The sequence below is a fragment of the Euphorbia lathyris genome, chromosome 5 (genome assembly GCF_963576675.1).
Source record: "Euphorbia lathyris chromosome 5, ddEupLath1.1, whole genome shotgun sequence".
NCBI lineage: Eukaryota > Viridiplantae > Streptophyta > Magnoliopsida > Malpighiales > Euphorbiaceae > Euphorbia > Euphorbia lathyris.
Window position 1 is genome coordinate 82,622,295 of NC_088914.1, and position 72,089 is coordinate 82,694,383.

Below are 72,089 nucleotides of genomic sequence, written 5' to 3' on the forward strand. Positions count from 1 at the left end.
AATTACATTATATTGAAGATAATATTGTGATTGTATAAAAAAATAGAAAATAGAAAAAATAGATGTTTTATTATTAAAACATAGAGTAAATGGTAATTTTTATATTTTATAATTTATATAGTATAGTTTGACCATTGACTAAAGTATAGGGACTAAGAGCATCTCCAAGAGACTCTTAATGCACTCTCTAAAAATAATATAAATAATTGACTCTTAGTGATTTAAGAGTGACTAAAATATATTATCTTCAACCATACTCCTTATATTCACTCATTATTTATTATTAAAATTATTAACTATTGTTATATTTACCAATAGTGTGCGGAGAGAGACTTCTCAATAATAAATTATTAATAAAAAATGAATTAAATGACATTAAGAGGTGGAAAGATGCTTTCTATCAATAGAGATGGCGGAGAGGCTCTTAGTGATTTGAGGAGCCACTAAGAGACTGTTGGAGCTGATTTTTCATTCTCCCTCCTCAAATTTTGACTTAAGAGGCTGTTGGAGATGCTCTAAGGAGTTAACAAAAAGAAAATCTGGAGGACTAAATAATTATTTCTAAAAACAAAATGACTAAATAATGTATTAGGTAAAAACACATAGACCTGATAATTATTTACCTTAAAAATAATATAAAAACGCCAAATTGAAGCTCAAATCAAAAAATATCAACGCAATTGAGTGGATAGAAAAATAGGATTAATTTCAAATAAATACCCTATAGTTTCATATTTTTTCAGATTGGTATTTATAGTTTTTTGTTACAAACCAAACCCTGCTCGTTTGCAAAATTTTCATTTTTCATTGACTTTACCAAATTTGGCCGATAATGACATCAAAATGAATATTTTCAAGAATTAAATTTGTTTAGTATCATATTTGCTATGAAATCATATTTTTTATTTTTCAAAATCATCATTTTTGAAGTTCTCTCTCTAAAATTAACTTTCTCTCTCATTAAAAATAACACCTAAATAACCTCAAACCTAAAAGGTTGAATAATTAAAATTAATTAAAATATTATTTAATTGTTAAAAATTTCAATTTGAGGTCGTTATCGGTCAGATTTGGTAAAGTCTAACAAAAAATTAAAATTTTACAAATCACATGGTTCAGTTTGTAACAAAAAAAAAATCTACAAGTACCGATTTGCAAAAACGTGAAGCCATAATGCATTTATTTGAAATTAACCCAAAAATCTATCCATTAGTTTTGAACAAAAAATCGAATTCTGTTATATGAACTTTTTAGCATTTTTCATATGTGTTTTATGCATCCTTTTGTGGGGGTAACTAACACTGGTGGTTATAAAAGTTTGAATAATGTCATCAAAATGTCATAAAAGTTTATTTTGTTTCAATAAAATCACTTAAGTTTATTTTTATCCTAATAAAGTCACTTTAAACGTTTTTCGATCATTTTTCCACCGGAGTTGAAGACATGACATCTAATCACATGTCATGTGACATATTACAAAAAATTAATTCAATTAAATAAGGATTTTCAATTAAAATTTTAATTGCAAATTAACCCATATGACATATCGATTGTCAATTGAAATGTGTAATTACATTTTCTTAATATGTCGAGTGGTGCTCACATAAGATTGAGATGTCACATCATCAATTTCGATGAAAAATGATTTAAAAACGTTCAAAGTGATTTTATTGGTACAAAAGCGAATTTAAAGAATTTTTTTAAGCACCCGGTCTCAGGGTCGATCCTGAGATGTTAGAGGCTCGGGGGCGAATTACCAAATAAGGCCCTAATAAATTAGTGGAAATAAAAAAAAATAAGTAGAGAAGTAAATTGTATAAAAGAAAATTACTTAAAAATGACACTTTTCTTGTTACATTTAACAAAATATATAATAAAAACATTTTATATTGCTTTAAGTATCCAATTTCTTATACAAAATGATGTCTATGAGCATTTCTAGAAGTAAATTTCTTAAATTTAATAAATTATGAAATAGTTCTAATAGATTTTATGCTCTTTACGATACAAATCATGATAACAAAAAAATGAAAAAACAAATTTGAAAATCACATCATTTAACGAGGTTTAGAGCCTAAGTTCTTGTAATTGGAAGATTTTGATACGTTTTTTCCAAACTTCTTTTGAAGACCAAGTAAATCAGAATCTGATAGAGTTTCTCAAAGACAACAAAAAAGATTATTAGTAATTGGAAATTTCACAGTGAGTTAATTAGAAAACAAAATTGATTATATAGCTGATGAATTGAGAAGATGAATGAGGATGTAGGATAATATTATTGTTTAATATTCTTTGGGATTGAAGTGTGATTAAAAAAAGGGAGAGATAAATTATAAACTTTTTGTTGGGATTGATAGGTGAGAAAGATAATTATAGAAATACTTTGAGATAAATTAGGGAATTGATGCCCAAAGTTTTTATTAGGAAATTTGAAAAGAATCCGAGATAAATTAGCGAATTTAGAAAGACTATTTAATAACTGATGCCAACGTTTTTTATTTGGAAAAACTAATTTGGAAAGAATCTAATGCAAACATTTTTAATCAACTGTAAATTTTTTTTGAATTTAATCAAGTATAATTTAATAGGTACTAACATATTACTATAATTGGAGCCCTTTCTCATCTTTGGACCCTGGACAGGTGCCCCTCCTGTCCATGCTCAGGGACGGGCCTGCCCGGTCTTCCATGTCACTCAAAGGACCCCAATTCACATTAGGACACGTGTATTGTGATCCCATGTAATAATTAAAATAGTGGGACCTCTTATAATATATGTGGGTCTATATTACACGTGTCAAAATATGTATGGAAGGTCCTCCGAGTGATATGGAAAACTGGATGCTTCTAATAATTTGCCCTAAATGGCAATTTATTAGAAGCACCGGGTTCTCCATATCAAATGGAGGACCTTCTATACATATTTTGACACGTGTAATATGGACTCACGCATATTATAAGAGGCCCCACTATTTTAATTATTACGTGGGGTCACAATACACGTGTCCAAATGTGAATTGAGGGTCCTCCGAGTGACATGGAAAACCCGATGCTTAATATAACAACTCATTAAACTACATTAATATCATATGCGAATTCTGTTATTCAAATCTGTTTTGAATGGTAAAAATAAATCTTCCGGCAGTAAGGGATGTGGCATTCTTGATAGACCTGCTCATACCCAGCATGTGCTCCTGTCCGGTGATTTCCTGGCTCGACTGGGAATTGGAAAACCTATTTAATCTATTGTTTAAAACCAATTAAAATTAAGTTTGTAGATTAAATTGTTTTGAGTCTGTCTAAAACAAAATAATTTAGTTTTAGCCACTAACAAAGATAATTTAGCTTTAACCACTAAAAATTATACAAAGCTTGAAAGTGTTTTATAATAAAATCCTATTCGTAATTCATTAATTAAAATATTTTGAATTAGTACAATGAATTAGATAGTCAGGTTTGCGGGCTAAGGGAATAATAAGTGCTCGTAATAGAAAGGAAGAAAGTTGCGAAGAAACTGAAGGCTCAATATCATGTCTCTGGACTCTGCCTACTATTCATATGATTACTACAACCCATAAAATTCTGAGGATTGAATGCATAGCTCAAGTGAAAAAAGACAATACAATACAACTTGTCAATATGCTACAAAATGTCAGCTTTTAATTGGATCCAGCTTTATTTGTTGAGTTGATTAAATCTTTGGATCACTTTATAGTAGATTCTACAATCATAATTTTAGATTCCTTGCACAATTCTTACATGTCTTTTCAGAGCCTTGGCGCAACGGTAAACGTTGTTGCCGTGTGACCAAGAGGTTACGGGTTCGAGTCTTAGGAGCGGCCTCTTGCCAAATAAATTGGCAGGGGAAGGCTTGCCCCCAGTACACCCTGGTGGTGGGACCCCCTCCCCGGACCCTCGCTCAGCGGGGACGCGTAGTGCGACCGGGCCGCCCTTTTATATGAATAAGAACCTTTTATTAGGCACAAAAACTCAAACAACAAAACAGAAAACAAAGGTACCAGTAGTTTTACATTGAAAGACACCTGCTCTATAACATGCTTTGGATTACACTGAATAGACTATAAAAAAATAGATGCTCCACTGATTCTTCATTTTGACCGCAAAACACACAGACGTTATCTTGAACCTTTTATTAATACACTTTTGACAGCAATTACACTATGTTCGACAAACTAACAGTTGGTTTATTGCTGTTCAACAAATTATAAGCACTAGCAACTGTGAATTTTCCAGATTGGATACTGGAACTTAAGTCTGATATTTGAGTTTTTCCTCTCTATATTGTTTTTGCAATGTTTTTCTCGTGTTCTCAAAAGTGAAAAATAAACACATTAATTAAAGGCAAAAGCAAACGCAAAGACAGAATACAATTTGATTTGTATAACTTTGTATGTATTTACAGACTAGAAGTATTACGAAATTTATCACAAGAATTTTAATGGTTTATAATGTTAAGAATATAAACTCTAGTTTTTACTAATTACCTATAAACACACACCAGCTCCTCTAATGCTTGACTCTAATTCATAATACCCCCCTCTTGACAAGTATTATTCTTCTAATGTCCTGTCGTAAATTTGATGCTGCAGGATTCTAACAATAAAGAACAAAGATAATAGCATGTATCATTTGCTTATGTACCTGATTTCTAACCATCGGGTAGGGCGCCTTGGACTTTATTGTTTCCTGAAGAATGAAAGGAGGAAATATCATCTGGTTGAGAGAAATTGCAGCAGACTGTTTTATTATCAGTAAATTTGATATTAATAACTTTAAATCCATCAAGGATGATCCTTCATCAGATCCATGTTGAAAAATCAAAAAGAGACATTAGTTCCAGCATATTATTTGCAGGCACAAAATTTAAACATTGTGGCAAGAAAAAAACAGGAACAAGCTGCTATACTTCAGAAAACATTCATTATGGATAACAACTGATATTTTCAGTGAAAAATTGAAGGTTTTCTATTCTTCCTAAATACAGAGTGAATCTTATGCTACGTTTTGAAGTTTAATGATCATACTATAAATGCATTAGCAACCAACAAGCGAGCATACTTCATGCCTTAAATTATTGAGGGACTAACTACCCTCTCCTAACAGATATATTTATGTATTCATAAAGCATTCAATGTAAAGTTAGTGTAGAACAGAACTTCCCCATATACGAAGCAAGGATAACTTACAGCAGGAACAAGGAATTAGGAAAATGAAACTAAACTAGAAGCATCAACTTTCAGGTTCTATACTTAAGGTAGTATTATAACCACCTTCAAATAAACTGATGACAATAATAGATATCATAAACTATCACTCAAAAGACCAAAACAATTCCAAGGCCCTATTTCCTTTATTTGAATCAATTCTAAAGCACATATATTCATCCTAAGAAAACTAAACTTCGGATTTTTTTTCCTTGCTATGTTCTCCTAATCTTTTATTCCTTCAATAATTATTTTGGGAATAAATACAACTCCCTGCTATATTGAAGTATCACAGAAAAAAAAACATAAATAAATACAAACATAGCTGCACAAGCAATGGAGCACCTAAATTGCTAATTATGTCGAACAGAATGAATAGTTGATGCACACTATTGAGAACTATTAAAAAAGTGTAACAGACCATGGAAATAGATGTAAATCCACGGGATACCATGTAGATTAAGAGTCTACATTGATATGTTTTATTTAAGAGCAATACACGTAATACATACAAGGTTCTCCTTCAATCAAGGAGACAAACTGACCCTACCAGCAGCTCTAGCAGCCCTACAGCAGCCTTAGACATACTATTCATTAATTATATTGACCTATACTTGTAATATAGTCTTAAAGATAATACAACCCAAAACAAAAAGCTTAAGATACTTTAGAATATAAAGTATAATCTGGAAGATGCAACTCAGAAGAACAAATCAGTCAGGCAAAAGGTAGACGACGAGACAACAACTGAACGAACCCATTTAAAACATCACCACAAGAGGCTGCCAGCAATATCAACACAAATGGAGATTCACCAGAAAACTAACCGGACAGGCAGGACGGAAATAGAGAGGCAGCGGCGGAAGAAGAGCTTAGACTTGGAATTAGGTCCAAACAGTCTGCTCACAAGGCAGACAGTAATGCTGAAAGAAACGGCCCAAAAATACGAACCCATAAATTCTTCTCACAAAGCAGAAAACCAATTCTGGAATCTCAATCCAAAAACCAAATACAGAAGCCGAAACAAGGCTCTGATACCATGTAACAGACCATGGAAATAGAGATAAATCCATGGGATACCATGTAGATTAAGAGTCTACATTGATATATTTTATTTAAGAGCAATACACGCATATATACAAGGTTCTCCTTCAATCAAGGAGACAAACTGACCCTATGAGCAGCTCTAACAGCCATTGACTTATGCTCTAATAAAAAGAAAAGTCAAATTCTCAAAATATTGAGAGCTGTAGACAACATGTTGACATGTATTATAAAGCATACTCGAGACATCACAAATAATTCGTCCAATTGTATGGAGAGTCTTATCATCACTTGTATAACAATGAGCATCTTCATAATCATAACATTCCTCGTCTGCTGTGGCATATTGGTACTGTTGATAATTAGAGACAAAGTCATTCATATTGTTTTCTACCTTGGTGAACTCTAATACATAAGCCACAAAGATATTTTTCTAGAGATTGCCAAATCTGTGGAAACACGGTGTTCAAGCTAATCTAAGACCAAGTGAAAATCAGGCAATCTTAACAAGTACTCTCATCTTTTGGTTGTTGCTCTTGACAACAAAATTGATGAAGTTTCAATTTCAAAAGCATGTTGAAAGTTTCAAGATGAAATGTTATGTGCATTTGAAATGCTTATCCACAAATGTATACAGAAAACATTTAAAAGGAAAATTTTCCAACTGAATGCATTAGCAACCAACAAACGAGCTTACTTCATGCCTTAAAAGAAAATCTATAATGTCTCACAAATATCTACTACATAAACAAATCAATCAAATAACTTGAAATATGGTGTTTAACAAACAGACACATTTCAATATGTTTTAAATAAGTTGGAATACGAACTAATTCATAAAAAGAAAATATCCTAAATTCGAATTAGCTGTTTTTAAAAGCAGGACAATGTGAATGAAAAAGCTTACCTGGTTCATATTCACTAAAACTGCTTTAATCACTTGAAGATCTTCAAAAGTTCCCACTCCACTTTGCCTAATGAACAAACTGCATCCCACCGTATATATTGTTAGCGAGTCATACACCAACAGTAAATGTCATAGCAACAGGGGGGACTTGCTTTGCCACAGGCGACAAAGGCACTACATCTATAATGTCTCACAAATATGTACTACATAAACAAATCAATCAAATAACTTGAAATATGGTGTTTAACAAACAGACACATTTCAATATGATTTAAATAAGTTGGAATATGAACTAATTCATAAAAAGAAGATATACATTGGAGAAGCCATGAAGCCGTGTCAAGAGAGGCTGGCAAACAAATGACTTGGTTTTACTGTAAAAAAACAGCTGAATTATACATTGGAGAAGCCATGAAGCAAACATATGCATTACAGCTTCTCCATGTGCAAGAGGCTTCAGAAGTACTAAAGCCAACCAAAATATGTTACCCAAAATTAACACAAAAGCTATGTTATTCTGTCTATGAATGATTAGCAGCTAGCGATATTGGTGGAGGCCAAGAGGATTGAGCAAAAATAATAGGATATATCATTTGCTTATTTACCTGCCTTGGACTCTATTGTTTGCTGAAGAATGAAGGAGGAATTATCACCTGGTCCAAGAAAAAATATGAGAGAAATTGATGCAGACTGTTTTATAGTCAGTAAATTTGATATTTGTTTAATATAATTGAAGCAGACTGTTTTATATCCATTATAATATTTTGAATTTGATCCCAGTTTTACGATTCCTAATCGATCAGGCACAAAATTTAAACACCGTAGCAAGAAAAAACAAAAAAAAAAAACAATAAACAACAGTATGGATATCCACAGCTTACAAGATCTCCTGGATAAATTCAGGAATAACTTATTTTAATAGTCTAAAGTCCCAAGACAGCAGAAATGTGCAAAAACGTTGTCAACAAATTGGAAACAAATTTAGCAAATGAAATGAACTTATTAAATAAAAGTAAGCTCTCAATGAAACTTCAACAAGCTGCTATACTTCAGGAAACATCCATTATGGATAACAAAAAATTGAAGGTTTTCTGTTCTTCCCAAGTACAGAGTAGTAGGTTCCGACAGTCCACACACACATAATTAGAACATAAAAACTAAAAGATAAATGAAGAAGTCCACAAAAATAAAGGACCATATATACTTATCAAATGAATCCTAAACTTCCAATTAAGGAAAACGAATAAACACATTAGCTAAAAAAATGAAATTACAGCTCATGTACTGAAGAAAAATAAAGAATGCAATAACTACAAAATCATGGCAATTAAGACTGAAAAAAGTTTCCATTTCATGTTTCTTTATCCCAAAGGAAATATTAACATCATTTCAAATTTGTCCATAGTTTCAGACTCATAATAGTTTTAGAATAGAAAATCATGCTGTTCTCGACACACATGAGATCAACTTGATAACACAAAACTTGCTCACATATCAGAAAAAGCGATTTAATATAAACCTTCTTATCATTGGAAAACTTGCTCACATAAAAAAGAAAAGAGAATGATTGCAACCAAGAATAAGTAAGAGTCTCAAAATCATAGGATTGGTTGAAAAATTATTGTTGAAACATTATTGCATGACCTGCGCCACACAACTGCGAAACTTCAGTGATATTATCTCTGATTCAAAACCAGTAGAAACAAGAATTGAAGCAATGGTAACAGACAAGAAAAAATAAAGTAAAGAAAATATACAGATAAATCAAACACAAAAAAAATTCTGATGTATGGTCCAATGGAATTAGAAAACATGTGTAATCTTCGAATTCAAGAACTAACACAGTCGGTTGTTTAATAATTTTGAAAGTGTTCAAATTGCAGAATTCAACAATCTGTCATCAACATATTTGAAACAAATTTTGCATTTGATGAACCTCCCAATGAACTGATCTGATTCTTGTTAGAGTAAATTTGAAGATTTGAATTCTTTCAAAATGCAAAGCACTAGCTTCTAACAATTTCACATATAATTAATAAAAAACATCGAAAGCAGGAGATAAACAATGATCAATAAAGGAGCTTAGTGATATAATGTAATAGGTCATAAGCCTACAAATATAATTAATTCCATTGCATAATTGGCATTACAATAATATCTCTTTCAATCCAAAAGTTACTATTCCTAGGACATACATCCTATTAAGTGTTGGTGCCTCTGTATAATTAACTAGAGGTATCAAACTAATATTAAGATACATTAAAGTAACAATCATTTACAATGGAAAAATAATCATTAGAAGAATTTATTGAGAAAATAAACTTTAGGGACTGAAATTTACAGTGATTTCAAAATATAATTATACTTTGTTACCAGATCTACTCTGGTGTTATTGGCAGAGAAGCCTTTGTCACGCATTTCACGAATGAGTTCTGATGCCCTTTGACTAATCCTTGTGCTGGAGAACTCCATGAATAATCACATTATAAGAGCAACTATCCGGTGAGATGTCATTGTCTTCAGAAGCTTTGAAATCAAGCCGATTGTATCTTTAAACCTTCCAACTTTGAACAAGCCACAAACCATCAATTAAGATACTATATATGGATATATCTTGTCCATTTCCATTTCTTGAAATATGCACATGAACATCATGCTTTCCACATTTACAAAAGTCATTGATCAAAGCTGCCCAAGTTACTCCAATTTACTCGATGATGACCTTACCAATAGACGGGAAATCTCCACCCTATTTACATCCCTAGTCATGTGGATTTAAAAGGGTTAACTGTTCATTTAAACAAGTATAAAGGTCAATAGAACAATATTCAATTACTAATTCTATTCAGTTCGGTTCGTTTTAGTTTCTAAAATAGAGTATATATGCATTCGGTTAACAAACAGTTCAGTTCGATTAGTAATCGAACCGAACCGAACATCACCCTAATTTCTATACTGTACAATTACAAATTGACCCATTTACAAATTCAACATATGGACATAATTAGTCCTAAACCATACGAAAATATTCCCTTTCAATAAAAATATATGAAACATGCTCAATTGAAATAAAAAAAAAAATCTATGCATAAGATTCATTAGATATGTACATAGTAAATAGAATATTCGGTAGCATTTCCTTTTAAGATTCAGTAGATACCTTTTAAGATTTTGCAGAAATATCAGATTTGACTTCCAGAAACCGAAAGCAGAAATCCAAGTTTGTTTAACCTTCCTCGTGATACTCCTCATGTGTCCCTATAAAAGGCATCTCTGCTAATTCATTCCCATGTATTCTTACTGATGCTACTGTTAATCTGTTGACGATGCACGTTGGGGCCGTCTATTGCCTATTGTAGTATAAAAGGCATATCTGCTAATTCATTCCCATGTATTCTTACTGATGCTACCGCTAATCTATTGACGATGCACGTTGGAGCCGCCTATTGTAGACGATGCACTTGGAGCCGCCTATTGTAGACGATGCACTTGGAGCCGCCTATTGTAGACGATATGTGATAATATTTGTGACAATATTTGCATAAACAATAAATGCAGTTCCAGGAGTAAATATTGATTGAGCTCAACTCCATGAATAATCACATTATAAGAGCAACTAGTCATTTATCAAAGCTGCCCAAGTTACTCATAAGAGTAGCACTTATGCATGACTACTCAAAAATCTCTTGCAAAGGCATAAGTTACTCATAGCTATTCTCCAGGATGAATTAAAAACTTTGTTTGCTCTATGCATTTGATCAGCTAATCCATACACTAACAACATTAGACTCTATACCCTTTGAATCATCATGTTGACCATATAAGGACCCTTCATTATAAATCTTTCTTTACAAAGTTGATCTGATTAGGCTGAAAACCAAACTTGAAAGTTTTTGACAAAACAGAGAACCCAAAATTAACACGCCCTAAACAGCAGAAGCAATAAATTAAAATGTTACAAAGATGAGGCTTAATTCTCACAAATTCCATCTGATTCGACAAAGAAATATCAGTCTGAAAATCTTTCATCCTAACTAGTGCAGATAACAATTTGGTGAACTCAATCACAGAAGGTCGAGGATGCATACTAAGAAGCTGATCAAAGGAAGCGAGAACGAGTGGGAGGTGAAGCTGAAACCGAAGAAGAGAAAGAAAGAAGGCGTTTGAAAGTGAAGGTGTAGTTGATCTGAGACCGATTTGGGGAATTTGGGTTGGCGGCGGTGATATGAATGGGAAATCCTTAACAAATAAAGATGGAGGCATCGAAACGATAAGCTTTGTTAAAGAATATGTTAATTTAACCCCCAAAAAAAGGGTTAAAACTGATTGTTTTCTCCTGAAAACCTTGGTTCGCAATATTATTGGATTAAAAGGTGTTAACTGAAGAAATCATTTCTAATCTAGGAATGATTAGGAATTATTTCCTCACGAGGGATTATTTTTAACTCATGGTTAAAAATAGCCTCCGTTACAGTGCTTAATGCACCATAATGAATAAAAAACTTTTATTCATTTATCTATTACGACGGCAAAAACCTTGTAATGGGATAAATGGTTGGAGGAATCCATTAGATTCTTGTAAGGTTGGCGGTGGCTTCCCTAAAGCTACTGGCCAACTCTTATTTAAAATAATAATAATAATTTTTATAAAATATATATAGTTTTTAGGTATATAAAATAATTAATATTTATTATTTACATAAATAATTTTTATATTAAATAATTTTTATGTAAATAATTTATTATAAAGATAAGGTGTAAAAATACTTCTAATATTTATAGTTAGGAGCAATTTTATTTCTAATGTTTAAAATCATACAATTTTATCTCTAACATTGGCAGTCAAGACTAATTTTGCCTCTAACGTTGATAAGTTGGAAAAATATTTTAAAAAAATTATCCAACTCGTGCAAAATACAATATGTTTTTTATTTTTTACAAATCTAATCATATGTTAGTGATCTGTTACTAATTAGTGATAAACTGACGCATATGTAACGTGTAGATAACAATATTCATAACCGAGAAAACAGTTTGATGGATTATTTCTCAAATTGATCCAAGTTATCAACGTTAGGGGTAAATTATTCTTAACTGCCAACGTTAGGGTAACATTGCACCATTTTAGACGATAGGGATAAATTTGCTCCCGACTGTAACCGTTAGAGGTATTTTTGCACCATATCCATTAGAATTCTAATTCTAATTTAGACTTCTCATGGGAGCTATGGTTTTCTCCTTCTCGTGGGAGCTACGGCTTGTGGTTTGGTTATTTTGAGGTTTGTTTTCTCTCTCTCAGAACTGTCTTCTCTCTCTCAGATCTGTCTTCATTCTATCTCGGATCTATTCTCTCTCTCAGATCGATCTTCTCTCTCTCAGATCTGTCTTCTCTCTCTCAGATCTGTCTTCATTCGATCTCAGATCTATTTTCTCTCTCTCAGATTTGTCTTCTCTTTCTCAGATCTGTCTTCTCTCTCTCTCAGATTCGTCTTCTCTCTCTCAGATCTGTCTTCATTCGATCTCATATTTGTTTTCTCTTTCTCAGATCTATCTTATCTCTCTCAGATCTGTCTTCTCTCTCGCAGATCTGATGGCGAAAGACAGAGAGAGAGAGAGACCTAGGGTTAGGCGGACCTTGGAGGGGGGCGATGATGGCGGCAATTCCGATCTTGGTGAGACGGATCGGGCGACTGGGGTAGGGCGGGCGTCGGATCTGGTGCAGGATGGAGTGTCAGCTGGCGGCGTTGTGGCTTCGGCAGGGGATGCAAGGGAGAAGAGGGGGCATGGTGAGCGGGTGAGGGACCGCTCCCGGGAGCGGGGTCGGGGGGCTTGGCAAGGGTCTGATGGGTTAGATCTGGCAGGATGCGGTGCCGGTTTAGGGGATTGGGGGGCTGGAGGGGCCTGGGATCGTGGGGACAGGGGCGTGGCGCCTGGATCGGTTGCCTTGCTTGCGGATTCGGCTGGGACGCAGGCGGCGCCGCTGGAGGGGGATTCATCGGCAGGGAGGTTGGACGAGCGGTGCCCTGTGCCTGGGGCAGTGGTTGCAGGACGTTTGGGGGGTGGGCGCATGGGATCGGGTGACGCGGTTGCCCGCCCCTTGCTCCCCGCGATCCCGGATGGACGGGTGGGCAAGTTGCCGCCTGCGGACTGTGCGGCGCCTGTCCTCCCTGCCGATGGCGCCGGGCACCGCAGGGGGCCTCCCGATGCTGGGGCTGGGCGTTGGTCTGGTTTTTCCGGCATTGTGCCTGGCATTGATTGTCCTATTCCGGCCAGTGCTAGGCAGGCTGAGGCTGCATTTGGGGGGCAGGTTGCCTCGAGTCAGAGCCCTTTTGAGGCTGGGCATGATATTCAGGGACAGGGGAACATGGCCTCCCCCAGGACTGCAGTTGGCAATAACGGGATAGGTAAAGGGTCTTGGAAAGACACTGTTATGGGAGTGGTTGAGGAGGAGCTCTGCTTTGAGGAAGTGGAGATGGTAGGGGATTCTGCGGATCTTTTCTCTGATTCAGACAAGGAGGATGGTGTCCAGGATGATCCTCTTTGTCCAGTTATTAGACTGTCTTCGGAAGAGAAGAGGGAACTCAGAGAGAAGTGGAAGGTGTATTTGATAGTTAAGGTGTTGGGGAAGAGGATCAACTTTAATTATTTTGCCCAAAGGATTCAAGCCCAGTGGGCTAGGAAAGGGAAAGTCAGTATTACTGACCTTGAAAATGACTTCTATGTCATCAAGTTTACTAGAGTTGAGGATTACAATACTGTGATCAAGGGGGGCCCATATATTATTTCCAACCACGTTCTGGCTTTATGGCCTTGGGTTCCTAATTTTAATCCCCATGATTCTACTGTTAACAGGATTTTGACTTGGGTTAGGTTTCCGGGCCTTCCCATTGAGTATTATAGTGAGAAATTCCTAAGCAAAATAGGAGGCATGGTTGGGAAGGTCCACCATGTGGATAAGACTACTATTGGTGCCATTAGGGGCAAGTTTGCTAGGGTTTGTGTGGATGTGGATCTTGCGAAACCCTTATTATCTAAGTTCTGTGTTCAGAACAAGGTGTTCTTTATCGAATATGAAGGCTTACATAACATTTGTTATGATTGTGGCATTTATGGTCATTCTCATGAAGGTTGCCCCAAAAGGGAGAGTGTTTTGAAGGAGACTGTTATGGAGAGTGGGAGTATTTCTGTAGGTAACCAAGGGAATGAAGGAAACTTCGGTCCTTGGATGGTAGCTAAACGGACTACTCGTCGTAGAACTCAGCCTCCTATTATGCAGAATCTTCCTCCTGATATTATCAAGAAGGGGATTTCCGCTCCTTCTAAGCCTATGGCTGTCCCTAGTGTGAAGGAGAAGCCTATCCCCAAGGCTAGGGAGGAGGCTGGTACCAGCTTAGCTCTTAGGTCTGGCTCTAGGTTTGGTGCCCTATCTATTGAAGACGTTCATGAGCCTGTCCAGGGAGATGAGCTTATGGAACACAGTTTGCCGAGTCTGGAGTCTGTTGTGTCTTCTGAGCTAGTGGTTGATTCTGTTAATCCCCTCTTTGCTTCCAAGAATGAAGCTCAGGGGCCCCCCTGGTTCAGGCGGCCCGAAAGATGAAGGAAACTAATGAGGGTAGTTCTTCTATTCTTACTGGTGGACCTGGAATTGGGAATCCAATGGGGGTTATTAAACCTGGCTTGAAAAAGCCAAAGGGCAAACAAAAAAGCATCCAGAATTCCTTGGCTTTTTCAGAGAAGAAGGGACCTGCGGGTACCTCGGTGAGGCTCTCAGGAGCTCCTAGTAAATACCTGGCTTAGGTAGGTTGGTGCGGTCAGTCTCCTCCTTTCTATGGACTTGTTGTGCTGGAATGTTAGGGGTGCGGCTAGCAAGGCTACCCGTATCCATATTAATGACCTAATTAAACAGTTTAACCCCTCGTGTTTTGCTTTACTGGAAACTAAGATTAGTGGAGAGAAAGCAGATGAGGTGGTTAATAAGTTTAAGAACTGGAGGTGTGTTAGATCGGAGGCTACTGGCCGAGCTGGTGGGATCTAGCTTTTCTGGAGGCCATATCAGATTCATTTTGATGTTATTAGTATCGATAAGCAGTTCATTCACTGTAAAGTGAGCATTTCTGGTATTACTCCCTTCTTGACTACCCTTGTGTATGCTGATCCGATCTTAGTTAATCGCAAACGGCTGTGGGAGATCCTCTTTTCGATGAGTGGTAGCATCTCTGAGCCCTGGTTTATTGCGGGAGACTTTAATGATATCGGCCTTATGAGTGACCAGAGAGGAGGTTCCAATCATTATGTTAATCGCTGTCTTCACCACAAAAATAATATGGATTTATGTGGGCTTTCCGACTTGGGGGCTTCGGGTCATAGATTCACTTGGAAACGCAATAGTACCTTTGTTCGTTTGGACAAGGTCTATGCTAATGTGGCTGCCCTGACTTCTTTCCCTGAGTGTTCTGTTTTAAATCTTCTGTTCCGTCATTCGGACCATTGCCCTATTTTGTTTAGACTTTTGAGAGGCAACCGGCCTAGGGGGAAGAGACTGTTCCGGTACCAGCTGGCGTGGGAGTCCCATCCTAAGTTTAAGGAGTTCGTCCAAGATAATTGGAAACCTCATTCGAATGTCCTGCAAGCTTCTGAAGGGTTCAGGAAGAAGGTGCTTGGTTGGAATAAGAATGTCTTTGGGCACATTATTAGAAGAAAGAATAAGTTGTTAAAAAGGATGGAGGGCGTTCAGCGTAGGTTGGATGTGAGGTTTGATCACAGTTTAGATGGCCTCCTTAGAACCCTTCAGAAGGAGCTGGAAGCTGTGCTTAGGCAGGAGGAGCTTCTGTGGTTCCAGAAGTCTAGGAAATCCTGGATTAGGGATGGGGATCGTAATACCAGGTACTTCCATCTGTCTACTATGATCAGGCGGCAGAGGAATAGAATTGAGGCTATCAAAGATTCTGATGGGGAGTGGGTATATGAAGATGAGGTGATTCGGAATTTGGCTCTGGAGTTCTATAAGGAGCTTTTCAAAGAGGATCCTGTTCAGTTGGAGAGGGCTCACTCTATTGCTACCTTTCCTTTGATCAGTGAGGATATCAGTCAGAGTGCCTTTCTTCCTATTTCCCGAAAAGAGATTGACCATGCCATCTTCAGCATTGGGGCGTCTAAAGCGCCTGGTATTGATGGTCTTCCAGTTGGCTTCTACCACAAGCAATGGGGTGTTGTGAAGGAGGGTATCTATGAGTTTATCATAGGTGTGTTCAATGGGTCTAAGGATATTGAGCTGGTTAATAGAACTCTCCTGGTCCTTATTCCTAAAATTGATAAGCCTTCTTCCTTTTTGCATATGAGACCCATCAGTCTTTGTAATGTTCTTTACGAGACGATTACAAAAATTGTGGCTAATAGAATCCGTGGCATTCTTCCGGAGATCATTTGTCAAAATCAGGGTAGTTTTGTACCCGGTAGACAAATAATGGATAATGTGGTGATTGCCCAAGAAATGGTGCACACTATGAAGATTAGGAAAGGGAAGAAAGGCATTGTGGCTCTTAAGATGGATTTGGAGAAGGCCTATTATCGCATCAACTGGAACTTCCTGATGGAGAGTCTGGAGAGAGCTAGGATCCCGGACAGTTGGAGAAATCTTATTAAGGTTTGTATTACTTCTCCTGTGTTTCAGGTTATGGTGAATGGGGATATATCGGAGGAGTTCTCTCCGGGTCGGGGCATCCGTCAGGGTGATCCTATGAGTCCCTTCCTTTTCGTTATTGCTATGGAGAGGCTGTCCCACCTTATTCAAGATGCCATTGATATTGGGAGTTTCCACCCGGTGGCCATCAACAGTTTCTGTCCCCAGGTGACCCACTTATTCTTTGCGGACGATGTCCTTATCTTTCTTAAAGGTAATGAGGAGCAGTTGAGTGTCATTATGGATATTCTGGATTGTTTTTGTTCGGCCTCTGGTCAGAGACTTAATATCCAGAAATCTAGGATGATGTGCTCTAAGAATATGAATCCGAGAATTTGTAAAAGATTAAGTAATTTGTCTGGTATTCCTCTTACTAATTCTCTTGGGAAGTATCTGGGGATTCCTCTCCATAGTGAGAGAGTGTCTAAAGTTTCTTTTAAAGATACTTTGGACAAAGCCAATACGAGGTGTGCCACGTGGAAAGCCAAGACTCTCTCCCTCGCTGGCCGTCTGACTTTAATTCAATCTGTGAATTCCGCTGCTCCCAACCACATCATGCAGGCTTGTCAGCTTCCGAATCCTGTGCTTAATGATCTTGATAAGATTAACCGAAGGTTCCTGTGGGGGGAAGCTGCGGAGGGAAGAAAGATCCACCTGGTGCCTTGGAGTGAGGTTTGTCAGCCCAAAGATTCAGGGGGTTTGGGCATTAGGAGAGCTAAGGCTAATAATAAAGTTTTATTAATGAAACTCCTTTGGCGTATGTGGCAATGCCCCTCCTCTCTCTGGGTTCGCCTTCTTTCTGGTAAGTATCGAAAAGATAAGATATTTGGGGGCCCGAAAGAGAGAGTTATCAATTGTTCCTTCCTCTGGAAAGGGCTTAGCGCCGTTTTTGCTGAGTTTTGCTCGGGGGTTGGTCTGGATGTGGGTAATGGTAAGTCCATAAGCTTCTGGTTTGATACCTGGATTGAGGATAAACCTTTAGTGGATGTGTGCACTTCCCCCCCGCCTAGTGATATCCAAAACTGGAGGTTAGCCGATGTGGTGGACTCTGAAGGGGACTGGGTTTGGCCTAAATTTGATTCTTTCTTTAGCCTTGAGACCCTCCTTAGAATTAGAGGAGTGAAGGTGAGTAATCAAGAGGAAGACATGGATAAGCATTGTTGGGCGCTGACTAACAATGGAGTCTATTCTTGCAAATCTGCCTTTGAAGCTTTTTCCCTTAATAGGACTGATAATCCCTCGGATATTTGGAAGACCATTTAGTCCCTTAAAATCCCCTACCGCATGAGGAGCTTCCTGTGGCTGGGCGTTAAAAACAGATTACTTACTAACTCAGATAGATACAGAAGGCATTTGGCGACCTCTGGAGCTTGCGGTAGATGTACAGGCCATATTGAATCGTTGTGCCACGCTCTTAGGGATTGCCCTAAGAGTGAAGAGGTTTGGAAGAAAATTCTCCCTCATCATACTTTCTCTTCCTTCATGTCCCATTCTGTGAACGACTGGTTCTCAGATGGTATTAGGGGAAAGTTATTGTCTTATATGGAGCATGGGGACATTTTCTTTGCCATTATCTGTCATCAAGTGTGGAAATGGAGGAACGGGGAGATTTTTGATAATAAAGCTGTGCTTTTGCCTAACTTAGCTGAGTTCTTCTTGAAGAAACTCTCATCTATTATTGATAGTTTCAAAGGTGAGTCCCTTGCCAGATCTTCCCCGAGTAGTGATGTCCACCTCGTGAGCTGGAGCAGGCCGAGAGAGGGGGTTGTGAAGCTGAATACTGATGGTTCCTGCCTCAGTAATGGTAAGATTGCTGCCAGAGGTGTTCTTAGGGATGCGGGAGGCGCCTGGCTTTCTGGGTTTACCCAGAATTTGGGTTTGGGTTCTTCCTTCTCTGCAGAGCTCTGGGGCATTCTCTCTGGGATCCAGCTGACGATTAGGCTGGGTGTTAAGAGGCTTTCTGTGGAGTCAGATAACTTGGAGGCCATCAATATGATTTTGGGTAGTCATGCCATGGGTCTTCATAGCCGCAACCTTATTAAAGCTATTAAGAGGCTTAGCCCCTCATTTGATATCCTTGAGTTCAGCCACATTTTCCGGGAGCAGAACCGTATTGCAGATCACTTGGCGGTGGCAGGCCATGAGGGGGTGTTAGGTGTTTCTACCCTTACTGTTCCCCCTATCGCTCTTTCTCCTCTTCTTTTAGAGGATAGGATTGGGGTTAGCTTTCCTAGGCTAATCCCGGTGTAGTTGCTTGTTTTGCTTTGCTTTCCTTTCCTTTTCTACTAAAAAAAAATAAATAAATATTCATTACAAACTTATTTTAAGAATTAGAAATTAGTTTTTATTTTTATTTTTTAATAAATTATTAGGCATAACACTAATTTGAACTCAAAATTAAAATTTTAAAGTCAATTAAAACCCTAAACTATCAAAATCATCAATTAGGTCTTTAAGTTAAACAAAAATCATTAGTTAAGTTTTCAATCTATTATAAAATCAGAAACTGTTACTATTTGATATGGATGGTAATATCTCTATATTGGCTCAAAATGAGTTTAGACTGTATTAACAGTCTCATTAAGACAGATTATATCGCTATTGATAATCGTCTCCCATGATACAACAGACTGCGGAAATGAACTCTTACTGTATGCAAATTCATTACCATCAAGTAGGAAAACAGAACAGAAAATTTTAGAGAGTATTTTTATATTTATAGTCCTTGAATTTGACAGTTCCATTCTGTATAAACATGACTTGAAATGACATGTCTGTTCACGAACGAATATGATGTTCACGGACAGACACAATTATGTATAAAAAAACATGATTGTTCACGAACTGACACGACTATTTACGAAGAACGTGATTATTCATAGCACTTTATAAGAGTGAGGGATCTCAATTTTCTTTAATTAATAATGGAATAAGAAAGGGGAGGAAACTTATCTTTTTCATCATAAAATTCCAGATTTAATGTAGAAAACTCTTTCCCACCAATATATGGAGAACTGTATCTTTGGATAGATTTGTTTGTACTGATTGAGCCAAGGTTTGAGATTGTGATTTCTATTCCGTTGACTCCGTTGTTTTGTTCTTTGTGAAACTCTATACAATCAAGATTTTGTGATCTTCTGTTTGTTAGAGATCCACGATCACCGCACCAATTGATAACTTGGGAAAAATCCTTGATCGGAGCACTTCCCTGTGAGGCGCCGTTGGGATCGGCCGGGGACACTCCAATGCCAAAGTCAGTAATATTTCTGAGAATAAACTGTAAGCACAAAAGTAGAGAATCAGTAAGTGTACCTTTGATCCTAGGAAGCTGGGGTATTTATATAGGTTTCTGTAACCTTCAGCATTAATGGGGAAGCAGGTGAAGAGTTGTGTCATTACTCATCTTTAATTGCTATCAATTCTCCATTAATCCCAGCATTTAGCATTGAAACCCTCAGAGTTGAGGTATTCGAACAGTCAAGTCTTTATTCCCCTTTAATGGCTATTAATTGCCATTTAATTGTATTTATTCCCATTTATGGATGGTAATAAAGGCGCCTTTTGGTATTCTTGGATCCGTCAAGGCGTATGTACGCTCTCCTTGAGAACAATGGCGGGTCTCCATTACTCGCTCTCATCGGGCGTATCTCGTTATGGCGTATCTCGCCATGGTCCACGTGGTGTGGCATAATGCTAGAAACTCCTTCCTTTTCCTCATTATTTGCATATTCACCCCTGCATTAATTATCATTAATCATGCATAAATATCTCTTTTAGAAGAAATAATAGTTTGTCATTATCTCTATTAATTTTCCCTTATTCCTTATTCAAGAATAATTTGGGTTGTTATCAGAAGCCCCCCCTAAAGGTATAAAAAGCTCTTTAGGGCTGTTTAAATGGTGTTTCATTTTTCTGTCTTGGAGGAAAGTGGACCCGCCCTAGATGGGGGATCACATATGGATATGATACGCTTTTAGGGGATTTTGCTTCTTCGTGGATAGGTGGCCAACCGTATCCATTGTTAGCCTCTAGAGGCTTCTTGAGAGTTATATTTCCTTTAGAAAGGGAATAACCCGCCCTTTATGGGACCATTTGTTCCTATGACATAGGATTATGATTCGCCTTAGGGACTTCTTTTGTTCAGTTCTGCCATATTGAGGAGAATGACCCGCACTTAGGGACCAGTAAGAATGATCAGCCATTTAGGGATTTTTGTGCATTTTGTGGAGGCGAGACTTTGTTATTTCTATGATGAAGATGAGGATTCATTACTTTGATGAAAACGAGACTTCATTGTTTGGATAAAGACGAGACTTCATTAATTGGATAAAGACGAGGCTTCATTGATTGGATGAAGACGAGGCTTCATGAATTGGATGAAGACGAGGCTTCATTGATTGGATGAAGACGAGGCTTCAGGAATTGGATGAAGATGAGGCTTCATGAATTGGATGAAGACGATGCTTCATGAATTTGATGAAGACGATGCTTCATGAATTTGATGAAGACGAGGCTTCATTGTTTGGAGATGAAGACGAGGCTTCATTACTTGGAGATGAAGACGAGGCTTCATTACTTGGAGATGAAGACGAGGCTTCATTACTTGGAGATAAAGACGAGGCTTCATTACTTGGAGATGAAGACGAGGCTTCATTACTTGGAGATGAAGATGAGGCTTCATTACTTGGAGATGAAGACGAGGCTTCATTAGTTGGATGAACCCTTTGCTTTCCAGAACTATTTTTACTAATGCATTATATCTTTTAGCAAGTAATTTTCTAGAATCTGGTTTAGGATTTCTCCGATTGTTTAGGGTAGGTGGCCAGCCGTACCCCAATGTATGAACCTTTGTGAAGGTTTAAAAGATGTTTTATTCCTTCTAGAGGAAGTAAAGCTGCCTAGGGGATCAACTTGCTACCTATCTTTAAGGTGAAGCGATCCGCCCGTAGGACTTGTGAACCCTTCTTTGGGAAGGGAGTGAGAGAGTGTAAAGTCCTTACGTCCAAGGAATGTTTTAACTCTTTCTCGAATGGTGATCATCTAAAGATGGATCCGCCCATGAGAGTGTTCTCTTATCTTTGAGGAGAAAGTTGAGGGTGTAATGATCTCATGTTTGAGACGATTTTAACCCGCTTTTGATGGTGGTCAATCCTTTTCTTGTCTTTGAGGAGAGAGTTGAGCTCATTTGAAAGCTCCTGAGGGTCTGTGCTTCTTATCTTTATGGAAAGGGGATCCGCCCGCGATGGGATCAATTGTCCTATCTTTGAGGTAATTGATCCGCCTGTGGAACTTTTCATTCGCCAGCCACTGGGCATATATCAGCACTAAAAGCTAGGCAAATGAATATAAGAAGTATGGCGAGAAAGAATAAATTATAAAATGTAGGATACTATAACAGTTTAATGCACATATAAGAATATGTAAAAATACTGATTTTTAGGCCCATGGTTCCGCCTTTTCCGAGCAACTAGAACCGCATCCTCAATGATGTTTAACTTATGAGTAATCACATCTGGGCTTACTCCTGTGGGGATCTCATTCTCTTATGTAAATATGCTTTCAGACTCAATGAGAACTTTTTTAACATCCTCTTTGATCTCAAGTTTTAATCCTTTGGCGATCCGCACCCGCTTTCCATCAGCAATAAGGAGCGTTTCTGTGTCGCCCAAAACTGTAGTGACAAGTTAATATTTCTCACCTTCGTCCTCTTTGGATTGTGGGCGGATTGATAGTGACGCCGAGTATAAGTCTCTTTAGCCACCTTTTGGTTCCCGCTAATCATTACTCCTCCTTTGCTGGTGGGAATGTACATTGTCAGACGACGGATGGAAATTAGGGCTGCAACCTCTGGCCCTTGGTCTGGATAGTGTGACCCGTCACTCCAATGATGTCAATAATGGTTGTTTCTATTTGGATCGGATCAACCTTTAGTTTGGCGAATGCACCTTTGGTGATGACATTGCGAGAACTGCCCGTGTCTTTACTCGCTTTATTTTATCTCCCATCCTTGAATCTCCATTGTTACTACCAATGCATCTGCATGTGGAGAGATTACTGGACCTGTTTCTGCAAAAGGAGCAATAGAGGGATGTTTTATCCAGAGCGGATATTTTTGCTTTTTCCACGGGTGGCTGATACACTGGTCCATCTGCTATGACATTAATGACACTTTTGAATTTATTTTTGGGATCTGTCTTCTGCTTGTCATCTTGTTATTTGTTATTCTGGACAAAGCTATCTAGTTTGCCAGCTCCCAGCAAGCTTCAGTGTGGTGGCCAACCTGTAGTACGCTTTGGCGTTTCTTCCAACGGTTACATGCTCCCCTCCTTTGGGTTCGGGATATGTAATGTCCCGCTTATATTGATTCTTTTCTTTTATATTATGGCAAGTTGGAAGCTTTAATCGTTTTTTCCGCCTCGTACCCCATGATCCGCGCTGTGAATGGCGAATTCCTATTAACTGGATGGCGTATCTTTCTGAATTGTTCTCTTGTCTATCCAGAGCGGCATGTACTCGCCTTTCAATCTCATCATCCATGTGTTAAATGTTGAATCGTGATGGTGAAGCCGGCTCTTGATCTTGATCTCGATCATATTGAGGTTATGCTTGGAGCTATGGTTTAACGCGAATGGATGTTGTCACAACCGTGGGAGCCGTTTTATCTAGCTTCGAATATCTTGTCTCCGCATCCTTCAACATTTTGCTAACATAATAGATGGAGAACTGCTGACCTTCTTCTTCTTAAATAACCACGGTGCACATATCTTTATCCATGACAGATTGATACAAATGCAGGTCTCCCCTTCAGATTGGTCTGCTCATCAAGGGTGGTTCTGCTAGGAATTGCTTTATACCTTGATATGCTTGTTGACAATCTTTCTAGTATGATGATCCGCCCGTTCAACCTCTGGATCTTTCTCACCCATAGTGGGGCTTTCATTTAGGCGCTCTTTTCACCTTTTTCCTCGCATGGCTTTTATTTAGGCGCTCTTTTCACCTTTTTTGCTAATGACATAGTCAAGGAATTTTTCTGAAGTGACTCTGCATATACACTTCTTTGGATTGAGCTTTATTTTTCATATCAGTGTTTGCACTGGTTGTAGTATTAGCAACTCCCTTGTACCTGTGGGTTAGCACTGAAAGAACTCCAGAAGTGGGGCATACTCTGTCCATTATTAAAAGATTGTGGTAAGGCATAAAAGCTATATTCACTTACCTTGGGGATCAATGGCTTGATCCATGGAACATACTTCATAGCAAAAGAATGTTTGCATTGGCCTTGTTGGCAAATATCATGTATGATGCAATTCTCTTTATGGAATTTTTAGTTCATCTTGGAATCAACTTAATAATTCCTTCACGTTGGTCACTGCCTCTAGAATGAACTTAGTCAAAGGATAAAACCGAGTAAATATTATATGTCAAACAAATTCATAATAGAATTTTAATCGTGCTTGTTTTAGTAATAATATCACGTATAACGGTCATAATCATAAAGATTGCTACTGCACATGAATATCATAATGAATTCTTAATAGATAACCATAATGAGAATGGTTTAAGAATAATGTCCTTTTGTATTTCAATGCGCATTAATATCCAAGATAGCATATTTATTTTAAACGTCACAAAAGTTATGACATTCTATATTGGGTAAGATATCTTACATAGTTGCTATTTACTTGCAATTAATATTGTGCATCCATACATTAATGGCATTCAGAGATCATTAAAGGCTCATTTGAATGAGGTGTAATTAAAGAAAGGTAAGTGATGATTTAATAATATAGTTATATATAAAATTACTCTTATATTATTTCATTTGTGCGAATAAAATAAAAGAGAAAGGGTAATTTTGGAAGAAAAATACATGTACCATGATTCTCCTCTAATTTGGAGCGTAAGGAAAATTACTCAAAATCCACTCTCACCTACCTTCACATATAATCCTCCAATTTTTAAGGAATTCTCATGTATATCTTAAGAATTTTGCATAAATTAATGTTCTGATCCGAAACCGACACTTGTACTATTTTGTAGTTAGCTCAGGACATGAAAGTTTTGTTTATCCAATTTGGTAATTCATCAGCCCATAATGGCCTTAATAGTTAGGGACAATTACATGATAATTACAAATAGACTCAATATTTTCAAGTCTCTTGTGTTGGTAACAGAAATTCTAACAATGTCAAATAAACAGTTTTTTATATGAATAGACACATCATTGTAAAAAAGGGAATGAAATAACTGTTTGACAAAACAATATTCAAAAATATGAATTTCTGATATTAAAAGTACTATATAGGAGAAAAGCCATATATAGATGGTGAATTGTACAAGGAAAAACCAAATATGATTTTTTTGTAATTTTTTATAATAGTTATATGCATGTTCATCCAAAAGACCGCCCAGATCTAAATCATTTGTAATTACATGAGCCTTTTATGATATTTTAATATCAAATGACAAAATCACATTGAATGGATGATTTTTTTTTTGTAAATCCCAAGATTACGGGTCTTATACATGCGTTTGTACTAATTCAATGATAATGAAATATTATACTCGTCATGCATAAAAATATAAGGCATATTGAGCATGCAAGATTTAATGAAAGATTTGTGTCTATTACTTTATCTTTCACCATTTATTAGATTTATCATAATAACATGTAATAATATTCATAGCACTTTATAAGAGTGAGGGATCTCAATTTTCTTTAATTAATAATGGAATAAGAAAGGGGAGGAAACTTATCTTTTTCATCATAAAATTCCAGATTTAATGTAGAAAACTCTTTCCCACCAATATATGGAGAACTGTATCTTTGGATAGATTTGTTTGTACTGATTGAGCCAAGGTTTGAGATTGTGATTTCTATTCCGTTGACTCCGTTGTTTTGTTCTTTGTGAAACTCTATACAATCAAGATTTTGTGATCTTCTGTTTGTTAGAGATCCACGATCACCGCACCAATTGATAACTTGGGAAAAATCCTTGATCGGAGCACTTCCCTGTGAGGCGCCGTTGGGATCGGCCGGGGACACTCCGATGCCAAAGTCAGTAATATTTCTGAGAATAAACTGTAAGCACAAAAGTAGAGAATCAGTAAGTGTACCTTTGATCCTAGGAAGCTGGGGTATTTATATAGGTTTCTGTAACCTTCAGCATTAATGGGGAAGCAGGTGAAGAGTTGTGTCATTACTCATCTTTAATTGCTATCAATTCTCCATTAATCCCAGCATTTAGCATTGAAACCCTCAGAGTTGAGGTATTCGAACAGTCAAGTCTTTATTCCCCTTTAATGGTTATTAATTGCCATTTAATTGTATTTATTCCTATTCATGGATGGTAATAAAGGCGCCTTTTGGTATTCTTGGATCCGTCAAGGCGTATGTACGCTCTCCTTGAGAACAATGGCGGGTCTCCATTACTCGCTCTCATCGGGCGTATCTCGTTATGGCGTATCTCGCCATGGTCCACGTGGTGTGGCATAATGCTAGAAACTCCTTCCTTTTCCTCATTATTTGCATATTCACCCCTGCATTAATTATCATTAATTCCACATTAATCATGCATAAATATCTCTTTTAGAAGAAATAATGGTTTGTCATTATCTCTATTAATTTTCCCTTATTCCTTATTCAAGAATAATTTGGGTTGTTATCACCGCCCTAGATCTGTCTCGTCCCAATTTCTATAAAAAAAATAATTTCATAATTTTATTTATTTTTTAATAAATTTATTAAAAAAAAACTAATTTTAAATCTTTAAAATAAAAGTTTTAATGAACTTTTGTAATAAAAATACATAAAAAAAATATTATTTTGTTTAATATAATAAATGTTATATATATATATATATAAATCATTAGAATTTGTAATGATTATTTTTAACTATAGTTAAAAACAGCCCCTTATATAGAATAATTTTCTAATAAACCTACATGTATAATTATTTACACAATTAACCCTATTTGAGGATTAGCCCAATATTATCCAAGTGAATTTTTTTTAATATTATTATTTCACGTCTATGCTGTAATTTATGTTAACATAATATGTAATGCAATTTGATGATTGCTTCAAACGTTGCATAAAAAAAAAATATATAATTAAGTATCTGGACTTTATCCATTAAAAAAAAAAGAGTATCTGGACTTTATATGTTTCAAGATCAGATTTTTGTTCAATTATTTTTGGGTTAAGGTGCAAAAATACTCCAAACATTTTGGGCCAGGAGTAATTTTACCCCTAACGTCTAAAATGATGCAATTTTACCCCTAACGTTAATAAATTGGTCAATTTGAGAAATAATTCATCAAAATGTCTTCTCGATCATGAATCTTGTTATCTACACTTCATACGTGTGTCATTTTATCAGTAACAAATCACAAACATTCGTTGGCATATGAAAAAAATAAAAAATATATCGTCTTTTTGTACGGATTAGACAAAAAAATTCAAAAAATCCACCGAATATATAAATATTAACCTCAAATTCTATTATTAAATCATAAAAAAATATGAAATTCTTTTTTAGAATGAATTGTTATGCAATTGGTGCAGAATAATGAATAAAAATATCTGTGTTTTATAATAGTGTCTGAAATTGACCCAATTTATCAACGTTAGGGGTAAAATTGCTCTTGGCTTCCAACATTAGGGGTACAATAGCACCGTTTTAGACGTTAAGGGTAAAATTGCTCCTGGTCCAAAACGTTAGGGGTATTTTTGCACCTTAACCCATTATTTTTCTACATAACAATGGATTTAACTTTTATTTAATTTTTCAATCCAGTTTGGAAAATGAGAAGATCGATTTGGCGATTTTAATACTGAAATTTGCAAAATAGAAGAGGAGAAAATCGAGTTTGGAATAATTTACTAGAAATTGATTTCTGTAAATTCTTTTTACTTTTTACTCTCTATCTATCCTAGTCAATAAATTCTTATTTTTATTTATCCACGTCAATAGGCCGAATCGCACTAAGGAAACGTCCTGTCCAAACTCGACAAAAAAGTTAAATAAGGGTTGAATTTATAACAGAATCAATGATTAAATGCTCAACGTGGAAAAATAATTGATCAGAAACTTGATCCTTAAAACATATAATGTTCAATGGCTTAATAATGTTTTTTTTTTTGCCAAAAAAAAATACTTTATCTATCCCACTATATAAATCCTTTTATAAAGTAATTTTTTTAAAAATATATAAGTCTACGTAGTTGTAGTTTGATTTTTTGGTCTAAGCATTGAATATTTTTTGGGTTTTGCTATTTATCACCCTCAAATTACTTACCGCTCCCATTGAACAATTTTTCCCTTGTCATAAATTTTTTTTCAAAATTGGAAAAAAAAATTGAGAGAAAATTCAAAATTTGGCCTAAACGGATGCGGCATATCGCCCGACCCATGACGGGAACGGATGCCGCATCCGGTCCCGCCATGGGTCGAGCGGGATGCCGCATCCGTTTAGGCCAAATTTTGAAAGTCAACTGTTAAATACCGCCTCCAAATTACTTATCACCACCCCTTTTGGACTTTTTTGCTCTTTTCATAATTTTGATCAAAGAATAAAAATTCTCTCTCCAAAATCATAACCCCGAACAACAATAATTGAAATTATGAAAATAATTGATGCGTGACAATTCGAACCCCGAAAATGGATGATTACGAGTCGGAAACATTAAGGGGGTGTTTGGTTCAAACTTCGGAATCGGAATTAGAATCGGAATCGGAATCGGAATGTTACGGAATCAGAATCGGAATGACTGTTTATTTATTTTGTTTGGTTTAATCCAGAATCGGAATCCGATTATTTTTAAGAGTGTTTGGTTCAAATTCCGGAATTGGAATCAAAATCGAAATCGAAATCGAAATTGAACAAAATCAAAATTTCTTAAATTTTAATAAATAAAATATATAAAAAAAGCTACAGAAAAAAATTAATTATAAATAATATACTATATTATAGTATATATAAATTATCTAAAGGACCAACATATTATACATAATACTATATTCTACTATTATATAAATAAATATGCTATATATATCTTATAACCAATAACCAATCCATTACTATATACATGGTACGTTTTATTTTTTCTATGTTATGCCAAGCAGTTGCAAAACGTGGGCTGCTTTTTTTTTTTTTTTAATTAAATTGGATAAGGGAATGGGAATCATATTTGATTGAAGGGGAATATTTGATTGAAGGGGAAAGAGGAGGGAATGGTTGATTCCCATAGTGGGGTGAATGTCATTCCCATTCCTATATTAAAATGGTAAAACCAAACATTAATAAAGGTAATTAACTTTGGTCATTCCCATTCCCTATTATAAATAGAACAAACCAAACACCCCCTAAGATTTACATGTTTTTATCAAAGAACTCATGAAGATAATACATATTTTTCATGACGATTTTGCATTTTTCGTCACAAAAAATAGGAGAATTTTTCATTTTTCGTCATAAAAAATTGAACGATTTAGTATTTCTCGTCACTAAAAATTTTACGATTTTGCACATTTCAAAATTTGAACTAAATGGATGCCGCATCCTGCCCGACCCATGGCGGGAACGGATATCCGTTCCCGCCATGGGTCGGGCGGTATGCCGCATCCGTTTAGGCCAAATTTTGAATTTTCTCTCAAAAAAAATTTTCCCAATTCTGAAAAAAAATTTATACCAAGGGTAAAATTGTCCAATAGAAGCAGGAATAAGTAATCTGGGAGTGGTAAATAGCAAAACCCTTATTCTTTTTCATGTAATCCTTAGGGACAGCCTGTTTAGGGACGTCTCTGACAGTTAGTATTAATAAAGCAAGATTGTTTTGATTCAAAAAAAAAATGATATCCTAAACTTCCAATTAAGGAAAACGGATAAACACATTAATTAAAAAAAAAAAATACGAATAGCTACAAAACCATAGCAATTAAGACTGCAAAAAGTTTCAATTTCATATTTCTTTATACCAGAGGAAAGGTAACATTTCTGCAACATCCTTTCAATTTTGAGTTATGATTTTAGAGTATGCTATTGATAAAAGTATGATGAGTAAGTAATTAGCAAAAGGTGAGCATGTTTTGGATCTGATATGCAAATGTGTCCATAGTTTCAGACTCATAATAGTTTTAGAATAGAAAATCGATTTTCGACATACATGAGATTAACTTGATAACATAAAACTGCTCACATAATAGAAAAGGTAATTTAATTTAAACCTTCTTGATTGGAAAACCATAAATCAGGCAGAAAAGAGAATAATTGCAACCAATAATAAGTAGAGTCTCAATCATAGGATTTGTTGAAAAATTATTGTTGAAACATTATTGCATGACCTGCACCACACAACCATGATGATATGAGAACTCCGGCAAATATTCATTGATATTATCTCTTATTCCACAACAATAATAATAATATGCTCTTTATTTACACATAATAAAAATACAAAGACACTTAGGATTACTTAGATACTAAATCGAACATAATCGAGGATATTGGCTACCATTACAATCATTGCTAATTTGCTTTAAAATGTTCAAAGGTGGATCTTGAAATTCATAATAGCCGTATGATAATTGGATCCCAAGGTTTGCTAATCCGTCAGCGGCTTGGTTTCCTTCTTGATATTGGTGTTGTATTTTGACATTCCATTTTCTTCTTAAGAGTTGTTGGATAGTTGGCACCAAATGGTAATCAGATTCGGTAGTAGTTATCAAATCTACAGCAACTTTACAGTCACTTTCCAAGATAACATTTCTGAATCCCATTTTCCGGCCCAATTCCAGTCCTCTCAAAATACCAACCAGTTCAGCTTCCAATGCTGTAACCGATCCACCTAAATTGATTGCGAAACCGCCACACCATTTGCCACTACTATCCCGGACTAGCCCACCAGCACTGGCTAAGTTTATTGATGATTTGTAAGCACCGTCTGTGTTGATTTTGATCCATCCAGGACAAGGAGAACACCAACTAATCATCCTAAGGATTTTACCATCTACGTGTTGGGGCTTTATAGCATCATTAAAATCTGGATAATTTTGAGCGATCAATTGTGACGGTATAACCTTATTAAAAATTTGATAGGGATAATGTCGAGGGACCATTTGGACAAAAACCGGGCTAATAGGGATAGGAATATATATAAGAGTTGGAAACATAATTTTACTTGGTTGGAAATTTTCTTCAAAATGCAGTAATATCCTAAACCTGATCGTAAGGTATTAATCAGTTGTTTGTGAAGTATGAGTTGCTAAATGTAATCGTAGAGATTATCCACATAATCATCCAGAATCGAACACAGGGGTTGGAGATAGTTTTTCCGGTGACTGAGGGATGCTGGAAGGTCCGCAAGAAAGCATTTAGAAAGCATTTAGGGGTTCCGGTGACTCGAAGGGTGAAGAAGATATCCAGAATCGCAGGGAAGAAGGTGAGAGATGAGTGGGTTTCCTGATTGTTTAGATTTAGGATTAGTATATATATATAGTCTACTTTTTAATTTCCTTGGACAGAGTTCATGAAGAAGAGGGTTTCCTCATTTAATTCGGTTTGCAGTTGTTTGATTATCACTTATTTTTTCTACTTTGACTTATTTCACTGTCGGTTGTGTCTTCACTTTCAGTTACTTCTTTCTAGTTTTAATTTTAGGGATAAATATAAGAGCTTCTCCAAACAACCACTCAATATATCGACCATATCATCCATTTAATAAATTTCATTTTATTAAATTATCTAACTCTAAAACCATTTAATCATAATAGATTAATTAAACATATTATATTATTTCAATTGTTTGACTGTCAGTTATGTTTTCTACTTTCATTTTAGGAATAAATGTAAAAGCATCTCAAATGATTCATACTCACAATCACTCAGTATACATACCACATCATCTATTTAATAAATTTCATTTTATTAAACGATGTAACTCCAATGGTTAAATTCTATAATCACTTAATTATCATGGATTAATTAAACCTATCATATTATTTTTCTTTTGAATAGAAACTTATCGTATTATTTTAACAAATAAAATATATATATATAAAAATAATCAAAAGCTCAATAAACATTGAGTGGTTAATAAGTGCTTAATACATTAAACTCACTCTAACGAGAGAGAATTTAATAATGGAATATAATGAGTGGTTCATTATAGTTAATTAGAGATGCTCTAACATGATTTATTTGTAAATGATTTCAATAAAAGCTCGTTTCGATTTGTAAACAAACTGCTCGTAAGCACAATTTATTTGCTCGGTTCGTAAACGAGCTGAGTTTGAGCAGGCCAAAGCTCGGCGCGTAAGCTCGCAATCAGACCCGATTAGAACATTTATGAATAAATTTTAGTTTTATAGAAAGCTATATAGTTTTATTTTAGTTCACAAATATATAAACTTAATATTATTTTCATTTGCTATTAGATGAGCTTACGATCAGGCCCAATTAGAACATTTATGAACAAATTTTAGTTTTCTAGAAAACTATATAGGTTTGTTTTAGTTTACAAATATCTAAACTTAATATTATTTCATTTCTTATTAGATGAGTTCGTTCAAACTCAAAATAAATGAGTATAGACGAACTATTTGTAAGCATCTTGTTTATTTATTCACGAATTTTGCTTGTGTGTTTGTTATGTACACAACTAAAGAACTCTTTGCAAGCAAACTTCATAAATATAATTAACGATTTACTCACAAACAATTTATGGTTAGATAATTTTCTTAATAAACCAAGTTCAAAGAAGATTTTGAGCTCAAAACAACCTTGAAGCTCGGCTCGACCTCGTTTATTTTCTAATGAGCTGAACCAGCCTCGAACTCGTTAATTTTATAGCGAACCGAGCTTAAACTAGACAAAGCTTAGCTCGGCTCGATTACAGCCCAATCTAGAATCATGCCTGAATTCCCGTGATCAAGTAGTGCAATGAACGCTCTATGCATCTCTCTTTGCCATTGACAGGATTCAAGAGGTAGTTAAAGAACTTAAATATCCACTAATCGCCACAAAATATAGAAATGTAAATAACATTAATATTTTATGTATCAATCTGAATACTAAAAAAACACTACAAACAACTTCTATTAGTGAATCATGTATCGTTGCTACAAAATACCAAAAAAATTCATGGAACCAAACTTTAATTTTTTTTTTTTTTTTTTTTTTTATGCCAAAACACCTAAAAAACTAACAATTGAGTATCCATAGATCTAGGCCACTGTAATAATGTATGTATGGATCTATGTATCTAACTATCTAAACCCGAATCTGAGTGATTTGGCATTGGAAAGATCTCCAGATACTGCTTTCCTCTTCTTTGAATCTGATGAAACAGAAACAGACACAGCAGCAGCAGTTGAGGATGGGGAAGAATCAAAATCTTGAGGTTCTAACAGTACATACATAATTACTTAAAACATAAAAAAATAAAAGATAAAACAGAAATCCACAAAAATAAAGGACAATATATACTTAATAAATGAACCCTGAACTTACAATTAAGGAAAACAGATAAACACGTCAGTTAAAAAAATGAAATTACAGTTCACGTACTAAAGAATCATAAAAGAATGCTATAACTACAAAATATTAGCAATTAACACTGAAAAGGTTTCAATTTCATGTTTATTTATCCCAGAGGAAAGGTAACATTTCTGTTCTTCAAATCCTGAATATCAACATCCTTTCAATTTTCAGTTATGATATATAACTCCTGTTTCTTTTGGGTGCAATGCAAAAACCAATGATTTTAGAGTAGACTATTGATAAAAGTATGATGAGTATGGTCCAATCAACTAAGTAATTATCAAAAGATAAGCAATTTTTGGATATGATATGCAAATTTGTCCATAGTTTCAGACTCATAATAGTTTTAGAATAGAAAATCATGTGATTTTCGACGCACATGAAATCAACTTGATAACACAAAACTTGCTCACATAATAGAAAAAGCGATTTAATTTAAACCTTCTTGATCATTGGAATACCATAAATCAGTAAGGCAGAAAAGAGAATGATTGCAACCAAGAATAAGCAGAGTCTCAATCATAGGATTGGATGAAAAATTATTGTTGAAACATTATTGCATGACCTGCACCACACAACTACGAATCTATGATGATATGAGAACTCAGGGCAAAAATTCATTGATATTAACAAGCAATTAAAGCAATGGTAACAGAGAAAAAATAAAGTGAAGAAAGTAAACGGTAGAAAAATCCAGCATAAAATTTTCTGATGTATGGTCCATTGGAATTAGAGAACATGTGTAAGCTTCGAATTCAAGAACTAACCCAGTCAATTGTTTAATAACTTGAAAGTGTTCAAATTGCAGAAATTCAAAAAATCGTCAAATTGAAACAAATTTTGCAAATGAAACAAATTTATCAAACAAAAAGAAATACCACCTGCAGTTGATAAACCTCCCAATGAACTGATTGTGGATAGGAACTGATTCTTGTCAGAGTAATTTTGAAGATTTGAATTCTTTCAAAACTCAAAGCACTAGCGTCTAACAATTTCACTTATAATTAATAAAAACATGAAAAGCAGAAACAATGATCGATAAAGGAGCTTAGTAGTGACATGGCTACAAATATCATGAATTCCATTGCTGAATTGACATTACAATAAATATCTACTTCAGTCTAAAAGTCACTAATCCTAGGACATACATCCTATCAAATGTTGGTGACTTTGCATAATTAACTAGAGGCATCAAACTAGTATATCCTATCAATAATTTACACAGAAAAAAATATCATTAGAAAAATTTATTGAGAAAATAAACTTTAGGGACTGAAATTTAGAGTGATTCCAAAATATCATTATACTTCGTTAACAGATCTATCGGTGAAGCCCATGTCATGCATTTCATGAATGAGTTCTGATGCCCTTGACAAATCTTTGTGACAGAGAAATCCATGAATAGTGATTTCAAAATATCATTATAATGTGGTGTTATTTGCGAAACCCTTGTCACACATTTAAAGAATGTGTTCCGATGCCCTTACAAATCCTTGTGCCGGAGAAATCCATGAATAATCAAATTATAAGAGCAACTTCCATTTTTCTGAAGTCTTCATATGCTTTATCCAAGGAGCTTTATCTGCTTAGTCCAACAATTATTGTATTAATTGTGTAGATATCAGGCTCCAACCACCCATTTGAGCTTTAAACCTTCCAACTTTGAACAAGCCATCAATTAAGGATAAATCAAGTTTAAACTTGTTCATTTCCATTTCTTGAAATATTTCTAGTGCAACATCAAACTTTCTACATTTACAAAAGCAATTTATCAAAGCTGAGCATTGATGAGCGAACTATAAGAATGATGGTTGTGAATTAAACCTTTACCGAGCATTTCTTCAAAAGTTACACAACTGCATCTATCCTTAGAATACTCACTTCATCACCACGGATCAAAAACATATAATGGATTATAAGTAACAACATTAGAGTCTATAACAATTTGAATGATCTTATTGACCATGTACTGAGCCCTCACTATCTTATCAAACAAATCTATTTCTACATAATCTATTTATCATATTAGTCTAAAAACCAAACTTGAAAGTTTTTGCCAACACGGAGACACCAAAATTTAGACGACAGAAACTATTAATTAAGATGTTACAAGTATAAAGATGAGGCTTAATTCTCACCAATTCCATCTGATTCGACAAAGATATAGCAGTCTGAAAATCCTTCATCCTATCGAGTAGGGCAGATAACAGTTTGGTGAACGCAATCACGGAAGCTGATCAAAGGAAGCCAGAACTTCGGTGGACCCAGCACCTGAATTAGGATCCTAACGAGTGAGAGTGAGAGTGAGAGGTGAAGCTGAAGAAGAGGAAGAAAGAAGGCGTTTGAAAGTGGAAATCAGCATTGTGGAGTTGATCTGAGATCGATTTGGAGAATTTGGGTTGCCGCGGTGATATGAATGGGAACCTAATAAATAAAAGGGAAAAGTACCAACAAAAATATCGTGGTTTGCTCAATTTGCAATAGAGGATTATGAATAAAGGTTTGTGGTATATTTTATTTAGAAAATAAACTATTATAATTACACATTTAAGTTATAATTACAACTAAATACATTTTTATTTTAAAAAAATTATTCTTACATATCAGCAAAACACAACCTCCGAAAAAACTTCCTAAATCGAAAAAATAAATAATATGATGGAATTTCACGTTTTTTACTAATCTGACAGTTTACGAACTAAATTGATATTTAAGTCATTTTACATAGTTGCAATTTGATTTTTGGATCTAGGTTTTGTTAATATATAAATGTAATTGAAAAAAAATTAAAAAACGCTCTTATTGTCATCAATTACTTAAAAGTTTAATTTTATATACTTTGTTTTGTAAAAAAAACAAACCACATACCTCTATTTGTAAACTTTTAAACCACATACCTCTATTTGTAAATAAGGCAAACCACGAGCATTTTTTTTTTTCGTATCTTGCCCTAAATAAAAGATAGAGGCCTTTGCTTATAAATAAAAAACAAGAAAAAAAGATGGAGGCTTTGAACCACGTGAAATCCCTACTATCCCTAATATATTTTTAGGGGGTTAAATGTACCATTGGTCACTGAACTTACATAGTTGTCTTAAAATGGTCACTCAACTTTAATTTGTCCCAATAATATCATCCAACTTTGAGTTTTATCTCAATTAGGTCACACCGTCGATTTTAATGGTTAAAACGCATCGAAATAATGACATGGATGACACGTCAACATGAGTTAACTCAAATCTCTGATCGGAACGAAATATGACAGCCGCATGTCGGGTATCTTTATAAAAAAAACTAAATTTTAGTTTTTTTTCCATAAAAATAATCGACACATGATAGTTATATGATGCAATGTGGATGTCATTTGTCATTTTGGTTAGAAATATGAGTTGTTTCATATTGACGTATCACTTGTGTCATCATTCCGATAATTTTTAATCATTAAAATCGTTATAGTGACTTAATTGAGACAAACTCAAAGTTGAGTGATTTTATTGAGACAAATTGAAGTTGAATGATCATTTTAAGATAACCATGTAAGTTCAGTGAACAATGGTACATTTAACCTATCTTTAGGCCTCCAAATTTCGACAAAAATTGTAATCACCCCTCAAATTTTAAAACCGTTCAATTAGCCTCTAAAAATTAGGATTAAGGTGCAAAAATACCCCTAACGTTTTGAGTCAGAAGCAATTTTACCCCTAACGTCTAAAACGGTGCAATTTTACCCCTAACATTGGAAGCCAAGAGCAATTTTACCCCCTAACGTTAATAAATTGGGTCAATTTGAGAAATAATTCATCAAACTATCTTCTCGGTCATGAATATTGTTATCTACACTTCATACATGTGGCATTTTATCAGTAACAAATCACAAACATTCGTTGGGATGTGAAAAAAAAAATATACTGTTTTTTTATATGGATTAGACAAAAAAATTCAAAAAATTCACCGAATTTATAAATATTAATCTCAAATTCTATTATTAAATTATAAAAAATATGAAATCATTTTTTTAGAACAAATTATTATGCGATTGGTGTAGAATAATGAACAAAAATATATGTGTTTTATAATAGTGTTTGAAATTGACCTAATTTATCAACGTTAGGGGTAAAATTGCTCTTAGCTTCCAATGTTAGGGGTAAAATTGCACCATTTTAGACGTTAAGGGTAAAATTGCTCTTGACCCAAAACGTTAGGGGTATTTTTGCACCTTAACCCTAAAAATTATTTAAAATGATAGGTAAATTACACTCATGCCACTGAACTTTATACATTTTCACAATTTGGCATCAAACTTTAAAACGTATTATAAAAGCACTCGACTTGAAAAGGTTGTGTACATATTAGACCTTATTTTTTCTAGGGATAACGTACAAAAATACTCCTAACATTGTCATTCGAAAATAATTTTATTTCTAATGTTTAAAATATTGTAATTACACATAACATTGGTAGTTAAAAGTAATTTTACACTTAAATTTGATAAGTTTGGTCAAGAAATAAAACATTAAACTATTTTCTTAGTCTTGAATTCTATAAGTGAGCTGCTATATACCACAACTTTTTTTCATCCACCGCACCCTTTTGACATTTATGCCCTTCTCATTTTATTTTTTTCAAAAACTCAAAATTTTTTTTCTCTCTTTCTCTCCCAAGCTTAAAAATCCGGATTTGACGAAAATGGACCCGAGTATTCCCGAATACCATGATTTCGAACACGAAGTAATCTTACGATATAAATTTAAATTAAAAATTCGTTTTTTAAATTTTGAATTTTTTTTAAGGAATAAGCCTAAACGGATGCGCCACCCTTTCCACCATCAGGTGGAACGAGCGCGGAACCCTGTTCCACCTGATGGTGGAACGGGTGCGCCATACTTTCCACCTTGGTCGACACCGTTGCCACCACGGACGGAACGAACAGTTCGTCCGTTCTGCCTGTGGTGGCAACGGCGTCGGAGTTCCGTTTAGAAAAAAAAACGGGTTTCGTCTCCGATTTCGGAGGCAGAACCCGTGATTTCGGAGGCGGAACCCGTTATTTCGGACATATTTTTTTTAAAAAAAAAAACTTATCGGAAGACTCATTAAGCCTTTTCCCCTTCTTTCCTTTGGCGGCATGTCGTTTTAGGTCGGGTTTTATGAAAAGCTTCAAAAGCTAGAGAGGATTTGAGAGTTTTTGGTTATTGGTTTGAAATTATGAGGAGAGCATAAATGTCAAAAGGGTGCGGTGGAAAGTATAACCTTTGCGGTATATAGCAATACCCATTTTATAATCTCCACTTCACATGTGCGTCATTTTATCACTCATCATTAATAAATAATAAACTACATATGAAAAAAAATAAAAATAAAAAATTATATTGTATTATTATGAGTTGTGATTTTGGTATGTTAGCTAACATTTTTATATATTTTTTTAGCTATAAATTATTTATAATTTTCATAAAATTTAATTCAGAAACTAAGTTATTTAAGTCTCAAAAGTAAAAATTCGATTTTTGAGATATAATAAATTCTAAAAGAAAGAGATATAATAAAAATAAGTTCAAAAGCCCATTTGGAAAAATAAAGTTCAAATAAATAAAGGTTTATATATTTAAACAAAATGAGTTTGGTGGGGATTGAACACATGACGCTTAATTTTAAAATAATACTTCTAAACCAACTCAACTACCTTCAACTCTTGAAATAATACTACATCAGTTAAGTATAAATGAGTATTTGAGGGACTAGACAGGAAAAAGTAATGATACTTAAGGGCAGAACCGGTGGTCGGGAGGCTTCGGGCCCCCGAGCCCTGGGCTGGCTCCGCCCCTAAACACGCATGATTGTATGACCAAGTAAATATAATCCAAAAGTGATTATATTTTCAAGGGTTAAGGTGCAAAAATACCCCTAACGTTTTGGACCATGAGTAATTTTACACCTAACATCTAAAATGGTGCAATTTTAACCCTTACGTTGAAAGTCAAGAGCAATTTTACCCCTAACGTTAATAAATTGGGTCAATTTGAGAAATAATTCATCAAATTGTCTTTTCGGTCATGAATCTTGTCATCTACATTTCATACGTGTGTCATTTTATCAGTAACAAATCACAAACACACATTGGGATGTGAAAAGAAAAAAAAAATAATAAAAATATATTGTCTTTTTGTACGAATTAGACAAAAAAATTCAAAAAATTCACCGAATTTATAAATATTAATCTCAAATTCTATTATTAAATTATAAAAAAACATGAAATCTTTTTTTAGAACGAATTGTTATTGAATTAGTGCATAATAACAAACAAAAATATCTGTGTTTTATAATAGTGTCTAAAATTGACCTAATTTATTAACGTTAGGGGTAAAATTACTCTTGGCTTCCAATGTTAGGGGTAAAATTGCACCATTTTAGACGTTAGGGGTAAAATTGCTCCTGACCGAAAACGTTAGGGGTATTTTTACACTTTAACCCTATTTTCAAACTCCTATTTGAACTAGCCTAGCTCAAAGAGCAGTTTGAAAATAGACAATACAACCTTGGCAAGAATGCCGGTCCGGCCAATGTATAATCCAAAAGTGACTAATCTTCATTTTCTTTAAGCTAATTAAAAGTTAACGTTGCAAATGGTTTGTCAATATGCTACAAAATCTCAGCTTTTTATATTTAGAACTGTACATTTTTAGGATTCAACTTTATTTGTTGAGTTGATTAAATCTCTAATTGGCATAGTTGTGAAAGCGAAATGGGAGCCGAGGTTTTTCAAAAGTGAAAAATAAACACATTAAGTAAAAGCAAAAACAAATGCGTATGTATTTACAGACTAGAAGTATCACAAGAATTTTAGTGGTTGATAATGTTAAGAATATAAACCTTAGTTTTTACTAATTGCCTATAAACACACTCCAACTCCTCATCTGCTCATAACAACCCCGCTCTGGAGGAGTATTATTCTTAGAATGGATATTGTTATTCTAAAGTCATAATTTGATGCTGCAGGATTGTACAATCATTTGCTTATGTACCCGACTTCTAACCATCGTCTATTCAAAATTTAAACATCGTGGCAAGAAAAAAACAGACATTAGTTCCAGCATTTTATTTGCAGGCACAAAATTTAAACATCGTAGCAAGAAAAAAACAGGAAAAAAAACCCATGAACAGCAGAAATATGCTACAAATGTTGTCAACATATTGGAAATAATTTTAGCAAATGAAATGAACTTATCAAATACTTATCAAATAGAAGTAAGCATGAAATTTCAACAAGCTGCTAGACTTCAAAAAACTTTCATTATGGATAACAACTGATATTTTCAGAGAAAATTTGAAGACTTTCTGTTCATCCTAAATACAGAGTAGTCTGACAGTCCACACATAATTACTTGAAACATAAAAAATAAAAAATAAATGAAGAAGTCCACAAAAAAAGGATGAGTGTGGTCAAACCAACTAAGTAATTATCAAAAGATGAGCAATTTTTGGATCTGATTTGCAAATTTCTCCATAGTTTCAGACTCCTAATAGTTTTAGAATAGAAAATTCTGCGATTTTCGACACACATGAAAGAAACTTGATAACACAAAACTTGCTCACATAATAGAAAAAGCATAAATAAGGAAGGCAGAAAAGAGAATGATTGCAACCAAGAACAAGCAGAGCCTCAATCAAATGATTGGTTGAAAAAGTATTGTTGAAACATTATTGCATGACCTGTGCACACCACTATAATGATATGAAACTCAGGCAAAAATTCATTGATATTAACTCTGATTCCACAATGGAAGAAGCAAACAATTGATAACGCAATGGTAACAGAAGGAAAAATAAAGGAAACATACAGTAGATAAATCCAGCACAAAACTTTTCTGATGTATCCTCCAATGGAATTAGAAAACATGTGTAGTAATCTTTGAATTCAAGAACTAATCCAGTCAATTGTTTAATAACTTGAAAGTGTTCAAATTGCAGAAATTCAAGAGGTCATATGCCTACAAATATCATGAATTCCATTGCATAATTCAGATTACAATAATATCTCCTTCAGTGTTGGTGCCTCTATATAATTAACTAGAGGCATCAAACTAATATTAAGATACATTAAAGTACCAATAATTTACAACTGAAAAAAAAAATCATTAGAAAAATTTATTGAGAAAATAAAGTTTACTGACTGAGATTTACAGTGATTTCAAAATATGATTATACTTTACGAGATCTACTCTCGTGTTATCAGGAAAGAAGACCTTAACACGCATTTCACGAATGAGTTCGGATGCCATTGACAAATCCTTGTGCTGGAGAAATCCATGAATAATCACATTATAAGAGCAATCATCCGGTGAGATGTCACTGTCTTCCTTTTTTCTGATGGCTTGACAAATAATTGTGCTGGAGAAATCCATGAATAATCACATTATAAGAGCAATTATCAGGTGAGATGTCATTGTCTTCCATTTTCCTGATGTGATTATTCATGGATTTCTCCGGCACAACCATTTGTCAAGATTAATCCATCTTTAAACCTTCCAACTTCGAACAAGCCACAAGCCATCAACTAAGGTACTATATATGATTTAAACTTGTTCATTTCCATTTCTTGAAATACGTGTTGCGAACATAATCCTTTCCACATTTACAAAAGTCATTTATCAAAGCTGTGCAGGTTACTCCATATAACAAGCACTTGTACAAGTACTTAAAAATCTGTAGGGCTGCTCAAGGATATCTTGCAAGGCATAAGCCATGGATAAGACAACTATAAGAATGAGTGTTGGGAATTAAACCTTTATCAGGCATTTCTTCAAGAAGTTTGATGGCCTTTTTTGTAAAAGAAGCTGTAGGAAACACCGATTGACACTTGATTTGAAACAGAAGCAGTTGGAAACCCTGATTGACACTTGATTTGGAAGTGAAAAAACAGGGTGGAATTGAAAAATCAATTGAGCAGTTAGAATAAGCTCAATTTGAAAATGAAAGAATTTTATGCAATCTAAAGAAACATAGAAGAGTGCCTGAAAGAGCTTAATTTGAAACAGAAGCATAGGAAAAGATTGAGGCCAATGCTTTTTGTTCAAAAGTGAAATGTGTTGATTTCATTAACACTTTGATTTCGTTAACACTGAAGTAGTTGCTAAAAGGAAGCAATATAATATAGTAATTGCTCCAAAGTGCTCAATTGAAACTGAAACATCTTGATTCAGTCGCTCAAGAGCTAGAATCTAAAGAGAAACAGCAAGATGCAATAAATAACACTATCAACAAGTGTTCTGTGGAGCTCAAAAAGAAACAAACAGAGGTGAAAAGTTGATTGACTAAGAAAATAAGCATAGAGCACTTATTCAACATGACATGAAAAACTTTGAATGCTCTATGCATTTGTCTATCTAAGATATAGAGTAACAACATTAGGCTCTGTATTCCTTTGAATCATCATGTTGACTGTAAATAGACTGAAAACCAAGCTTGAAAGTTTTTGACAACGCAGAAAACCCAAAATTAACTGGCCCTAAGCAATTAATTAAGATGTTATAAGTATAAAGATAAGTCTTGATTCTCACCAAATCCATCTGATTCGACAAAGAAATAGCAGTCTGAAAATCTTTCATCCAAACAAGTAGTGCAGATAACAATTTGGTGAACTCAATCGCGGAAGGTCGAGGATGCAAAGGAAGAAGCTGATCAAAGGCAGCCAGAACTTCGTTGGACCCAGCACCTGAAAGGAGAAATAGAACCCGTAATATGATGAAATGGAGAAGGGGTGAGAGGTGGAGCTGAAGAAGAGGAAGAAAGAAGGCGTTTGAAAGTGGAAGTCAGCATGGTTGAGTTGATCTCAGACCGATTGTGGAATTTGGGTTGCGGCGCTGATAATAAATGGGAAATCCCTAATAAATAAAGATGGAGCCTCTTAAAGAAAAGGTTAAAATTGACCTTTCATTTTCTTGGTTCGCAATATCATCTTTAGACCTCCAAATTTCGACAAACGTTTGTAATCGGCCCTTAAACTTTGGAAACTTTTAAGATTTGAACAAATTGAAATGCTTGTCGAATTAAACAAATCAGAAAACTAATAACCCATAATTCAATTTTAAGTAATTTAAAAGTGCTAATGTCAGAGGTGTTCATCGGTCGGTTCGGTCTGAAAACCGAACCGAATCGAGATAATCAAGAACCGAATAGCCTCAAAAATAAAAACCAAACCGAACCAAATAATAATAAATAATCGAACCGAACCGACTGAATGATTTCGGTTGGTTCGGTTCGGTTATTCGGTTTTCTTATATTAAAAAATTTCATTAACAATTATTTTTATGTAACGTTAATATTACACCGTTAATGATGTTGTTGGGTATTTACTTATATACACAACCATTTTTATTTTTCTTTTTCTTTTTGTACTGAGAGAGAAAAAAATAGAAAAAAAAACATACAAATTTTATATAGAAATGAAATCAATCTTAATTTCAAATATGAATCAGTGTATAATTGTACTAAATTGATAGACAAACATTAAATAGACCAATAATATAATCAGTTACAGACAATCCAAAAACTATCATTTTTTTGATTAAAGATTGGTTAGCGAGGAAGGGTAAGCGGCGGACATCCCAGCTATGCTGGCACCCCACCACAGACCCAAAAAAGCCCCGAACCAAATTTATTAAAAGAGTAAATAATTGTCATAATACAAAAAGAAAAAAGAATGAAATGAAGCTAAAGAATTAGGAAAAGCGATAAACGCAACGTCCTACACGATCATGAAAAAAGACCGATCCACAAAAATCTGGGACAACATCCCACCAAGTCGAAGCTGTTGCCGTCCGTCCATAATTTGCAAGCGAATCCGCAACATGATTTCCTTCACGAAAAATATGAGACACCACAAAAGCCACAGAATCGATCTGATTTAAACAATTGAACCATTTTTGTCTAAGCAACCAAGGGACCGAACAAGATTTAGATTTGAACATCTGCACAACATACATTGAGTCGCTTTCAAGCCAAATTTTCCGCCAACCTTTGCTGATAGCCATGTCAATGGCGTAAATAGCAGCAGATAGTTCAGCAAGATAAGCAAAGGAACTTTCAATCGGAAAGGCAAACGCACCAAGGCACATGCCAGTATGCGAGCGATAAATACCTCCGCAACCCGCAGGACCAGGAGCACCCATGACAGACGCATCAGTATTGATCTTAATCCAATCCCTCGGAGGTGGTTGCCAAAAAATCGGAGTAATGTGCGGAGCCTTAGCAAGACGCTTTTCAATCCCGAGCTCACCTAAGATTTGAAGTTCAACTAGCGAATTCCAAACGGAACCCCGTCCAGTGTGAGCAGATTCACGAACAGCTCCCCAAATCCGTCTCAGCGTGATGGAAGTATCAACCCTCTCATCCTCAAAAATGGACCTATTACGAGCAAGCCATAGAGCCCAAATTGTATTAACAATTGCAGCCGCCCATAAATCAGCGATTTTAGTACTGAAACGTTGAATAACAGCATGATCAACTAGATTCTTAAGAGTCGAGTCTGTGTTAATTCGTCTTCCAAACAATGAGCTAACACCATGCCAAATAAATTTGGAAAACCGACAGGAGACAAAAAGGTGGTCCAACGTTTCAGAATCTAACAAGCACAAACTGCAACGAGAAACAACTTGACAGCCATGCAACTGAAGCTGATCATGTGTTGGCAAATACCCAAGATAAGCCCGCCATCCAATAAGCGAGTGTGCAGGAGGAACACTCTGACACCTTAAAAAACGACTCCAAGGCTGTTGAGTAGGAGGAAATCTAAGCCAAGCGTACAAGAGCTTAACAGTTAAAACCCCACTCGTAGCAGGCTTCCAAACACAAATATCAACATCGTCCCTACCCCGCCTAATATTCCGCAATCTATTCTCCACATCCGCAGGTAACACGGGCAGATTGTGCCAATTATTACCATCCAAATAATCCTCCACCAAATCAAAACAACGACGCTGTTGACTAGCAGATAGGCCAACCTGTGCAGCCAGTGAAGGACGCATCCAAGCCCCATTCCAAAAATTAAGTTCAGAGTGCTGACCAATCCACCAAAAACAGTGATGCTCAACTTCAGAATAAATGGATTTTATCGAGCCCCAAATAGAAGAATTCATGATATAATGTCGTGACTGTCCCGCTTTATTGAGAAAACGAGTTCTAAGTAAATTAAAGCAGAGAGACTTTTCTTGAAGAAGACCCCAAGCCATCTTTCCATTCAACGCTTTGTTTAGAATAGATAGATTCTTGATTCCAAGACCTCCATCCTTGAAGTTTTGACAACAAATTTTCCAAGGGACAGTGACAAGCTTCTTGCAATTAATGGACCCAGACCAAATAAAATTCCTCATATGCCTAGTCATACGTGTAAGCAGCGCAGAGGGCCACTTATAAATGCTAAAAGAGTGAATGAAGCTACCAGTAATTACAGAATTTACCAGAGCCACTCTCACAGCCATAGACAAACAATGCCCTTTCCATTTAGCAAAGTGAGCAAGCACCCTATCCATCAAACTAGTCAGATGGCGTGTCTTTGGTAAACCAAAAAACAAAGGGACTCCAAGATAGCGAAATGGAACAGACCCTTGACGAATACCAATAATATCAGCAAGACGATTACCACGTCCAGAAGAAACAAAGGAGCCCAGAAATAATTCAGATTTGTTCCAACTAACACACTGACCCGAGATAGATCCATACAACTCAAATACACCTTTAATAATAGCTAGATTACTCGAAGAGGCTCTGCAGAAGAGAAGAATGTCATCAGCATAAAATAAATGAGTCGGAAACACCTTTGCAGAAGTATATTGCATTGGAGCAAGTCGCCCAGTATCCATGAGGTGAAGCAACCAACGACTAAGAAAGTCCTCGGCAATACCAAACAATATAGGAGACAGCGGATCGCCTTGTCGAACCCCTCTTGAACATCTGAAATATCCACTAATGGCTCCATTGTTCAAAATTGAAATCCGAGATGCAGATAAAACATTCAGAATCCAGTCTCTGAATTGAATAGAGAAACCAAAAGCGTCCATCACGGCAAGTAAAAAATTCCAATTTAAAGTATCAAAAGCTTTCCTGATGTCAACCTTCAAGGCTAAGTTCCCTCCAAAACACTTTTTACGAAGCATATTAGTGCCTTCAGAAGCAAGCGAAATGCATTGGTGAATACTTCGTCCAGGAATAAATCCAAATTGATTCTGAGAAACAATGCGAGATGCAATAGAAGCGAGTCTATCAGCCAAAATTTTTGCAATTATTTTATAACTAAAGTTGCTCATTGCAATAGGCCTATACTGATCAAGAGATATCGCACCCTCCACCTTCGGGATAAGGACCATAATACTGGAGCACAGGCCAGGATGTATCATGCCACTCATAAAGAAGCTTTTGACAACAGCAAACACATCAGCACCAACAATATCCCAAAAAGACTGAAAAAAGACCCTAGAAAACCCATCAGGTCTAGGAGAACTACTGCTATCCATTGCAAAGACTGCCATACGAACTTCATTCATATCCGGACAACGAGTAAGCAAATCATTATCCAAGTCAGAGAGATGTGGAACAACCTCATAAACTAGATCATAATTCTGCGGTAAGACCTCGTCATTTTTAAAAAAGACTTGAATAAAATTCAGCAATATGCGTCCCAATTTGATTCGGATTAAAGACCAACTCATCCTCAATTTGAAGCACCGAAATCCCAGAGGCAGCAGCTCGAATAGATGCCATACGATGGAAGAAGCTGGTATTTCGATCTCCCTCCTTAAGCTATCTAACTCTGCTCTTGTCACGCAAAAAAGCTATCATGCTTAACAAAGATTCTAATAATGAGGTTGAACAATAAATGACATACACTAGTTATATAATAAATCTAATTTCTAATTATATTTAATTTATTTCGGTCTGTTCGGTTAATTCGGTAATTTTGATTTAAAAACCGAACTGACCGAAATTACCGAAATATTATAAAAATAAAACCGAAACCGAACCTAATAGATCGAAAACCGAACCAAAAAAACCGAAATTCATCGGTTCGGTCGGTTATTTCGATCTGGTTCGGTTTTGCACACCCTTAGCTAATATAACACTTCAAACAAGCACATGAAGTCGATAAACAGCTTTAAACAATATTAATAGATCAATATGTTAAATTAATCAAATTTGAAGAGGGCCTTAGTTTGGTAATTTAATTAATCACTTAAATTAAAATTTTAAGTACTTATTTAATTTAGGGATAAGGTACCAAAATAGGTCTAAGGTTTTTGGAGAAGTACCAATTTAAACTCAACGTTCAAAATAGCACCAATATAGGCTTAACGTTTACAACATAATATCAATTTAGGCTTAACGTTTACAATATAGCATCAATTTAGGCCTCACGTATAAATAGCAACAATATAGGTTTAACGTTTACAAAATAATACGAATTTAAGCTTCACATACAATTTAAGCTAAATGTCATAATTAAATTAATCATATTATATTCTTTCCCTATTAACTTTATATGTTATCTTTGTATTTAGTTCTATATTCTTATTTATTATAATACAATTAATTAGTATTCTTGCCCATTAAGATCTTATATTTGTTTTTCATCAATGATTCCATGACTACTAAATTTTATTGCTCATGTAATATATGCAAACTAAAAGTATTTGAATATCTATAATATTTCGAATACTGACATATATCAATATTATTTTAACTAGTGTTCGAAATATTGTGGATATTCAATTACTTTTAGTTTGCATATATTACATGAGCAATAAAATTTATTAGTCATGGAATCATTGATGAAAAACAAATATAAGATTTTAATGGGCAAAAATACTAATTAATTGTATTATAATAAATAAGAATATAGAACTAAATAAAAAGATAGCATATAAAGTTAATAAGAAATATAATATGGTTAATTTAATCGTGACGTTTAGCTTGAATTGGATATATTTTGTAAACGTTAAGCTTAAATTTGTATTATTTTGCAAACGTTAAGCCTATTTTAGTGCTATTTTGTACGCGAGGCCTAAATTGATGCTATATTGTAAACGTTAAGCCTAAATTGATATTATGTTGTAAACGTTAAGTCTATATTTGTGCTATTTTGAATGTTGAGCCTAAATTGGTACTTTTCCAAAAAAGTTAGGCCTATTTTGGTACCTTATCCCTTTAATTTAAGTGTGTTTGATAACAATTATTTCTCTACCAGTTAAATTAGTCAATTAAGTTAAAAATCACTTATATTGATAAGCCAAAATATTTAACTTAATATTTTAAGTTAAACATTATTAACTAATATTTTTATAACAGTTACACCATTTAATATTTTCAGTACTTATAATATTCAGCATTTAAAATTTAGTACTTATTTTTTTGACATTTAATTTTTAGTTTTATCAAACTGGTCATTTTTTTAGTTCTGGGGGCAATCGATTTTTATAAACAACTTACCTTTCTGCCACCTGAATTGATATCATCATTCGTTCTAGTTTTTTTTATGTGGTTTGAAACCGAAAAACCGAACCGAACCGGTACTGTTCGGTTTTTCGGTTCGGTCTTATAATTACACGGTTCGGATTCGGTGTGTTATTTTAGTTCGGTGCGGTTCGGTTCGGTTTCTAATAAAAACCGAAATAACCGAACCGCACCGATTAGTTGCTACTATGTCGTTTTATACATGTATGACTGGAAAAAAAATATTCTAATCCTTCTTAAATTTATACAAAACCTATCTAATAATGATTAGACCACCTGCTAATTTTTTAATGTATGATTCTGCAAAAAAAAAAAAAAAACCTTTAATATAACCATTAGATTCTAACTAACACCTATTTACTTTAACTTTAAATTTATGCTCTTACTTAATCTAAATTAATTGTTCTCTCCAAAAGTAAAAAATAAATAGAAAAGGGAATAGAAAAAAGCATTTATTTTCTATCGGTCTCTTCCCATCTCTTCTAATTCTATTTTCATTTTGAAGCTTTTATTTGGACCACCTGTTGATCTAGATCTCATTTTTCTCTTACTACTCTTGGAAGTTCTACCCCGTAAGTAAGGTTTAACTTCTATTTGAGATTTTTTTTTCTGAGTTTATGTTACTGTTCTTGAGTTATCAAGCAAACTCAGAACACTTGAATTTTTTTAGTGTTCATCATTTTTGCACGATTCAGTTTTTTTTGGACTAAGTAGGCTAGATTTGCTCATCTATGGACCATGGTACTCTAATGCCACGATTCACTTAATTAATGAAAAAAATAAAGAACAGGTGAAGCCAACCTAAAAAAAATGAGGGAGAAAAGTATTAAGCTCAGTAAAAGGAAGTCGAATTAGAAGAGAGGAGGAAGCTATTTAGTTAGGTCCAACTATGTAGTGGGTAAAGTAGGGCTTTTGAGTCGTGATTAGTTTTAATCAAGTGATTATATTTATTCAATCCTTATCAAAAGGTATAAATGAAACACGATTTTTTGTCCACTTTCCTTTCTCTGTAACTCTAGGATTTGTCATGATTTTTTTATCCTCTTAATGGTGTGGTTACTTAATATCTATGTCATTATTTTATGCTATAGTGGGGTTAGTTATTCATATTTAACATGTGAAGCCTATTTTTTTAATGTAAATTTGTTCCTTTTACATATTTTATGTTATGATTATAATAAACTATTTGACTTATAAGATTTGATGTCCATAATATTAGTGATAATTAGTTTGAGATTGTATAATAAACTAATTGACTTATAAGATTTGCTATCATATTTTATATTTTTTTATATATTTTATGTTATAGTTATAATAAACTAATTGAGATTTGTGTATTATTTTTATAGGTGTCACAAACAAAAGCTCCAATGAAAGATAAGAAGAGTGATAAGACTACTGATGTCCCTCCAAAGCCCCTAAAGCCCCAAAAAGAAACAGAAGCGGTTTTGAAACCAAAGAGGAAGCCAAGACGAGGTCTATGGTTTGGGAACACTTCACAAAATATATAGATGATGAAGGAGAAATAAGAGCTAAGTGTAATCATTGTGGTAAGGATTTCAAATCTCATTCTAGGACAAATAGAACGACAATATTCAATATTCATGTGAAAGCATGTAAAAAAATCCACATAACATAGAGACACATCAAGCTCAATTAGCTTTGCAATCTGCATCTGGACAAGGTGAAAATGGTAACTGTTTGACAAGTTGGGAAATTTGATCATAATTATGCTAGAAAATGTCTTGCTTATATGATTGTTGTTGATGAGCTTCCTTTTAGCTTTGTTGATAAGGATGAGTGAGAAGAGAGACAATTGTGAAATATAATAAACACTCTTATTCATTATGAAAGTATTTACATGTATTTATAGTGTCATTTACAATGTCTAATTACTATTCTACCCCTTTATACATTTGAGTAATTATATTAATACTACATACATTAATACCCCCCTCCTCAAACTGGAGGCTGTGAGGAAACGAGACCCAGTTTGGGAAGAAAGAAATGAAGCGCCGCTGCGGATAAAGGTTTTGTAAGCAAATCAGCGAGTTGAAGTTTGGTAGAAACATGTGAGGTAGAAAGAAAACCAGAAGTAATATGATCACGAACAAGATGACAATCGATATCCTAGTGTTTGGTTCGTTCATGAAAGACTGGATTAGAAGCAATGTGAATAGCAGCTTGACTATCACAATGTAGTTGTATAGGTAATGGAAGCAAAATTTGAAATTCGCGAAATAAATAGGAGATCCATTTAAGTTCACAACTGGTGGTTGCCATACTACGATATTCAGCTTCAGCGGAAGATTTACTAACCGTAGGTTGTTTCTTTGCCTTCCAGGAAATGAGAGCTTTTCCGAAAAAAAATGCAGTAACCACCGATGGATCTGCGTGTTTCTTTGCACCTGCCCCAATCGGCGTCACAATAAGCTGTGAGTCGAAAATCCGAATTGACGCCATAGAATAAACCATAATGAAGTGTGCCTTTGAGGTAACGCATAAGATAGAATAATGCTTCAAGGTGATGAGAACATGGTTGGTGCATAAACTGACTAAGCTGTTGAACTGCAAAACCAATGTCAGGTCGAGTAAAATTTAAATAAAGTAGTCGTCCAACAAGCTTTCGATACTGATCGGGAGCGGGAATGGGTGTGCCAAGAGAGGGATCCAAATTAGTACAAGATTGCATTGGACATGGAGAAGGGTGAGCGGAAGCTAAACCCGTATCAGAAAGCAAGTCGGAAATATATTTTTGTTGGGATAAAAATATGCCCGTTTTATCCCGAGCAAGTTCAATCCCTAAGAAGTATTTAGCAGGACCCATATCTTTAATAGTAAAAAGGGAATGTAAGTGATCTTTTACGTGACAAATTACCTCCTCGGAGTTACCGGTAATAAGTATATCGTCAACGTAAACGATAAGTACAATGAAAATATCTGTTTGGGTATAAGTGAATAAGCAATGATCACAAGAAGCTTGGGTAAAACCGAAAGCAAGAATCTGAGATGTGAATTCCTTATTCCATTGACGACCCGCTTGTTTAAGGCCGTAGAGAGATTTACGGAGTTTACATACTTGTCCAGGTTTGACCTTTAGATATCCATCTGGAGGATGGAGGTAGATGTCTTCATCCACGAAACCGTGGAGATAGGCATTATTTATATCAATTTGATGAATGGGCCAAGCTTTGGCGGCAGCAATGGCAATCATGAATCGAACGGTGACAACTTTGGCTACCGGAGAAAAACTCTCTAAATAATCAATACCTTGAATTTGATTATAACCACGGGCCACTAAACGGGCTTTATATCGATCAATTGATCCATCAGGTTTATGTTTAATTCGAAAGATCCAACGAGTGGAAATAGCTTTCTTTCCACGAGGTAAAGAGGTAATATCCCAAGTTTTATTTTCTTCTAATGCTTTTAATTCATCATCCATAGCTTGAAGCCATTGTGGATTAGAAGCAACCTGTTTGTAACTGGTAGGTTCAATAGATGTGTGGAGTGTGGAAATAAAAGCAGAATGTGGTTGACTAAATGGAGGTAAAATTAAAACAGGAGAAGAAGAAACATGAGAAGAGGAATTAGGGGAAGTTGTATCAAGATCTTGAAGCCATGATGGGGTTTTAATTGGTCTTCCAAAGTGAGAACGTCGTGGAAGAGTAGGATAATTATGTGGCTCCAAATTTTGTGAAGGAGAAATAATGGGTTGAATAGATGTAGAATTGGGAGTAGATAAAGTATGAGGAGAAGAAATAGATGGACAATTAGGAGGAGAGACATCAGATGGTAAAATGGTGGTCTCAATGGGAGGAATAGTGGGTGACGAATTGATAGGTGTAGGGGACGGATTGGTACTAGGAATTGTTATGGTGGTAATATTAGATGGTATACAAGGTATAATATTGGTAACCGGAAATGTGGTAGATTCAACTTGTATAGGTTTTGAATTAGAAGGAGTTGAAGCATGTGGGAAAAAATTTTCATTGAACACAACATCACGAGAGATAATGATTTTATGTGTTTGAAGATTATAAATTTTATATGCTTTATGATCCAAGGCGTAACCAACAAAAATACCGGGAAATGCACGAGGATCCAATTTATCACGGGATGGTTGAAGATTAGAAACAAAACAATGACAACCAAAAACCTTAAGAAAAGAATAATTCGGTTTTGTGCCATGTAATTTTTCGTAAGGAGATTTCCAATCCAATAGTGGAGTTGGTAGTAGATTAATGAGATAAGTAGCGGTTAAAAGTGCTTCACCCCAAAACTCTTTATGAAGGGATGCGTGAAATAATAATGCACGTGTTATTTCAAGTAGATGTTTATGTTTACGTTCAACGATCCTATTTTGTTGAGGGGTATAAACCGCAGATTTCTGATGAAAAATTCCTTGATTTGAAAAAAAATCTTGGCAATTGTGATTAAGAAACTCTGTTCCGTGATCGGTCCGAATTTGTTTAATTTTGATGTTGAATTGATTTTCAATTAAGACAACAAATGACTTAATGGCACTAAAAACTTGGCTTTTATCACTTAAAAGAATAGTCCAAGTAGCACATGTGTAATTATCAACAATGGACAGAAAATATTTAGCGCCCGTAAGGGTAGCTAATTTATAAGGTCCCCAAAGGTCCATATGTAACAATTGAAATGGTAAAGTAGTAGATATATCAGTACGGGAAAAAGAAAGACGGTGTTTTTTAGCCATAGGGCAAATAGTACATGACATAGTATGTGAAACAATAGGAACAACGGAAATATGTGCTAACTTGGATGCCGAAGCATGCCCTAGTCGATGATGCCACAAAAAAACAGAATCACTGTCATGAACAACATTAGTAATTAGTAAAGTAGGAAAAATAGATGGAGTATTGTCAATTTTATTACAAACATAAGTGGCTATAGTAGTAGGATCAAAAGATTGAGCTGTAAGGTAGTATAAGCCTCTTTGAAAGAAACCGACAGCAACAGCATGATCAGACCGAGGGGCCTGAAATAAGCAAAAATGAGGGAAAAAATGGAGAACGAAATGAGAATCATGTATTAAACGTCCAACCGATAACAAGTTATGAGTAAAAGTAGGGATATGTAAAACATTCTGAAGTATAAAATCAGAATTTATGGTAATGGAACCAACATGTGTAATTTTATTTTTGGATCCATCTGGTAAATGAACCCAATTATTAGAAGTAATAGAAGTAATAGAAGTAAAAATGTTAAGCATATTACACATATGTGATGTAGCTCCAATATCTATAATCCAAACAAGAGAAGTAGATTTGGAAGAATAAGTGGAATTTAATTGTGAATTAGAAGATATACCTGCAAAACCTGAAAAGTTTGCCAAAGGCATTGAGGAGTTTGCTGGATATTCATCACCAAATGATAAGGGATTTTTGTTCTTCATAACTCTTTGAACTTCAGTCTGAACCAGTTGGGCAAAGCCATGAGGCATGGTATAGTTAGAAGACATGTTTTCCTTGTTTTCAGAGTCAGATCCGTCCAAAGGTGTATCGCCTGGAATTGAAACATGATTAGCACGAGTCTTAGAGTTCTTGTTCTTCTTCTTTTTAAACTCCTGAAACCATTCAGGAAACCCATGAAGTTTGAAACAGGAATCCTTCTCGTGACCGGGCTTGTTGCAATGAGTACAAAACCTATCAGCCTTGTTGCTTGAATCTCTTTTCTGACCATGTAAGTTACTAGATGTAGTAGGAACAGAGGATTTTGTAGCAAGAGCAGCAATCTCCAATTGAACATGATCAGAATTGACCTCCCTTTGTTTCTCAACATTTTGCAACATTGAATAAGCTTTGTGTAAACTTGGTAAAGGATCTAATAACAACAATTGATGTATAACAGGAGAATAGTCAGAGTGAAGGCCCATAAGAAATTGCACTAGCTTATCTGTATTATGTGATTCAGTCATCTTCTGTGTAACTAAACAAGTACAGATGTGAGAAGCTTCACATGAACACACAAAAACAGGACATAGGTAGGCTAACTCATCCCATGAACGTTTAAGCTTAGTAAAATATAGTGCAATTGATAGATTTCCCTGTCTACAGGCATTAATCTCCCTTTTCAGTTGATAAAGAAGAGGACCATTTGATCCTCCAAAACGTTGTTCAAGTTCCTTCCAGAGTGTTCTAGCAGAAGAAGAGAACACAAAAGCATCTGCTAGATCTTTAGAAATTGCATTTAAGATCCAGGACATTACCATGCAGTCAGCCCGATGCCATTTATGAAAGTCTGGCGAGGTTTTGCTAGGTGTAAAGTCATCACTAAGCACAAAATCAAGTTTCTCCTTAGTGGAGAGAGCCAATAACATAGCTCGCCTCCAAGTAACATAATTAGAACCGTTCAATGGAACTGTAACAAGCACAGTGCCTGGATTATCAGCTGCAGTAAGCTGTAGAGAGTATGTATGGTCATCTTGAACATAAGAAGACCGATGTCTAGAAGTATTTCCGTCATGAAACCGTTTATTATTCATCTCATGTAATGGTGTAAGAGATATAACAGTATCAGAAAAATTAGGCCTGTGTACCTTGGAGTTCAATTGAGATATAGAATCAATGTTTTGTGACTGACCGAAAGTAACACGTCTCGTTGTTGGAGGAATCGGAGCAGAGACAAGTAATTCCGGTAAGAATAATTCTAGTGGAGGTACTGGTGATTGAGCCATAGCGGATGGAGATGGAGAGGAGTCCGAAGAAACCTCAAAGTCAATAAATCCGGGTTCAGTCATATCAGTGAAAGTAGAGAGGTAAGAAATTGCAGTAGATCGGAGATGAAACAAGAGTAAGCAAACAATAGATCGGAGAAGATGGAATCGTAATATAGAGGATTAAGGAGTAGTCTGTAATAGGAAATCGGTACAGAAAACGTAGAAATCGGAAACCAACAGTGAAGGAACAAGATGAAATCGAAAATCCAAACTAAGGTATGAGGAAATACAGAAATCTTAACCAAAATGAAGGAGCAGTATTAAACCGGATCTTGAAGATTACCGATTCAGAAAATTGAAATATCAGAGACAAAACAATCAATGAAATAACAAGATAATGAAGACAGATAGAACAGGTATTACCGATTGAGGACAAGAAAAACCAATTGCAGAAAAGAAAAATTGCCAGGAACCAATGGTAGCAGGAATCACGAGAAAGGAAAATTGCAGGATCAGCCCATGCCTCTCGAAATGTACATACAGCAAGTCCCAAGACTTAGATCGATTTTCAACAAAAATCGCAGTCTCCAACACGCGTAGAAAGCAGAGAGAACCGTTTGTTTTGAAGTGTATCGGTTAATAATGGAATCCAATATGTAAAATTACATAATGGATCCACTAAAAACTAGAATTGAGAGTGTATACCAATTGCTCTGATACCATGAGAAGAGAGAATGAGTTTAAGAAATTTGATCAGAATTATGCTAGAAAATATCTTGCTTATATGATTGTTGTTGATGAGTTTCCTTTTAGCTTTGTTAATGGTTATATTCATGTTTTTTTTTTTGCTTGATGAAAATTTCAGCTTCAATAACCATAGCATGAACTGTCGGTATTGCCATTTTAGCCACGCATTTTAAAGGTAAATTTGTATTGTAAAATATGATTCCATACAAAATTATGTTGCTGGAAACTTATTTTATTGAATTTTGAATTATCTTCAACTTGTTAGGTGAAACTGTAAGCGGATGCGTTTTGGTCTTTTGGAATGAATATAGTGGTGAATACAAATGGTGGGTGGAATGAAATTGTGAAGAAGTTGCTTACTTTTTGATGATGGATACTTGTAAGCACATGGAGAAATATAGTTTTTGATGATAAATACTTGTATATACAAGGAGAAACATAGTTGTGAAGAATAGATCTTAACTTCGTTTGGCTAGTTTATGCAAATGGCTGGTCAGTTCTTTTGAAGTCATTTGGCTTTTTTTATGCAAATGACTTGTCAAATAATTTTTGATGTATTCACCAACTATTAATATTACAATGGATAATGGTAGAATTTAAAAAATTTTGTGTTTGCAGTTTACATTTTTGAAGTTTTTTGATAACTTGCAGATATATGAATTAAAACTTAGTGCTTTTTAGATTATTTGTAAAGTTTTGTATTCATTCGGTTAATTCGGGAAAAACCGAACCGAAAAACATCGATTCAGTTTATGTTCTTACATCGGTTCAGTTCGGTACAAGGTTTTTAGATATTTCGGTATTCGATAAATTCGGTTCGATTTGGTTTTAAACCGATGCACATCTCTAGTTCTAGTATCCGTACGACGAATGAAGGAGATAAAAGAGGATCTCTTTCAACAAAAAAAGCATGGAAAAAGATTACAAGTAAATTAATATGAATATAAAATTAACCTGAAATCAACAAATCTAATACTTAAAAAAAAGCATAATTTTTTTTTGAATAAAGGCCGGCTGATATCCAATATTATTAAAAGCAAAATAAAAAAATTAACAACAGAGCATCCAAAAAACAACAACTAAACAAAGCGGAAAGAATCCCTACCTAAAGCATTATCGCGAAGGAGAAAAAACCAAAAATCCGGAATTCCATCCCACCAACAAAAATCCGAACTAACTCTACCAAAATCAGCCAGCTTATCCGCAACTTGATTACCTTTCTTGAACACATGAGAAAAAACTACTTCCATCTGTAACATATGCTCCAAACAGTTCTGCCAATCCACCCTCATAGTCCACGGAACCATCAATCGAGAACGAAACAGATGCACAACCCCTATTTAACTTTACGTGTTTTAAGAATCAAGGATCTGATTAATTATTTTTCCCTATTGAGCTCATTAATTTTGTTATGGACTCGACCCCTATTTAACTTTTCATTAATTAGTATTCTTCCCATTACAGAAATCAATTTACAGTAGGTTTTTTAAGTTGGAACTCGAGCTTGGAAGAACCTGGAAATAGATTTTGGTGTTGCGTGAGAAGATCGATTTGGCGATTCTGATGCTGGAAATCGCGAAATTAAAGAGGAAAAGATCGAGATTGGAAGAACCTATTAATTTCTATAATTTTTTTTTACTTTTTAATTTATTTTATCTCTCCTAGTCAACAAACTCTTATTTTTATTTGTGTATGTCAACATTCCGAACCGCCTTAACAATATATGCAGTTTAAAATTGACAGAAAAATTAAATAAGAGTCTGATCCATAATAGTATTAAGGGTAAATTCCAAAAAAAACCCATGTGGTTTCATGTAGTTCCAAAAAAAACCCTGTGGTTTGTTTTTACAAAAAAAAATCCTTGTGGTTTACGCCGTTACCCGAAAAACGGAAAATGGCTTAACACCGTTAAAAAGCTGACGTGGCACAGGGGTAAAGTTGGAAAATCGAATTTTTTTTATTTTTTTATTTTTTTCCTCTCTCTCCTCCTTCTTCTTCCTTCTTCCTTCTTCTTCTTCTTCTTCTTCTTCTTCTTCCTCCTCCTTCTTCTTCTTCCTCTTCTTCTTCTTCTTCTTCTTCTTTTTTAAGTTTCAGAAATCTGGAAATTTCCAGATTTCCGGTCTTTCTTAATGGAGTTGCTTGACTAGGAATTCAACTCCGTTCTTCAACCTCTCTTTTGATCCACTTCACATCTTCACTCTTCTTCTTCTTCTTCTACTGATCTCTCTCTCCATCGCAATACCTATTTTCATTACTGTAAGTTCTAATTTTCTCTTTTTTCTTTTTATGGGATTTCATCCCTTCAATGCTTTCATTTCTGTATTTCTAGCTTTATAACATCAACCTCTTTCCTTCTACATTTTGCTTTTATTCTTTTCCAATTCATCTTAACCATAATGCTATCTCATTTTATAATGAAATTAAAAAACCCATTCCGCTATATAGGATTTGAGAAGCTTTATTTTTCTTTATTATTTCTTTGACAAATGTAATTTATGTGATCAGGTTGTTTTCTTGACATGATTCCGCTTCCATCTAGTAGGCGCTGAAATGGGGATTATTGTCCATATAATGCATTTATTGATTGAAATTTGATTCAAAGCCTGTGGAAATATACCTTCATTTAGTTTGTTTTTCTGTCTTTCCAAATTTCCAGATTTCTTTCCAAATTTTCCAGATTTCCGGAGTATCGGAAATTAAAAAAAAGGAAGAAGGAAGAAGAAGAAGGAGGAAGAAGAAGGAGAGAAGAAAAAAGGAAGAATGAGGAGGAAGAAGAAGAAGAAGAAGAAGAAGAAGAAGAAGAAGAAGAAGAAGAAGAAGAAGAAGAAGAAGAAGAAGAAGAAGAAGAAGAAGAAGAAGAAGAAGAAGAAGAAGAAGGGAAAAAAATAAAAAAATAAAAAAAAATCGATTTTCCAACTTTACCCCTTTGCCACGTCAGCACTTTTAACGATGTTAAGCCATTTTCCGTTTTTCGGGTAACGGTGTAAACCACATGGGTTTTTTTTTTATAAAAACAAACCATATGGGTTTTTTTGGAACTACATGAAACCACAGGGTTTTTTTTTGGAATTTACCCTAGAATTAATGGCTCAGTATAAAAAATAATAATTGATCACGAATTAATCCTTTAACATAGTTAAAATCCACATGTTTAATTATACTTTTACATTAAAACTAACAATGTGAAAAATATGTTTCTCCATCTCACTGTTATTGGCTTTGGTTGCCATCAAATAAAGAATAATTTTAATTAGTCGTTTATTAAGCCAAAACAAAAGCAGCAAAATGTTGTTGATGCCAACAGTCACGGGCGGAGCCAGTCCAAGGTTCGGAGGGCCGGAGCTCCCCGGCCACCGGCTCCGCCCTTGAGTATTTGTCGTTTTGCCCCCTGTAGTCCCTCCTAAAATTTGTATACATTGATTCTATGTAATATTGTTTCAATGTTTAAATGTGGATGAAATGGTTAAGGATACATGTTTTTTTAAGAGGTCTAGGTTCAACTCCCCCAACCTCATTTTATTTTAGAAAGTTTTTGTTTATTTTAACTTTATTTTTCAATAATTATAAAAACATGTAGGAATCTTTATTTTATTTTGATAACACTTTTAAATTCATTTTTATTATGTTTTTACCATTAAAAAAAGGCTTAATACATCATTTGTCCCCTGAACTTGTCCAAAATGGTTGATTGGTCCCCTGAACTTTCAAAGTGTCTCGATAGCCCTCTGAACTTGCATAAAATGTTTAGTTAGCCTCCTGAACTTGCATAAAATGTAATCAATTAATCATTCGGTTGTAAAAAAGTAAGTGAAATACGGATGAGATGTTACACGTGCCTTAAAATGTTATTACACATTTCACAAAATAGATTAAAACATGTTAAAAAAGAATTTCTTACTTATTCAACTATAAAACATTCTCTTCTCTAATATTATAATCACATACTCCGATCTTGGTCGTTTTACTTTTATAAGATGCATAACTTTCGCATTTTACTTACTTTTTGCAATCGAGTGATTAATTAATTACATTTTATACAAGTTCAGGGGTTAACTGAATATTTTATGCAAGTTCAAGGGGCCAATCAACCATTTTGGACAAGTTCGGGAGCAAATGATGTATTAAGCCTTTAAAAATATTAATTTCTTATTTTTGAGATTCAAATAATTTAGTTTTTAAATTGAATTTTAATTTATGAAATATATAAAAAAAATTAAAAATAAAAACTCTAAAAATGTTATAATTTTTTTAGAAACTAACATTGAACTAATAGAAAATTAAATATGTTTACTATTTAACGTTGAACACTTTTAATATTTGATGACTAGTGGAGAATTTCCGATAGGAATCCGTCTCTATGGGGGCGTCATTGGGTTCGACGGGGGGAAGCTCCGATGCCAAAGTCAGTATAGGAGAACAAGAGAGCAAACTGAATTGACAAAGGGTAAGTGAAAGTGTACCTTGATAGCCTGAGACATAGGCTATATATAGTCATGCAGCCGTAACTTTTCAGTAACTAGAAAGTCTCCATTAATGTTCCATTAATGGCGGTTACTGGTTTCCTTTAAGTTGGCTGTTAGCTAATTGATAGCTCATTAATGGTCTTTATAGCCGGATCGGCGCAGCCGTTCTAATGGCGGATTGAGTGTTATTGGAGATTCGCCTCACAGGTTCGCTCGCGGGTCTCTTTTGGTGAGACCTTGGTGATCCGCTCGTCGAATCTCTTTGTTTCAATACGCCGCGGTATTCCCGTATCAGTTGATCAACACGTGGCGTTCTTAGGCGAATATCCCGTTTGATCCTTGGGATAATATCACAATGTTATCAGAAGCCCCCCCCCCAAAAGTTCCTTTAAAATCCTTTAGGGCTTTTGAGCTTCTTCGCGCGCCGTCATGATTACCTACATTAATGATCACTCTGTTCGATGCCAATCGATGGGTGACACGTGGTGTCAGGCGCGTTGCTCGAGGAAAGAGAAAACGCCTTCTTCTTTTTCTCCCTTTCTCTTTCTTCCTCATTTGCACTTCTCGTTCATTTCCTTTGCGCTTCCTTTGCCCAGAATTTTTCCCGGAGTTCCAGAGTTTTTTGAAGCTTTTTACTTTCATGTAAGTTCATCTTCTTCATTCTATTTTTTCTGAATGTTTAGGAGTTCTTCGTCCTCCTCTGAATCGACCTTTGAACTTTTTAATTTGACCTCTTCGTCTGAAATCGTAGTTAGCTGGACTACTTCCTCATCGGAAAATTCCGATTCTTCCGAAGTTACAGTTAGCTCTAATTTAGCTGAGTTGTGTAACTCGGCGCGTAATAGTGGTCGAACTCGGTTGAGTAGAAAAAATCTTTCCGTTCTCATTACTGGTACTGTTCCGGCAATAGATTGTAGGCGATTTTCCGGGATGGTCGCTTCTTCTTCTGCCCCGCCTAGGAAAAAGACACCTCGTGCGGAGTCCACTCCCTCTCGCATGAGCACCGCGGATCTAGCGGATCTGGCGAGTCGCTTCCCATGGATAAATAACTATGAGATCCAGTTGGCGGCTGCTCATCAACAACCCGCCTGTCCGCCAAGCGGATATTTGTCCGTATATTGTAGTCATGTAGAAAGAGGGTTCCCACTACCTCTTCCAAAGATGATGGCGGACATACTTGCTTACTTTGACATTACTGCCAGTCAATTACATCCAAATGGCTGGTTAGATCTTGCTTTAGATTGTTACCTAGCTTCAAACTTAGGGGTAGTGTGCACCCCTCGTATCTTTCGATCTTTTCATAAACCGTCAAAGCGAAAGTCTGAGTCTTTCCTCACTTTTGCAAAGTTTGGAACGTATTCGCTGTTTAGCGGCAAGATGTCTAACGTCCATTGCTGGGACGAAAAATTCTTCTATGTAAAGATAAACGAGGGCGAATCCCTGGGCTTTCCATCGTTCTGGAATCCCAAACCTTTGCACATGGCGAGAGACATGCGTATATTGACGAATAGTGATGAGGTGGTAGCGGATCTCATGAAGAGTGTCAGGGAGGATGCCTGGACATACGCTGACGCTTTGGACTTCATGATGAACGACATTCCCTTGATTCGCCGGGAAGGGGACCAGTTCATTTACTCAAAGTTTGCTCAATTTGATGAAGGTAACCTTGTTCTTTTCTTTAAACCTTGATTACTTTATTGTTCTCTTTGTCAGGGGTTTATCTAAGGCCAATCACGCTCTTGTAGAGATGCGTAAGAAAATGAAGGAGGAGGAGGCTCGAAAGAGAGGGCAGGCAACGGATCCTCAGAAGGGTGCAGGGAAACGTCCTGCGGATATAGTGGCTGATCCGCCTTTGAAGAAAAGGAAACCTGCAGCTTCTGGCGGACAAAAGTTTATGGCGGACGCCATGAAATCCGCAAGGCCCTTGGCAGAGAAGGAACAAGTAAGTTGTTTTACCTTTTCTTCTTGCTATATTTTTGGATTTGAGTCCTGACTTTCCCATCTTCATGCAGATGGCGAAGCCTGACCTGGGCGGTTATTGGTCCGCCAAACATGGTATCCAGGGATCTTTGGAGAATGAGTCTGTCATTAATGACCTGGATGAGGCTCTTGGCTAGTTGGGCGAGGTGCAGAAGAAACAAAACCAGATCCCAGGATCAGCCCATGTCAAAATGGGAAAGACGGAGCTGCTAACGGTAAGTTCCTTCAGTCTTTTTGTAATTGTTTGGACGAATAAGTGATCTTATTTAGGGAGAGTTTTACCATTGTTCTTTTATCTGAATGAATTGTTTGTCTTGGTAGATGTATACTCGCTTGCGTGCCATGGAAGCCGAGCTTCTTCAAGGCGTGGCGGATAAGGCCACTATAGAAAAATTGGAGAAAGAAGTCGCTGATGCTAACGCGAACGCCGCGTCTGCCATTGCCCTTAAAGATGCCGAGAACCAAAAGCTGAAGGAAAAGATTGAAGCGGATGCTAAGGAGCATGAAGATGCTTTAGCAGATGCTGAATTTATGGCGGGAGAGCATGCTTTCTTTTACGGCGAATGGATCATGGCATATGTCCAACTGGCGAATCCTGAGATTGATTTTACTGATCCGGAGTTCGCTGTTCCTGACCCGGATGTTGTCCTTAAATATCGCAAAATCCCGAACGTCAAGGATTACATCCGTGATCAAGTTCGGAAATGGATGAAGGGACCCGCCAAAGAAAGCAAACCTACTGCCAGCATCAAGCTGGTGGATCTTGAAGAAGTACCTCCAAAGGCGGGTGAGGAGCTGATAACTGATGGCACTCTTCCTCTTGAGGGAACCACTACTGTGGAAAAGGAAGTTCCCTCGTCGGGCGTATCTGGAGCCGTTGAGAAGGAAATCCCCCAAGAGGGCGCATCAGGCGAAAAGATTGTTTAAGGAGGATGCTCCTGCTAATGTTTAGTTTTACTTGTAAAACTTAAGTACAGTTGTTCAAAATCCGTGCTATATATGTATTTTACTTTTACGTTTGCGTAAGTAAATTTATAGGCTTTTAGGATTTGTTTTGAAGTAGGTGGCCAGCCATACTCCATTGTGCGAACCTTTGTGAAGGTTTGAAGCTGTTTTATTCCTTTAGAGGAAGTTAAGCTGCCTTAGGGATCGTCTTACTACCTATCTTTGAGGTGAAGTGATTCACCTTTAGGACTTATGAATCCTTCTTTGGGAAGGGTGCAAGAGAGTGTATAGACCTTGCGTCCAAGGAATGTTTTAACTCTATCTCGAATGGTGATCATCTAAGGATGGATCCGCCCATGAGATTGTTCTCCTATCTTTGAGGAGATAAAGTAGCTATGTGATAGCAGTACTTTTTCATGTGGGGAGCGTTGGATGCCCCCCTTCTTTTTGAGACTGGAATATTTATATTGCTGCAAGAAAATACTTAAAAAGAATATGGACAATAGAACAATTGCTTTTTATTGATAGGAGATACGCTTTATTACAGCAAGCGGGTCTTATATGTGAGCCTCATTAAAACCTTTAATAAGAAAAACCTCATGGGAAAAAAGCTTACTAAAGGAAAAAGAGTACTCAAGACCTTGTTTACATTCTATTTTCGGGCGAAATATTTGCGGAGATTTTGGAGATTCCATGTACGCGGCAGCGTATTTCCCTCCATGTCTTGGATCTTAAATGTGGCGAACCCAATCTTGTCAACTATTCTGTATGGACCAGTCCAGTTGAGCCCTAGCTTTCCTTTTCCTTCCTTGGATTGGATTTTGTCTGCCTTGCGGAGCACGAGATCTCCTACATTCAAGTCTACAAGCTTGGAATTTTTGTCATGATAAGCTGTGATCCGCTGCTTGTACGCCGCCATACGTATATATGCCTTGTCTCTCCTATCTTCCACTTGATCAAGACTTTCCTTCAATCTTTGACTGTTTTCATCCTCGCAATAGAATGCAACTCTGTCATTTGGGACCAGTATTTCGACTGGGATTACAGCTTCCACGCCATGAGAGAGGGCGAATGGTGTTTCGCCTGTGGCCGTTCTGGGAGTAGTGCGATACGCCCATAGGACGCTCGTTAACTGATCCGCCCATTTTTTATCATGCTCTCCCAATCTTTTCTTTATTCCTTTAACGATCGTTCGGTTCGTAACTTCGGTCATACCGTTCGATTGAGGATAATAAACTGAGTCGAATCTGTTCAGAATGCCCAATTTTTCACAGAAAGTTTTGAACTCTGCACAATTGAATTGCGTTCCATTGTCAGTGATAATCGTGTGAGGAACTCCATACCTTCCTACGATGTTATCTTTGATGAACTCCACCATTCGTTCAACATTGATAGACGAAACAGCTTCAGCCTCTACCCATTTGGTGAAATGATCCACAGCCACTTCAACATACTTCCTCTGTCTTCTTGTAGGAGGAAATGGCCCAACTATGTCAATTCCCCAGACCGCAAAGGGTCGACCTTCGATGATGGGCCTTTGAAGGTGTTTAGCGGTGTGTGATTCATTTGCATGAATCTGACAATTATGGCAAGACTCCACCAATTTTTGTGCATCAAGTTCCGCTGTGGGCCAATAAAATCCTGCTAACCTGGATTTCTTCAAGATGGAGGCGGATGCCTCGTGAGCTCCACATACGCCTTCATGCAACTCCTTGAGGATCTGTTGACCCTCTTCTGACACGATGCATTTCAGCCAAGGGTGGGTAAAAGACTTCCTGTACATGCAATCATTCATCACGGAGAAATAAGCCGCCTTCCTGACTATCCGCCGAGCCTCTTCCTTGTCCACAGGTAAAGTTCCATCTATCAAATACTGGCGGATTGTAGACCTCCAATCACTTTCCACTGTCGTGAGTACGGATACCTCTTTCGATGCGAATGCGGGAGCTGCTTTGACTTCGAATGGGCACTGAGGATCCGCCCAGTTCTCTTTGCTGGAAGCCATTTTAGCTAGGTGATCTACTTCTGTGTTTGATCCTCGAGGTACATGGATCAGTTCCCACTTAGTTTCTTTGGCTTCAAGGTGATCCAACAATTTTTTGACCTCAGCAACGTATTTGGCCAAAACATCATCTTTTACCTCGTAATTTTTTATCACCTGATTGACCATTAACTTGGAATCACTATAGATCACAATCCGCTCTGGGGTGATTTCTTTCAGCAGGCGCAGCCCCAATATTAGAGCCTCATATTCCGCTGCATTGTTGGTTGTAAGGAAATCCAATTTTGCTGCGTACCGTAACTTTATATATTGGGGACCTTTGATTACGATGCCTATCCCTGCTCCTTCCGCCGAGGAAGCTCCATCCGTATACATTGTCCATTCTTCGACTTTAGATTTGGGAAGATTCACTCCCTCTTCAGTGAATTCATTCACAAAGTCTGCCAAGACTTGACTCTTCAAGGCTGATCTGCTCTCATATCGTACATCAAATTCTCCAAGGCGGATTGCCCACTCCATCAATCTCCCCGAGGTCTCTGGTTTTTGCAATACCTTCCTCATGGGTATACTTGTACGAACTATGATAGTATGTGCTTGAAAGTAAGGCCTGAGGCGTATGGAAGTGGTGACAACAGCCAGTGACATTTTGTCCAGCTTGGAGTATCGGGTTTCAGCATCTTTTAATACTTTGCTCACGTAATAAATAGGATATTGCTGGCCCTCTTCTTCCCTTATCACGACCGTGCAAACAGCCTTATCTGTGACTGACACATACATGTAGAGATTCTCACCTTTCAAGGGACAACTCATAAGGGGTGGTTCCGTGAGAAACCGTTTGATCCCCTGGAAAGCTTTCTCGCAGTCCTCGTTCCACTCAAACGCCTTTTTCTTCTTGATTACTTCATAGAAGGGCTGGCATCGCCGGGCTGAACATGAGATGAACCTGCCCAAGGCTACGATACGCCCATTAAGACGTTGCACTTCTCTAATATTATGCGGCGCTTTCATCTCCAAAACTGCTTTGATTTTATCTGGATTTGGACTCACTCCCTTCTGGCTAATCATGAATCCCAAGAACTTTCCATATGTTGCCCCAAAGGTACACTTCTCCGGGTTCAACTTAATGTTATGATGTCGGAGTACGCCTAATACCTCCTTTATGTCATCCGTATGCTTCTCTACAGTGGTACTTTTGATAATCATATCGTCCACATAGATAGAAAAGTTTTCACCTTTGCTTTCTGCAAATATTTTGTTCATCATCCGATGATAGGTTGCACCCGCGTTCTTAAGCCCAAAGGGCATGACTTTGAAGCAATAGGTGGCTTGGTGAGTCACGAACGAAGTTTTGATCCTATCCGAAGGCTAAATTGGGATCTGGTGATAACTCGATTTTACGTCGGTGAAGGAGTACATGGCGTGTCCCGCGGTTCCATCTACTAGAATATCAATACATGGAAGGGGGTAGTTGTCTTTGGGACAAGCTTTGTTGAGATCTGTGAAGTCAATACACATGCGGTATGATCCGCCTGCTTTCTTGACTAGAACCACATTCGCCAGCCATTGCGTATAAAGTACCTCTTCAATGGCATCCGCTCGTTTGAGCTTAGCGATCTCTTCTTCTATTACCTTCTGCCTCTCAGGGCCATGGTTTCTTCATTTTTGGGCCACAGGTACCGCGTCTTTGTTTATGTTGAGTTTGTGAGTGATCACATCCGGACTAATCCCGGGGAGGATCTCATCTTTCCATGCAAAGACATCTTCTGACTCATGGAGAACCTTGGTGATTACTTCCTTAATTTCCCCCTTGAGCCCTTTAGCCATCCGTACCTGTTTTTCATCCACCATGAGGTACATCTCTGTTTCACCCAAGGCCATTGTGACCAGTTCTTCCTCGTCTTCGTCTTTAGACTGTGGGCGAATCATTAACAATGCTGAATACATCTTCTGAGCCACTTTTTGGTTTCCTTTGATCATTACACCTCCCTTGGCCGTGGGGATGTAAAGAGTTAAGTGGCGTATGGAGATTAGAGCTGCAGCCTCAGAGATAAAGGGTCGCCCAAGGATGATATTGTAAGCTAACTGGCCATCCAGGATGGAGAATTCCAGATCGCCTTTCCAGATTTGATCTTCATCTGCCAACTCACAATCTAAGGTTACCTGGCCCTTTGTTTGGATGGTGTGTCCTGTTACTCCCAGAATGTCCACTACGGTGGTTTCCACTTGGATTGGGTCGACCATGAGTTTGGCAAATGCTCCTCTTGTGATGACATTGCACGAACTTCCGGTATCGATCATTACTCTTTTCATCTCCCAGCCTTCCACCATCATAGTAATGACCAGGGCATCTGCATGTGGAGAGATCTCCGGACCGGTATCCGCAAAAGGGCGATTAAGTGATGCCCTATCTAGAGCAGTGGTTTTTGCCTTTTTCAACACAGGTTGGTACCCAGGTCCGCCTGCTATGACATTGATGGTCCCTTTTGCCTTCTTCTTCTGGTCATCTCTGGATATATCACCATCTCCCTTCTTGCCATCATTTTGGACGAACCGGTCCAACTTTCCCCTTTCGATAAGCCTTTCTATCTCTCTGGCTAACTCCCAGCATACGTCCGTGTCATGGCCATTCTTCCTGTGGTATTTGCAATAATTTTTGGGATTTTTACCAGTGTTGGTGTACTCCCCCCCTTTTGGTTCGGGGTATGAAATGCTCCGCTTGTGCTGACTGTTCTCGATCCACATGAGCACTTCGCTTTTAGAGGCATTGAGCGGCGTAAATGATGATACAAATGCCGATTTGTTCTTAGAGCCTCTTCGCCGACCTCTAGATGATGAGTCCTGGTGTTTATCTTTCTCTTTATCACGATGGCGAGATTCGCCTCTGTCTTTCTTGGGCGGAGACAATGACTCCCGGCGAATGTCATCTACCTCCATGAAATCCTTGCATCTTTCAATTAATTCTGCCATGCTTCTAGGCTTCTTTCGAATTAAATCTTCCTGCAAGATTTTACACGTGGTGTTTTTCGCTAGAGCCTCCGCTGCCATGGAGACATCCACATCGACAATTCGTATACACAATTTATTGAAATTGTCTACATATTCTCGGAGGGGTTCATTCGCCTTCTGCTTTAATTCAAAAAGCTTTCGTGACTTGACCACAGGAGGAATACATCCGGCGAATTTAGCACAAAATTCCCTACTCAATTGATCCCAGCTATCAATAGATCCAGGAGGTAAAGATTGGAACCAATCATAAGCGGGGCCTCCTATAAGGTGGTGATAAACATCCGGCATAAGACCGCCTTACTAGCACGGTTAAGGCTGAGCAACATCCGGTACTTTCTTGCATGGGCCTCCGGGTTGTCCGCACCTATGTAAAGGGGTATATTAGGTATTTTAAAATGCCTATCCGTTTCCTCAGCTTCGATCCACGCTGTAAAAGGCGAATCACGATTAGCGAATGGATTATGCCGGGCATCCTCTTCATTAATGCGGAGTACCGCAGCTCTAACTCGATCATCAAAATTCTTTGGACCCGCCCTGGGGCGTCCTCTTCGTGGCGATCGACTCGGAGGTCTCCTATGGGGAGATCTACTTGGAGAAGATGAAGAGCTGGAACCAGATGACGGATTTGATGGTGAACGTCCACCTCCACCACCGTGTCCGCCACCACCTTGTCCTCCACCACCTTAGCTTCCACCACATTGGCCGTTATTGCCTCCATAGTCTCCTGAAGGAAGGTGCCTATCCTCTCCTTGGTGTGGCGGTGGCGGTGGCCTATCTGGACGTGGCGTCTCTACTGGCCTCTTGCTTTGTCTACGACCAGTAGATGGGGGTGATCTACCCCTACGGGAGGATCTTAGTCTCCGGGGCGAAGGTGATTTCGACTGCCTATTTTTCTCTTTTCTACGCTTTTTGTGCCTTCGACCTTCCGATCCGCCCTCAAGGAGACTCGACCGCGGGCGGCATGGATTACCTGATCCGCCCAGATTTATCCTTTGACTTCCACCTGCTTCATCAGAAAATAATTGCCGATTGAGTGGCGGGTTATTACCAGCTACGGTAGTAGTCACCATGGAATCCGTGGGTTGAATTTGGAAGAATGAAGAATCATGGGCGTCAAATCCTACAATGGCTTGTTGCCATTGAGATGACGTAGGGTTGGTGCGCCGAAGCTCTGGTACTATCATGAACGACCTTAGGCGTCTCTCCATATCAGGGCCAAACGCTCTTCCTATGGCTCCCGCACATGTTTCAACGAATGCATCTGGCGACAGACTCCTTCCGTCCTGAGTTGCTGGAGTACTCCCATCAACGCGTCCAGCGCTTGATTCAGGTTGGCTTGAGGGTGTTACCAAGGGCGTTTCAACCCCCGAGGAGGGGTTCTGTTCTCCATTTGTCATATCTTTTCTAACGTGAACGAAAACCCTTTATTTGATTAAAAGATCCACGCTCACCGCACCAATTGATGACTAGTGGAGAATTTCCGATAGGAATCCGTCTCTGTGGGGGCGTCGTTGGGTTCGACGGGGGGAAGCTCCGATGCCAAAGTCAGTATAGGAGAACAAGAGAGCAAACTGAATTGACAAAGGGTAAGTGAAAGTGTACCTTGATAGCCTGAGACATAGGCTATATATAGTCATGAAGCCGTAACTTTTCAGTAACTAGAAAGTCTCCATTCATGTTCCATTAATGGCGGTTACTGGTTTCCTTTAAGTTGGCTGTTAGCTAATTGATAGCTCATTAATGGTCTTTATAGCCGGATCGGCCCAGCCGTTCTAATGGCGGATTGAGTGTTATTGGAGATTCGCCTCACAGGTTCGCTCGCGGGTCTCTTTTGGTGAGACCTTGGTGATCCGCTCGTCGGATCTCTTTGTTTCAATACGCTGCGGTATTCCCGTATCAGTTGATCAACACGTGGCGTTCTTAGGCGAACATTCCGTTTGATCCTTGGGATAATATCACAATGTTATCAATATTTTAGCGAACACACCGTCAGACACTTTTAACGTTTTAGCGAACACACCAAAACGACAGTGTGTTCCTAAAACATTAAAAGTGTCCAACATGAAAAGAGTAAACATATTTAATTTTCTATTAGTTCAATACTAGTTTCTGAAAAATGATAATTTTTTATAGTTTTAACGCGTCGACGGTATTTTTGCTAAAACAACGTGAAAAGATTAAACATATTTAATTTTCTATTAGTTCAATACTAGTTTCTAAAAAATGATAACATTTTTACAATTTTAACGCATTGGAGGCTAAATTGTTTTTGCACAACCCTAACGAGCTGGACTTTGAAAATTTATCCTTAACCCCACGGAATCTAAATTCCTGGCTCCGCCACGGCCAACAGTAGCCATTTCATTCCACAAAAGCTATCAGCAAGTCTTTTTTAATTTTAACCAAACACCTCAATAACTCATGTTTAAATCATTCTACCAAAATCTTAATATTTTGGCAAATTTTTATATATAATCTCATCTCCACACATCTTCTCAAACCAAGCTCATAACTGTATAAGTACAATTTCACTCTAATTCTAATAGTAACATTTAGAATCAGCTTTTCAATATTATGTTTCCAACTCTTTTATATGTTCTAATTCCTATTAGCCCAGTTTTTTACCTCAACATTATCCATATCAATTTCTTTCTTTTATGAGGTTATACAGTCGCAACTAATCACTCAAAACTATCCGTATTTTAACGAGGCTATAGTCACAAGAGGTAAATGGTAAAACCCTTAGGATGATTAGTTGATTCCGTCCTTGCTATGGATGGGTCAAAATTAATACAACAATGCTTACAAACAATCAATAGACTCCGGTAGTGCTGGCGGATTAGTACAAGATAATAATGAGAAAAGGTGCGGTGGTTTTACAATGAATTTAAGTGGTTCTGTTACCCCAGTAGTGAACTCATTGGTATTTTAAGAGGTCTGAAACTAGTTTGGAGAATGAGATTAAAAAATATCATATTAGAAAGTGATTGTAGGGTTATTGTGGACTTGATAACTACTACTGAATCTGATTATCATTTGGTACCAACTATCAAACGCCAAGACAATGGAATGTGAAAATATAACATCAATATCGAGAAGGGAATCAAAGGGTTGACGGGTTAGCAAATCTTGGTATCCAAATGTCACATGGCTATCATGAATTTCAACATCCACCTTTAAGCATTTTAAACCAAATAAAAAATGATTCTAATGGTGTTCAATATCCTCGATTATGAGATTGAACACCATTAAAATCATTGTTGATTTGACTTAAAATGCTTAAAAGTGAATATTGAAATTCATGATAGCCACAATGACGATTGGATACTAAGATTTGCTAACTGATCAGCAACTTGATTCCCTTCTT

The 72,089-nt window shown here is 36.3% G+C and overlaps 1 protein-coding gene and 3 long non-coding RNA genes across 8 annotated transcripts; all 4 read right to left on the minus strand.

Moving 5' to 3' along the window:
- Window positions 1-4,240: 4,240 nt before the first annotated feature.
- Window positions 4,241-11,602, minus strand: LOC136229492 (uncharacterized). Of its 5 annotated transcripts, none has more exons than XR_010689136.1 (4): window positions 7,781-11,602; window positions 7,176-7,254; window positions 6,052-6,147; window positions 4,241-4,706 (listed from the first exon to the last, which is right to left on the minus strand). It is a non-coding gene; the product is annotated as an uncharacterized lncRNA (long non-coding RNA). The 5 variants fall into 5 exon arrangements; XR_010689137.1 differs by lacking the exon at window positions 6,052-6,147 and having other exon boundaries at window positions 4,265-4,706; window positions 7,781-9,963; window positions 10,336-11,600; XR_010689138.1 differs by lacking the exon at window positions 6,052-6,147 and having other exon boundaries at window positions 4,265-4,706; window positions 7,781-9,936; window positions 10,336-11,599.
- Window positions 11,603-33,009: 21,407 nt separating this feature from the next.
- Window positions 33,010-35,828, minus strand: LOC136228636 (uncharacterized). Its single transcript, XR_010688787.1, has 2 exons — window positions 35,535-35,828; window positions 33,010-33,193 (listed from the first exon to the last, which is right to left on the minus strand). It is a non-coding gene; the product is annotated as an uncharacterized lncRNA (long non-coding RNA).
- A 5,550-nt stretch (window positions 35,829-41,378) lies between these two features.
- LOC136231339 (uncharacterized) lies at window positions 41,379-43,244 on the minus strand. The gene is made up of 2 exons (XR_010689763.1): window positions 42,951-43,244; window positions 41,379-42,289 (listed from the first exon to the last, which is right to left on the minus strand). It is a non-coding gene; the product is annotated as an uncharacterized lncRNA (long non-coding RNA).
- A 10,315-nt stretch (window positions 43,245-53,559) lies between these two features.
- LOC136229757 (uncharacterized) lies at window positions 53,560-56,301 on the minus strand. The gene is made up of 2 exons (XM_066018650.1): window positions 54,232-56,301; window positions 53,560-53,899 (listed from the first exon to the last, which is right to left on the minus strand). Exons 1-2 carry the CDS (start codon window positions 55,658-55,660, stop codon window positions 53,886-53,888), a joined length of 1,443 nt encoding a protein of 480 aa, XP_065874722.1. The 5' UTR covers window positions 55,661-56,301; the 3' UTR covers window positions 53,560-53,885.
- Window positions 56,302-72,089: the final 15,788 nt, after the last annotated feature.

What these genes read in the sequence shown, in the direction of transcription:
- LOC136229757 (XM_066018650.1), bottom strand. Translation starts at nt 55,660, where the DNA reads ATGACTGAACCCGGATTTATTGACTTTGAGGTTTCTTCGGACTCCTCT.